Raw genomic sequence first — 72,089 nt, 5'->3', positions numbered from 1 at the left:
ATTTACAGACAATACAATATTACCTTTTAGTTTATTTAAATAAGAACATTTTCCCTCTTAATAGGCATGTCTAATCCCACTACATTCCAAGCTTTACCTTTAACTTGAATCTCCCATATATCTATCATAGATATTCAGTCGCCACCTACCCCCTCACCCATAAAATACTAGGCAAAATCTTTACATGCCGTTTCCCAGATAGCTTTACTGCCATCTCTTATGCGCCCATATGAGCAAAAGAAAAAAAGAAAAGGAAAAAGAAAGTCATCCAACAATCTAACAATTCCTCCTTTATTCCTTATATTCTTATCTCCTACTCCCCCCATCCCTGTTGCGCCTGTTGGTCACAGGTGGCTACGACCTTTGCTGCTCACCTCCTTTCTCTATGCAGCTCCAAGTCTGAGCAGTATGGCGGCCTCCGCTTCCACACGCCGACCCTCTTGGCATGCCCAGGACAGCGTAGGTGCTTCCGGCAGCCATCCTACAACAGGGGTTACCTAAGGCATGCGCGTGCATGCCTGCCCCCTTCTTAAACACGTCATGGTGGGAACCTCGGGGACGTCCCCACTGCATGACGTCATCTGCCTACCATACTTAAACTCAGCTGACCTCTTGGAAGACGAGTTAGCAAGGAATCTCGTCCTGCTAGTTCTGTCTCTCTGGACTTCGCCTCACTGACTTCTGGGTGACCTAGGTACCCGCTCCTCGGGGGCCTTGCCGCACTCAGGGCTATCCGCTCCTTGGAGAACCATTCTCTCTCTCTCTCTCTGTTTCAGTGAGTTCCTGCATCGTTCTAAGACAACTCCAGCTGTTCCTGTTCCAGTCATCCTCGGTGCCAGTACTCCATCTGCCTCTACAGCACCAGTGTGAGTACACTACCTTCATGGCATGGATTCTCGGGTTACCCCGCTTGCGGGCCACTACCGGATCCCTCTTGTCTTGTGCAACTATACCAATGGCTTCCAGCCTACCCCATGCTGCGGACCACTCCCGGGATTGCCAGCACAAGCTAAGCCTAGAGAAGGTATTCACCGGACCACTCCGTGCTGCGGATTACTACTGGACTGACCAGATACAGTACTGACTCTCTTGCTTCACTCTTCTAATCTACTTTGCTGTATAATAAAGATTAATTCCTCTGCTGTCCATCACTGCTGAGACCTTGCCTGTTGTGGTAAGGGCCCACAGGGGCCCTCCCTGTGGGCGGAGTCTTCACTCGCCATGACCCAAGAGCCCACTACTAGTTCAAGACAACAGAACATAACAATCCCTTCCCTCCCTCCCCAATCTCACACCCATTTCCCCCCTTCCTTAGGTTTCCCTTTATTCCAACACATAACAACCATCTGTTGCACCGGGAGGTGGACTCTTGGCCTAGTGCAGGATTGGTAGACTCCCTGGTTGGACCCAGAGAGTGCCTGCCACCAGGAGGCAGAGCACAAGAGGAGACAGAGGCTAGCTGGAGCTTCGCCACTAGCAACCCTAGGTACCCCCGGGTTGAACCCTTGGGTACCCGGGCCACCTGGTCTTAGGTGGACCTCGCAGGATCTCCTTGATAGGAAGTTCAGGGGTGTGCCCACCACAATCAAGGGTGTGCGGTCAACACTTAGGCCGGAAATCCTGGGTGCCTGGGAAGGCCAGAAGAGTGTCTCTGAATGTATAGCGATGATCAAGGCCAGGTTCAAGGAAACATTGTCAGCCAATGCAAGAGTCAGAGTCAATAATCAGTCATGGTCAGGCAAAGCAGAGATCAGTTACCAGTAGTCAGTCCATGGGTAGTCAGCCAAAGCAGGGGTCAAGTTCCAGGAGGCAGTCAGACGTGGTCGAGTTCAGGCAGAGGTCAGTTCCAGGCAGCGTGCAGACGTGGTCATAGAAGCAGGCAGAAGGTCAAAGGCAGGCAGCAGTCAGACATGGTCATAGAAGCAGGCAGAAGGTCAGAGGCAGGCAACAGTCAAACATGGTCAAAGAAAGCCGAATTCAGTACCAAGAAGACAGTCCGAAGGTACTACCTGGGGAAACGAGGAGACAAGGGATGCTGGAACAGGAGGACGCTGGAACAGAAGGATGCTGGAAAAGAAGGACGCTGGAACAGAAGGACACTGGAACAAGACTGGAACGAGACTGGAACACAGACTGGAACGCAGAGGCAAACTAGAAACACTCACGGTATCGATCCGATTGCCAAGGCAGGGATCAAGGGAATGAGCCCTGCCTTATATACTGCAAGGTGATGACATCATCGGGAAGCGTCGGACCCGGGTTTCCCATGCTAGGGTCTTTAAATGAGATGACATTGGCCGCACGCGCACCTAGGGGAGGGGCCGAGGGGCAGGAAGACGCGGAACCCCGTAGGATCTCCGCTGTAAGGCCTGGTCAGGCAAAGGTGAGCGGGGAAGCTGGGGACGCCGTGAACTGGCTGAGGTCGCAGAGGAGGTGAGCCCGCTGCAGGTGGATGGAGTAGCGAGGTGAGTGGGGCCAGCCGCGCTGTAGAAGCGGCCGGGGAGCGCAACAGTACCCCCCCCCCCCCCCTCTTCTAGGCCTCCCCCTTACCAGCTTGGACTTCTCTGGATGGGTCCAATGGAATTTGGCAAAAAGGTTTTTGTCAAAGATGTGGTGGGAGGACTCCCAGGAGATTTCCTCTGGCCCAAAGCTCTCCTATGATAGGAGGTACTCCCAATGACCCTTGTGTCGACTGACGTCGAGGACATCCTTAAACTGGAGGGTGTCTTCAGGTTCGGCCTCCAGCTGGGTAGGTGCAGGTGGCTTCCGGGAAGGCCAGTTCAGGACTAAAGGTTTTAGTAGAGCAACATGGAAGGTATTGTGGATACCCATGGATAGCGGCAATTGTAGCTGGTAGGTGACTGCTCCCACTCTCTGGAGGATGGGAAACGGCCCAATGTATTTGGGTACCAAGCGATGTGAGGGGATTCCCAGCCTAAATTGCTTGGTACTAAGCCATACCTCTTGCCCGGGCCTGAAGAGTGGAGCTGCTCTTCTATGGGCATCAGTAAACTGTTTAGCACGCTCCGCAGCTTGGGTGATACATTCTTTCACTCTGTTCCATGTGTTACTGATACTTTGCACCATGAATTGCGCTGCTGGCGAGGGCACGGAGAGTGGTATCAGCAATGGGAGTCGTGGTTGGCACTCGAATACCACTGTAAATGGGGATATGTCTGTGGCGGCAGCAAGATGCGTATTATGCGATAATTCAGCCCAAGGGAGCAAGTCTGCCCAATTATTTTGCTGATCATTCATGTAGGACCTGAGGAAAGCTTTCAGGGTTTTGTTTATCCTTTCGGCTTGTCTGTTCGCCTGGGGATGGTATGCTGAAGTGAAGCTCAATTGGATATTAAATTTCTGGCATAAGAACCGCCAGTACTTCACGACGAATTGTGGGCCTCTATTGGATACGATTTATTTTGGTAATCCATGAATCTGGAAAATGTGAGTCAGGAACAGTTTAGCGAGTTCAGGGGCCGATGGGAAGCTACAGAGTGGGATGGAATGTGCCATCTTGGAAAAGCGGTCAATTATGACTCAGATGACAGTGTTGTTAGAAGATGGTGGAAGATCGGTGATGAAATCTGTGGATTAGGGTTAGGTAGAAGAAGGGAGTGGAAGGTGGGGGGAGGCGGAAGGAAAGTTCCCTCCGAGGCCGCTCTGAACTCGGAGCGGCCTCGGAGGGAACGGGCAGCACGCGCAGGGCTCAGCGTGCACCCCCTTGCGCGCGCCGACCCTATTTCTAATTCAGAAAGGGGTACATTTCTAATTCATAAAGGGGTACATTTTATAAAAAAGCGCGAGCTCGCACTTTTGTTCGTGCATCAGGCACAAACAAAAGTATGCCAGATTTTATAAGATACGCATGTAGCCGCGCGTATCTTATAAAATCCAGGGTCGGCACGCACAACGGGGTGCACATTTGTGCACCTTGCGCGCCGAGCCCTGCGCGTGTTGCCCATTCGCTCCGAGGCCACTCCGAAATCGGAGCGGCCTCGGAGGGAACTTTCTTCCACCTCCCCCACCTTCCAATCCCTTCCCCTACCTAACCCACCCCCCAGCCCTATCTACACCCCCCTCCACCTTTATTCCCAAAGTAACGCCTGCTCGAGGCAGGCGTAACTCGCGTGCATGGGCCGGCTGCCGGCGCGCCATGTTCCGGTCCGGGGGCTGGTTTGGAGGCTGCAGCCATGCCCCCCGGAATGCCCCCGGGCCGGTACCATGCCCACGGCCACGCCCCCGGAACACCCCTGGATGAAGTGCCACCACGACACGCCCCCCCCCCCCCCCCCCCCCAGGAAAGCCCTGGGACTTACGCACATCCCGGGGCTTCCGCACGCCACCGAGCCTATGCAAAATAGGCTTGGCACGCGCAGGGGAGTTTGGGGTAGGTTTTCAGGGGTTACGCACATAACCTACATGCGTAACCCTTTGAAAATCTACCCCAAAGTGTTATATAACAATAAGACCGACTGGATGACTTCAACTCTTCTTTTTCAAAACTCAAGAAGATCTTTGCGCTCAACGAACACTGGACTGCTCGAAACCCCATCTCCTAAATTATCTTGTCTCATTTCAACAAAACAACGTGCTTTTTCAATAGCTGGCCCAATTTTATTGAACTCTCTTCCAGCTGAATTAAGACTTGAATCTTCTTTACAAACTTTTAAAAAAGAATTAAAAACTTTTCTCTTTTTAAAAGCTTTTGCATCATGTTAACAATAGTTATTTCCTAATTTCAATTTAATTATTTTTCTTTCTCTATTTTTTCTATATCTGTTAATTTTCTCTCTTATCCTGTACAATGTATTTTCTACTATTGTATTATATGTGAACCGATGTGATGACTATTGTTGAATGTCGGTATACAAAAACAAATAAATAATGAATTAATTAATTACAGCCTGAAAAAAATATATTTACAATATAAAGGAAGAGGAGCCAGTTTTATTATTATTATATTTGGCTTGGTTGTTTCCTCCTATTTTGGGTTACTAACTCAATCAAACTGGCCCTATTTTATACATACACAGAGTCAGACATACAATGACAGTCATTGTCCCAAGTGCAACAACTTGTGGCTCCCTTCAATATCCAGTATGCATGCATGCACTCTAATCTAGCCACTTGGCATCACTGTTGAGTGACTGCTGAGACTCCCTCCTCCCAGGGGCTGTGAACGCTGCCTTCACAATATATCCAGTCCCAGCTGATCAAGAAAACAGAAGACCTGATCCAAGAATCAAAGCCAGATCTTTCACAAGGCAGCACTGCCACTGAGCCAAGTTACAGGATAAAGGTCTACCATAAAGGTTCTAGTAAGACCCTCCACACTGCCCACAAATATTACCACAAACACTCATCCACCTAAATACAGGTGCATCATTTTAATCACCCCAGGAAGCCATCAGACATGAATATATTTATTCATGTGCAAGGTAGATGTAAGTCCAGATTGACTACCAGAACAGTCACAAAGTACCCATTATGTTAGGTTGCCAGGCCAGAGATATTAACATGCTCTTTACAAATTCAACACAGAGCTTATTGTTCAAGCCTCAGGGTAAATGATATACTGGGTCACGTCACCTTCAGAATAACATATAATATATAAACTTCCTCTAGGCATGGAACAGAGCTGGTTTACAGTCCTTAGCACTTAGTCAAAACCTTAAGCAGGTAGGTCCAGTCCAGGTTAGAAGCTACTCAGCAAATTCCAACAAACAGAATTGGGCAGGATGATGTTCTAATTTGAGCTTCACCATGAGACACAGCTCTCAAATTGGTAGGAACAGTCTATTGTTTTTCATCAATTCCCTTTTCAATCCAGATCTTCAGTGGTGGGGTTACAGGACTGGTCTTCAAGCAGCATGCTGCACCTTTAGAGTTGCTCAGCTTTCCTTTAAGAGAGCCATCCAGTGGCTCAGAGGCAGAGCTCTAACTTCCTGACCCCCATACTGCACTGGTTCAACACCAGGCAGCACTCTTTTAGCCAAATATTACTTCTATGAGAATATTTGCTACCCACATCACTTCTAGTAACAAAACCCATAATCAAATCTTCTAGTTCATGTAAATCACAGCACATAATGGTTTATACAGGAAGTGAAGTCACACTCTAGTAATGTAACATTAGCATAGCTTTTGTTCATGTAAACATATAGAATTGGTCCAACCCAGTAGTAAGTGCTATGCCAGGCCATGCAGAAGAAATGGATTTGATTCCTAAGTCCAGCTTCAGCTCCCCAGAAATCAAATATAGGTATGTGTCCCAGAAATTAGGTTCCTTTAGTTCCAGGTGAAACTTCTATTTATGTGTTATATCAAGTTGATCAATACAACTAAATTAGAGATGTCAAGAAATTGATTTATGCAGTAAGTTAAAATCAAGAAAGCTTTTGTCAGGAAGAACCAGAGTTTAAGATTTAAAAACAACCTAAAAAAGATAGGAGGGCAATATTCAGCAGCAGGGTGTCCAGATAAGTTAGCCAGATAAACTTATCTGGCTAACTTATGCTGGATATTTAGCAGCATGGACTGATGAAACAGCAAGAGAGGCTATCTAACCAAGGCGTGGAGGCAACAATACAAGCTTGTTTAAAGATATTTGTCTCTGTCCAATAAAGAATCCAGATCGGACATTTGGTTTCTAATTCCGGATTTAGCAGCATGGCCATACAACTAATATACACACACCTATTGGCAAATTAGGCAAATAAGTGTATCAATCTAACTATAGGACTGCTTCCATGCTAATTAACTGCTTATCAGCTAAATTAGCTGGATAACTCAATTCCACCCTGGAATGTCCCCGGACTGCCTCTGGGCTATTTAACTAAGATTTATCAGATAAAAAAGAGGTGTTCAGCAAGCAGGACATTTTAAATCCCAATGTTTGGCCAGCTACATGCTGAGCTTAGCTGAATAAATGAGATGAATATGGACCACTAGGTTTTTTAAGCAGAATGTGAATATGACCAGGAAGGAAGAATGTTAAGAATATTAGGTGGAGCCATCAGATATTAACCAACTGTTATTATGTTTGCCAGCAAACATTTAGCTGGAAGCTGTACAGCCAGAAAAGATAAAAGACAGGAGCAAGAACCAAAAGAGTGTCTAGCACAGAACTTGAATATTCCACACATCTAGAATGCCCCCTGTTGCATATAACCCCCCCCCCCCCCCCCCCGGGATGTAATTAGCCTCATGTGGTGGTGGTGGCTCCGACAAGATGAGCATGTCAAGCACTAAAGAAGAAAATGGTGCTTTTGCGACAACAATGTGCTCAGCATTAGGAATCTCCATAATCGCTTGAGTTACTCCAATGTCTGAGGACAAGTGGCCTCTCTATTGATCAATGCGAAGACTCCACACCTGTCCTTCAGTGGTGTGCACCTTGAATAAAAGAGATCCAGTGACCTTGATGATGGTAGCAGAAAATCATACTTCTCTAGCCTCATACTTTAAAAAAACACAAGGTCTTGAAGATTAAATGAGTACAAGGTAGATGAGCCCATTGCTCTTGTATCTGCTGAGTAGTGATTCCGCAGTGAGGTCAGGACTGAGATGATTTAAGCATGTCTTCGGAAAGCATCCCATAAGCAATTCTGTCAAAGTGGCCCCAATAGTTGGACAAAGCATGACATTTTGCAAGGCAAGAAATCAGGCAAGCCTAATAAGCCAATCTCCTTCAATGATTCTCTTTAATGCATCTTTTATTGACCTCACCATCTGCTCTGCCAGGCCATTTGCCTGGGGTCAACGAGGCGCAATGGTGACAACCCTAATGAGTGTTGCACGTGGCGGTCCGCAGCCTCCCATGAGCCACCACACTCACCTCAGCATTCCCTGATGCTGGAGAAGGTCACCCATGGAGCGGGAGGTCCAGATTCTGGCGTCCTTCGGCTGGCACGGCAGCTGCTGCAATCTCGCCGCTTCTGCCGTGCCACTCCTCTAGGCATGTGCATGGCTGAATCTGCCCTTCTTAAAGGGCCTGTGGTGGGAAACAGGGCCCAGAGCCCAGTGATGACCTCACAGCCCAGGGCCATTTAAGGCCGGCTCCTGCTTCCATACGGCGCTTTGGCAATAGGTCGTCTCCATTTGGAGTTGTGGTTTGCCGTGTTCCTGAGTCTGTTCCTGAGCTCCTCGCCTGTCTTCTTCTTTCCCTTTGGACTGATTTTGACTTGACGCTGGACTGGACACTGACCCTGCACTTCTTGCCACCTGCCTCAACCCTTGCCTGGACTCTGATCTCAAGCTTCGCTACCTGCCCCTGATCTCGGCCTGTGTACCTACTTCACTTTCTTCTCTGAACCCCTGGCTGTTCCTCTACTGACCCTTCGGTGTGCTGCCCACAACATTCCAACTACCTGGACTTCCACCTCTTCAGAGGCCCCACCTAAGCCAGCCAGCTTAGGTGGGGCCTCTGACCCGAGAGCTCAACCTATGGGGAACATGGACTAGTATTGGTGAAGCTCCAGCAGGGCCTCTGCTTCCACCAGCTTTGCGTACTGATGGTAGGGACCTGTGGGGCTCCTCCCTACAGGTAGCGTCAACTCTCCCTCGGTCCAAGGGTCCACTGGCACAACAGTTTGCCAAAGCCTCCACCCTGCAAGCCATTCCAGGCCTGGCTGAGAACATTCAGGAACAGCAGCATTTTCTAAAAGCTCTAGCGGCCTCTAAGGAGCATCTCCATGCCCGCCTAGACTCCTCAATTCCCATGTGAATACCAACCCCATCTACACCAGCTCCTACCACTCCTGCAGCCCCTCCATGCTCTGTAATTTTGCTTCCAGATCCTTCCCACTATTCCAGGGTGCCTCAACTCTGTTGGGGGTTCCTCAACCAGTGCCACATGCATTTTTGCCTCCAGTCTGCGTTGTTTCCAAATGATGCCACGAAGATTACCTATATTCTCTCCCTTTCAGATGGCAAGGCCCTCACTTGGTCCTCTCCTTTGTGGGAGTGTTCCGATCCCATCCTTCTGGACCTCCAGCAGTTTTTGGAATTTTTCAAGACCATGTTCGATGACCTAGGCTGCAAGGCAGCTTCTGGTTCCGATCTCCTCCATATCCATCAGGGCAGTCGCTCCCTCTCTGACCATTGGATTCCGAACCTTGGCTATGGAACTGCATTGGGGAGAGGATTGTCTTCGCTCCATCTTCTTGGACAGATTATCATCATAAATTAAGGCTGAACTGGCAGCTCGTGAACCTCCTGATTCCCTAGACTCTCTCATTGAGTTGGCCGGGAGGATTGACCATTGACTCCAGGAGCTGAGCCGAGAGTTATAACTCTCCAAGAGATGTACGGCTGCCGCCAACTGCCCTCGACATCCCTCTTCTGCTCCAGAAGCCCCCTCTTCCTCTGGAACCTCAACAGAGGAACCTATGCAACTAGGCCATGTCTGGCTGACCCTGGAAGAATGCCTCCAGTACTGCCAGGCCGGACTTTATCTTTAATGTAGCAAGGCAGGTCACTTAGTAGTCCACTGCGCAGTAAGGCTGGTAAACTCTCGGGTCTAGGACTCAGTGGAGGACTGATCCTAGGCCTCAGTTCTCCAGCTCCCCCATTAACATTTCCAGTGATGTTCTCGGATGGCAACCAGGACTTCACTACGCTAACCCTAGTGGATTCTGGGGCTGGAGGGAACTTCCTCATGAAGGCTCTTGTGGAACACCTCCAGATTCCCATGCTTCTCTACCCAGTTACATTGGTCCTCTCTTCTATCCATGGAGATCCCCTGCTGGGGAGAATTACCTGCATCACAGCTCCATTAAAGAACCATACTGGCTTCCTGCATGTGGAATATCTGGTGTTCCTCGTCATTGATAAAGCTATTCATACCGTGGTCCTGGGATTACCCTGACTCCAGCAACATTCCTCGCAGTTCGATTGATCATCACTCCAGTTGTCCTGGTTGGGTACTGACTGCCATGCTTCTTGCCTAGGGAAGGTAGCAATCCAGAATGTGTTACGGCCCCTGTGGTTCCAGCTGGCCTTCCTCCACAGTATGTGCAATTCACTGATGTTTTCTCTAAAAACAGAGATGATACCTTGCCTCCTCATAGGGGGTTTGATTGCACCATAGATCTGCTACCCAGTGCAAAGCCTCCTCAAGGAAGGTTTATCCCTTGTCCCTACCAAAGACAAAGGACATATCAGAATTTATATACAAGAAAATCTGGACAAGGGATTCATTGGTCGCTCCACTTTCTCAGGTGCAGGTATTTTCTTAATGGCAAAGAAGGTCAGGACCCTCCATCCATGTATAGACTATTGAGACCTGAATGCAATTACCCAGAAGGAACGTTACCCCTTGCCTCTGATCTCTGAGTTATTTGATCGTCGGCAAGAACCAAAGATCTTCCCTAAACTGGACCTCCGGCAAGTGTACAACTTAATCTGGATCAGATGTGGTGATGAATGAAAAACGACCTTCAACACCAGAGATGTCATTACAAGTACTTAGTGATGATGCTCAGATTGTGCAATGCCATGGCCATGTTCCAAAACATGATGAACGAGATCTTTTGGGGCCTCCTCTATGAGTGCATAGTGGTATACCTGGATGACATCTTAGTTTTCTCCAAGGATCTGGTTACCCATCACCAAGACATCTCCAGAGTACTCCAACATCTCTGTGACAAACGGCTTTATGCCAAACTTGAGAAGTGTTTGTTCAAAAGAGAGAGCCTCCCATTCCTGGTTTACATTGTCTCCAGCTTGGATTTTCAAATGGACCCCGACAAACTCAAGATTGGCCTCAGCATGTCGGCTTTGTGTCCTACAGAGATATTTGGGCTTTGCTAATTATTATCATAACTTTATTAACAACTTCTCCAACTTAGCAGGTTCGCTACCAGCCCTGACCTATAGGGGGGCCAATGCCAAACTCTGGCCATCTGAGATTGTGACAGCCTTTCAAGAGTTAAAGGCCACCTTCCTCTAGGAACCCTACTTCATCACCCAGACCCACAGCATCCTATTATTGGAGAACTAGATGCCTCTTCCGAAGGTGTAGGGGATGTCTTGATCCAGTACTCTTCCACTGGAACCTTGCACCCTTGCTCCTTTTTCTCAAAGAAATATCCCCAACTGAGCATAATTATAGGTTCAGTGGCAAGGAATTACTGCCATCAAGCTAGCACTGGAGGAATGGCACCATTGGTTGGAGAGGGCACAACATTGTATAACCATCTATACTAGGGATGTGAATTGTTTTTCTGACGGATGAAAATATAAGATATTTTCTCATCCGTCAGTTTTCTTATCATTTTGGAGGGGGGGGGAGAAAGGGCACACAGAAAAACAACCCCCAAACCCACCCCAACCCTTTAAATCAAATTATTTAGAATCCCCCACCCTCCCAATCCCCCCAACACTTTTCTAAAGTACCTAGTGGTCCAGCGGGGGTCCTGGGAGCGATCTCCCACTCTCAGGCCGTCGGCTGCCACTAATCAAAATGGCGCTGATGGCCCTTTGCCCTTACCATGTGACAGGGGCTATCGGTGCCATTGGCCGGCCCCTGTCACATGGTAGGAGCAATGATTGGCCCACACCATTTTTTAAGATATTGCCAGCCGTCCATTGCACCTACCATGTGACAGGGCCGGCCAACACCAATAGCCCCTGTCACATGGTAAGGGCAAAGGGCCATCAGCACCATTTTATTTACTGGCAGCTGATGGCCCGAGAGCAGGAGATCGCTCCCGGGACCCCCACTGGACCACCAGGTACTTTAGAAAAGTCTGGGGAGGTTGGGAGGGGGGGATTCTAAATAATTTGATTTAAAAGGTCAGGATGGGTTTGGGTTTTTTTTGGCTCGGGACAGCTGGAAAAAAAAGTGTTCAGAACCATGGGAAACGAAGATTTCCCGCGGTTCTACGAACCTGATACCAGAAACGAGTCCAGTACCGATTCACATCTCTAATCTATACTGACCATAAGAACTTGGAGCACCTCCACTATGCCCAGCATCTGAATCCTCGGCAGGCTCGCTGGTCACTATTTTTTACCTGTTCAACTTTGAACTCAAATACAGGCCCACAGCCAAAAACATCTGAGCAGATGCTCTCCCTTGCTCATTTCTGACCCTGGACACCTCTAAACCACTCCAACACATTGTAGACCCGGCCCAGGTACTCCTCTCCTCCACCATGACCATTCCTCCAGAAAGACGGTTGTTACTCGCAAGCACCATGAAAAAGTATTAAGATGGTCCCACAATTCCTGTGTTGGAAGCCACCTTGGATGAGCCTGGACACCTGCATTACTCCAACAATTCTACTGGTGGCCTCACATGCAGAAGGACATTTTGGCTTATGTGAACGCTTATCCAAAACTGCACGCTGCAGAAACCGTTGGCGGAATGACCTTGGGGGCTGTTACAGCCATTGCTAGCCCCCAAGGAACCCTGGACCCATCTTTCCACCAACTTTGTTGATGATCTCACCCTCTCTAATGGCATCAGGTCATCTGGGTAGTAGTTGACCATTTGTCTAAAATGGAACACTTCACACCATTGCCTGGTTTCCCCATGGCCTCAGAGCTGACTCAACTCTTCGTCCAGCACATGTTCCGACTCCACGGACTTCCCAAACACATAATCTCAGACCATGATACTCAGTTCACTGCAAGGTATTGGCAATCCTTATGCAAGAAATTCAAAATTACATTGGACTTCACCCCAGCCTATTACCTGCAAGTGAATGGTCAGTCCGAACAAAGCAATAAGACATTAAAAACCTTCTTAAGAGCTTATGTCAACACCCGCCAAGATGACTGAGCAGCTCTGCTTCCTTGGGCAGGGTTCTCTCATAACTCTCATCCTTGCACCACCATGGGCTCCTCACCCTTTCAAATTGTCTATGGTAAGCAACCACTATCTCCTCTACCTCTTCCTCTAACAGTTCCTTCTCCAGTGGCTCAACTGATGGTGCAAAACTCCAAAACCCTGCTGTCATACTCAGCAGATGCTCAAAGCAGGTCTAAAGCTAAAAGGTTCACAGTTCTTCACCGAAGACAGCGCCACAGTTTAAACCAGGGGAAAAGTTATGGCTCAGTACATGTCATATCAGACTTCAAGTTCCATCCATGTGGCTTGCTCCCCAGTACATTGGGCCATTTACAGTACTGTGACAACTTGGGCCTGTAACCTATTAATGTCAGTTACCCACATCCTTGAGGCTTCATAACTCTTTCCATGTCTCACCCCTGATACTCTCTTGGCCTTCTCGAAAGACACCACAGCCGCAGGAGATTGCCTCAGAAAATGACACCACATACCAAGTAAAAGAGATCTTGAATGTAAAGAAGCACAGCAAGAGATGGGAGTACCTCCTTTTCTGGGAAGGGTATGGGCTAGAGGAAAATACCTGGGAATCTGCCTCCAATATATTGGACAAGAACCTGCTCGGACAACCCCATGCCTCTCATCCAAAGAAGCCTAAACCCTCAGGATGGGGGTTTAGAGCAAGGGGTTCTGTTGCATGTGGTGGCCTGTGGCCTCCTGCAAGCCACTGCACTCAACTTGGCGTTCCCCAATGCCTGAGAAAGCCCCCCATGGAGCGGGAGTGCCAGACTCTGGCCTCCTTCTGCTGGTGCGGCTGCCACTGCGATCTCGCTACTTCTGATGTACTGCTCCTCTAGGCACACAGGCATCTGAACCTGCCCTTCCTAAAGGACCAGCAGTGGGAAATGGGGCCTCGCGCCCAGTGATGACCTCACTACCCCAAGGCCATTTAAGGCTAGCTCCTGCACCAGATGGTGCCTTGGCAATAAGTTTTCTCCATTTGAAGTTGTGGTTTGCTGTGTTCCTGAGTTCCTGAGGTCCTCGCCTGTCTCCTTCCTTTCCTTCGGACTGATTTTGGCTTGACACCAGACTAGACACTGATATTGTGCTTCTTGTCACCCACCTCAACCCTTGCCTGGACTCTAACCTCGAGCTTCTCTGCCTGCCCCTGACTTTGGCCTGTATACCTACTTCACTTTCTTCTCTGAACCCCTGGCTGTACCTCTACTGACCCTTCAGTGTGCTGCCCACAACATTATGATTACCAGGACTTTCACCTCTGCAGAGGCCCCACCTAAGACTAGCCGGCCCCAGCACCCAAGGTCTCAACCTAAGGCGAATGTGGGCTGGTATTGGTGAAGCTCCAGCAGGGCCTCTGCTTCCACCATCTTCGCCTACCAATGGTGGGGACCTGTGGGGCTCCTTCCTAAAGGTAGGTCAACTTCCCCTTGGTCCAATGGTCCACCAAAGCAACAATGAAATTTCTTTGTACAAAGTCCTTAAGGTCATCAAAAGTAAAAGCAGACCCATTGTCTGAGGCAATCATGTCCGGTAGCACATGAGTTTATTTATTTATTTGTTTGTTTGTTTGTTTTTTATATACCGGCATTCAACATATGTCATCACATCGGTTTACATATAACAAATTGAAGAAGAAAAGGTTACATTGTAATAAATAGTGGAAGAAGAGATAGTAAAATAAGGGGAGGGAGAATTAATTAATAAGTAAGGGAAACAAAGAAAATATGAGGAGCAAATAGATTAAATTGAGTGGAGATTCTTCTTATTATGTTGCAAATGCTTTCTTAAAGAGCCATGTTTTTAGTTTGGTTTTTTTTAAAGTTTGTGATGACGGCTCAAGTCTTAGATCAGTGGGAGGGTGTTCCATAAAAGTGGTCCGGCTATTGAGAAAGTGTGTTCTCTTGTTGAGTTGAAGCAGATTAGTTTTGGGGAGAGAGTTGCCAACAGTTGTTGAAGTAATGTAATTGTTGCAGTAGATGTTTGTTAGGATACTGTGATCACCTCATGCTACCTCACCTCAGATAAGATTCTACTACAATCAAGATGTTATTATCGTGAAATAGATCTGCACAGCCAATGTAAATCCTTGACCACGGTTTCTTAGTCAATTCCCAAGGGAAAGAAGGACTTTTTCGCAAGTTGTGCCTAGAAATATGGCATGCATCACACTCCTTGACAGCTCTCTCTATGTCAGCATCTATCCCAGGCCATCAGAAAGCTCCTGGCCAGCACCTTCATATTCATAACTCCAGGTTTTGTGGCATGTAACATGGCTAGATTGACCTGATGACCTTTCCTTGGAATAACAACGCAGTTTCCCCAAAGGAAACATCCCTTATGAGCTGATATTCAGGCTGCCTGCTTGAAAATTCACTCAACTCCTCAGTTTTTCACTTAACCACCTACTCCACATCCAGATCAGGACATGGGCCAGAACAGAGTCCTTTACAGTCAGTCTAGCTGGCTAAGCAGCCTGGAAGGGAGCATCAGGAAGAATTTCTGACATTAAAACTTCAGAGGTGGAACAACAAAGTCCGGCATCCATAGCAGCATGCACAATTGCTTTGCCAGGCTTCACAATATGTAGTCATTGGAACTAATAATGATACTCATGGTGACAAGATAAAAGTTGTAGGTTCATCTTTAGAAATTGGTTTAGGGTCATCATGGATTGCCTTTGCCTTGTCTTCCATTGGATGACTTCCTGAAACAGCAATGCAATAGCCCAAAAATGTAACACTTCTAGCCCCAATTTCACATTTATTTTTCATCACTTGAATGCCTGACTTCTTAACTTGATATAAGATCTCCCTACATCACCCAGAGAGTTCATCCTCTGAAGCTTCTATGATAAAGGCATCATTCAAAAAAAAAAAAAAAAGATGCAACACCTGGAATTCCAGTCAATGTTTCTATGAAGCACTGAAAGATGCCTGGTGTAACAGAGATTCCGAATTGAAAACATTTTACTCAGAAAGTTCCTTCATGAATAATGATTGTCCGGGCAAGCGCAGCTTCTTCATTCATGATCGGTTTCTGTAAACACTTGCCTTCCAGCAATTGTGGCAAGTAGTTGGTTAACAGCAGGCACAGGTTGCAAGTGCCTTGTTAACAGTGCACTGTCTCCACAGATCCGCACATCTGTTTTGCTTTTCTTTTTAAAGAAATGATACGCTGCCCTTTTAAATCTGCATACTGATTGTCAATGCTGTCCTCCGCAGCTAAAACACATAGCCCTTGGATTGGCATCACAATAAGAACTTCACTCAGCAGCCAATCCACAATAATGTCCACATCAGTCTCTATGACCTGGATTTCCTTTGTGTGTTGTATATCATTTCAGCTGCCAAAGTCTTTACTTGTTCTGTTCCAAGGGTCAGATTTCACTCAGCAGGGAGATGGCCCTGAAGTGCTTCATTCTAGGCACTGCAGAAGCATGTCGTTTAAAAATTCACCGAATTTGCAGGGCTCCACAATTCATCAACAGCGGCAGGATCCCATCTTGGGTGTACCATGTTAGCTGGAGGCAGCAGATAGTAACTAACTTTTAGTATGTACACCAACACCTACCCAGATGGGAGCTGCACAGCCAGAAAAATAAAAATAAAAGACAGGAAGAAGAGTCTAACACAGGTCCTGAAAAACCTATACAACCAGAGCCCCTCCTATTGCATACATAACACAAAATAATGCATCAATTCAAGGAGGATGCTTCAGGCTGCAAGGTGCAAAGTGGGAAGTTCGGAGTTGGCGATGGAGGAGAAGGTCACAGATGAGAGCAACTTACCCAATGAATGGAAGTGGTGAGGAGTGGGAGTAGAAGAAGATAAGAGTTGAGAGGTAATGAGAAGCTGCTGTAATTAAGGCACCTGTAGATGAGGAGGAGGAAGGCCTTAAACTGTACGCAGAAGCAGATGGGAAGCCAATGCAGTGATTTGAAAACAAAAAGGGGGGGTCACATGATCTTAACAGCAATAAAGGAAGGTAAGTTCTTGTCTGCTGCTGCTGCTAGGAGTAACAGGGATCTTGGAAGCTGCTCTGGCTGCTGATGCTGATCCCATCTCTGAACCACATGTCATTTGAAAAAGAAGACAAACAGCATAAGGTAACAAGCATTCAAATATCATTGACCAATATGGACCTTGTTCTCATGTTCTTATTTTAAACACCATACCTATAGATAGTAAGAGGTGGGCAAGGAGAATGGCTGAGGTAGGAAACAGTATCAGAAAATAGATAAATAAATAACACAAGGGCCACCGGCAATCATAGCATTTGTCAACATGTCAACACTGTAACCAGTGAAATCTGGCCATATAGTGAAAGGAAGGGAAAGTTAATGACAAGTTATATGACCATGTGTATGTATGCATAAAACCAAACAGCAGGATGGATCCCACAATCCCCACCACAGAAAAATACAGCAAACGTACAGTAAAAGACTGAAATCTAGCACTACATTCTTGCAGCAATAGCAGTATAGCAACAGACAAGTGTTGTTAACATGTAACAACTCAGCTGCTCTCATATGAACAAAATGGACACAGCAGCCACGCAGACAAATGAGAATCGGAACATTTCACACTTGTAATCCGATGCACACAAGCAGCCATTCAATCAATACAATGTAATATGAATTCACATCCCTGCTAAGCAAAGCATGATGTTGCCAGTGTGGCCCCCTTCAAGCAAGATGCATCCTCCTGGGCCTTCCTACAGGCACTGGGGCAGCCTGCAATGGGTCTAGTACCTGGTGGGGCAAAAAAGCTTCCGCTGCTCCCCAGGCCAGAAAGACGTCTCTGGCTTATCTGCCTTTTCGTCTGAAGAACCAAACCAAGGAAAATCACGTCAGACAATTCACTAAAACATTGATAACACTGGTTCATTGTATGAAACATTACATGCTAGATTATCTGTAGCCCATGCATCACACATCAACTATACATTTACTCCAATCAAAATGAAAATGCTTAAAAAGTACTCACAAGAGTAGGAAGGACACTCCATGGTACACCCTATTGTTCCAGTAATTGTCTGACAGAGCCAGCTACAAAATGATGAACACCCCTGCATCCCTAATTTATAGTCATGCAAGCCCTGTAGCTTCCTTCTCTAGAACCAGTCAAGCAATGATGAAAACCACATTAGGGGAACGACAAGAGCCTCCCATGCAGGACCACAAACAGAGAAGTCAAACTCACACATCTGATACAGGTACATGATTTCTACAAAGGTTTGCCATTAGAAAAAATAGGCAGGGAGAAATTAGTTGTTTCTACCCATTGATTATATGCAGAATGGTTTTGTGTTTACTTTCTAGTTGATGTGTGAGATGTCAATAGGCTTCTCCAAGCAAGTTCACTTCTTCAGTTGAATGTGATCTTGATGATGACTATAGTGTTGCAACCTGATGGCCACTCTATCCACAAACCCCCCTAAATGGTAGAGTGAAAAATTAAGTTTTATAGCTGTGCAAAGATCCAATGTATTTTTGAAAATGGATTGGTCAGAACTGATGTGCAGTGCTGGTGGTAAGGAAGTGAAGGATTTATTTTCATTATTTTGACATACAAATGAGCACTTTACAACTCCTTAAGAGCAATCTCGGCAATATCATTATAAATATAAAAGTGTTTTCCCATCTATATTGTCAAGATTCCACATTTCAATTTCTTATTACATTTTTCCCAATTAATCATATGAAGTTGAACCATGTAAGTGGATTGGAGCAAATTTAAATGGGGCAGTGTGATGACTGAAGGTTGACCAAACAGGTTTGGCTTCTTGTCCTTATTTTAAGCTAACATTAGAGTCAAAGCATGCTCAAAACATTTCCTCTGCTCAATCCTGGAAGTGGTAATATGAAAACATCTTCATGTACCCAAAAGGGGCTAATAAGGGTCATACATATTCCAATGAATCACACCAAACAGTTATATAATTCAGAGCTGTGGTCATCCAAATGTCCGGAGTAAAGGGTGTCTGTGTGACTTTTCAATGCTTCTGAGCCATGTCATGTTAACATTCTTGTGTTCTGGAAATTATTAAACGTTATATATAATTATATAATTATTTTATTTACCAAACTTGTAGGATCTAATTATTTTTATGTGCCAAACTTGGTGAATGTTGTCCTGCCAGAGATGTTTCTAAGTCATATATTTATCTGGGATGAATTATATTCCATAAGTAAATGGTTAAGGTTATTAGTTGGTAAATAATGGTGACTGAGGCCATAGCTCCCCTTACAAGACCTGGACAAATTGGAATTCTGTTTACAGTGCAGACATCATTCAGTGGTCCTGAAAATAAGTTTGAAATGCATTTGGTTTGCATTCCATGCCTCACTTAATATTCCCCTCCAATTAGTTGGAACTGTTTTTATTTCGGGGCTCCAAAAGCTCCAAGGACAAACTGTATGAAGAGACAGAAGTGCATGTTTACCTCCTTATGTAATGCATGGCAGATGCAAACCAACTGAAAATGCATTTTCATATTTATCTCGGGGAAAGTTGAAAGAAGACTGGGCTATACCTGACCCAGCCTCACTGGAGGCTATATTCAGGACTTTTATTTTTCTAAGAAAGACATTTGGAGGGGAAAAAAAATCTTTTTTAAAAAATGACCATAATTGGATTTATTTTGCTCAAAGGAATGCAGTACATGAGCCTCCTAAGAAAAAGATCCTTCAGTCAACTGGATGCAAACGTTTGGTGGGAAATATCCACTAACAATGATGACTTGCTCTGCACTGTAGAATGTACAGCTTGTCCATAGAGGACTAGTGGCCTGGTAATAAATTATCAGTTAAGTGGAGACGTGGTTAACATAGACAACCTCCTCTGTGGGGTTAGATTTTTCTAACACTAACCTTTGTTTAGTTAATCCAGGTCAGCAAAAGCCATTGCTCACAGAAAGTGTAAGGTCATCTGGCTCTGTCTGAAAAAAAGTCAAGACTATTCCGGCATCTTTTAAAGACTAGTTGGTTTGGATTTTTGGAGCTTTGCACTTCTGAAGTCTGGATAAACAGTCTAACTTTACTTGATACTGATTTTTTTTGTTTGGCTGTTTTGTTACCATTTTTAATATTTTATGCTCATCTCACTGGTGATTTTTCATGGGGATTGAGTGGAAAAAATACTTTATTGAATAGTTTCAGTCATTCTGTTTTGTTGCTTGTTTCTCTCATTGCATTAGCTCAGAAATGGCTTTTTATATCCAATTCATGTCAGAATCAGAACAAATTATTTTAATTAAATGGTAACGTCAGTCTCCAAAGGCATCGTTCTATAATGTAAGACCAGCAAGGATTACAGCTCTTTGTTGAATATTCTGGCTAGCTCTCAATCTATTTAGCTGCCCAAAAGTCTTTCTTAAGTAAAGTATGGAATAAAAGTTTTTAAAAATTCCTAGAACACAAGAAGTCAGACTGAAAGCAATCCAGAAAGAAGGAAAGATGGCGTCAATAAGAGGAATCAAGCTGTTGAAACTAGACACTTATTCTTCACAAGCAATAAGCAAGAGGATAAATTACAGACACAAAGTCAGAACTTTTAATTAAAAAAATAAAAGTTCTTAAAAATTAATACTTAAAAATTAAAAATAAGACAGCATCTTATCATAATGTTAATGAAGGAGCTATACCATCAGAGATGGACTCTGGTCTGTTATTCACCTGGATTTTATTTTAGGACAAATAATGATTCCTATTTCCTACAGACTATTTTGCATATCCTTTGTTAAACAGGCAAGTATTTAAACAATAATATAAACCTGGGTATGCATTAAAAGATTTTGATACATACCTGTGTTGTGAGTAGAGAGCCTAAAAGACAAATGCCTTCACTGAACACCTTCATCCATACGTTAAAGTGTCATAATATCTTGGAATTTAAAAAAGCTCCACATTATGATTGTAAAATAAAAGAGTAAGAACCTGATTCACTCAGGTTTTCCACCCATTCTCTGCCTATGGTAAAAAAAAAAAAAAAAACTTAATGCATGCTTTGGGGCTCTGCATAATCTCTTGATATTTTGGGTGTGCTACTGTACATTGTTATGCTATTGAACATTGTTAAATTGCACTCCTATTGGTTAGAGTTTCATGTTGCACACTGAATTAATCGAAAAATGGTGATGCATACTGAAAAAGTGCTGTCTGACCAATCACGATTGATTTTTCTTATCTATTTTCTAGATTCTCTTTATCGGTCTTTTGAATTGGCGGGTAGGAAAACCAGGGGTGGCAGAATGCCTTTTTAGTTGGGGGTCTAAGCCAATCAAGCTCAGCCCCTCCCCATTCCCTCCCTCTCTAATCCCTGTCCCCCCCCCCCGCCCCCACACACCATTCTGTCTCTCAACCTCACTCCCTCTCTCCCCTGCCTCACCTCCTCTTCCCCCCTCTTTTCCCTGCCCTCGCCCTCTATCTCCCACACCACCTCCAGCTCCCCCACCCACTTTCTCTCTCCTCCTGCCACCCCTCTCTCTCTCTCTCTCTTTCTTCCTCCTTAAGATCCCCCTCCCCCATTCTGATCAGGGGCAGTAGGAGGAAAGCGATAGTGCCCTGGGCTGCTTCCTTCTCTTCCTCTGTCACCTGGCCTGTCTGCCGCTTTGAACCACACAAGCTGTACAAAAGTCCAAAGCAGCAGTCAAACCCAGAGCTGCAGAGGTGGGGGACACAGCCAGTACATCACCTCTTCCTTCCTTCTCATTTCACTGCTGAATGGCTGCTGCCCATCCACCTCGTTCCAGGATCTCCCCTAGCGATTATGTAGGGAGGGTCAGATTGTGGTCAGGCCATGACTCCCGTGGCCTACTTCATTTCAGCACCTATAAGGAAAGCTATTTGGAATCTGCTTGCAACCTATTTTATCCAGACCAGAAATCGTGATTTGCAGTGGGGAAATAGTGTGAGTGGTTCTATGCAAGTGATGATCTACCTTCTCATTTAAAACCTTTCACATCTGTTTGACTTAAAAACAATTGATATATGATCACTTGTGCTAATTCAACCCCTATTTGTATTGTCACCATGTGTTCAATATATGCAAATGTATATTTGATATATATATATATATATTTACGGGGAAATGTTTCTTTACCAAGAGAACAAGGTGCATTCACTGTATAACTCAAATTTGGGGCCCTGTTTACCAAACAATTTAAACATTTTCCCACAGACACAAGAAGGGAAAAAACCTTTAGTATAGTGGTATTCACTCTCAAGGACCACAAACAGGTTGGGTTTTCAGGGGATCCATAATAAGTATGCATGAGATAGATTTGCATACAATGGAGGCAATGTGCATACAAATCTATCTGTTGCATATTCATTAGATATATCCTGAAAAATCCAACCTGTTTGTGGCCCTTGAGGGCTGGGAATGAATACCACTAATTTAGAAAATAGACCCCCTTGGTTTGCCTACAGCAATTACCAGGAGAAAGTGAAGGAAGGGGGAAAAGCAGGAGACATTAAGAAATAATGTTTCTCATCTAGAGAAGCAATTTTAAAAATTCCACTGTGCTATCAGCAAAGAAGACAATGTTCCAGAACCTGTCTTAATGAGACAGATCACCAGACACTTGGCCTGTAAATCGTAAGCATAATGGATTTTAGATCGATGTAACAGAAACTGTCACAATCTAAAGAATCCAGTTTTATTCAGAACTGGTTTGGCCTCTAGGACTCTTCACTACAGTGATGGTAGCAAAACGAATACCTGCCTTAGGAAGAAGGCTCTCTTCTTCTTCACCTTATCCAGCCCATTGTCACAATAAATCTTTGTGGGAGAGCATTCATCTTATATCTTGACAGTCATATTGCTAGCACTGGGTGAACTTTAGAAGTCACCAGATCAAGCTGAGTCAGACACCTGGCATTGTCTCTGCTCATGATCCTCAGAGAGTTCTCATGGATTCAAGGATACTGCATATCTTTGAATATTTCAAAGTGAAGGGGAACACCTGTGAAAATCCACAAGCTCAGAAAAGAATGAACTGGGCAAGTACAGAAATTTGAACTGGGACATGGATTTCTCTAATTTTTTCAAATATATGTGGTCAATTCCAGTGTCACTGTCACAGAATCCCAAAAGGTCATCTAGTTCATCTTCCTCACTCCAGCCTTGATCCCCTGTATACTTTTCTTCTTTTAGACAAACATTTGGTGAATATGGTTTTTAAAGATCCCATGACCAGAACACTCTTGCTAACATCTAAAGTACATTTCCTCTGCTGTAATTGCAGCCTGTTGCTTCCTGCTCTTTCCTTGCTCTAGATGGAGGTTAAAAAAAAAAAAAGCAATTATCCCCCGCACTGTATTTTCCTTTATGTATCTGAAAACAGATATGCTCGCCTTCTCTTCCTTCTACCACGCTACCCTTGACCCCCTCCAAGGCTTTTTCTCTTCCAAGCTAAATAAAAGTAACTCCTGCAGCCTGTCCTCTTAGATTCTGTCATCTAGGTCTTGTTGTCCTCCTCCAGACTTTCTGCAGCTTCTCCATATCCTTCCAGATTCCAGAACCAGGCACGGAGCTCCAACAAAGGCCTTACAAATGGAGAAGAGACCCAGTCTAGTTATCTACACCCTCCTGGTCCAATGGGATTCAGATTCAATCCAAGTGACTTTACCGCCTGGCGAGTGATTATGTTATTTAAATTTGGGAAGCTTCAGGGAATTATTGTTTTTCTCATCTACAAAGCCACTATGGTTTTTCAATTTTTTTCTCAAGGCTATTCATTTACATTTTTCTTAAAAATACATGACTGCACTACTATATTTGTGGAAGAGCTTTCTGGATTCTGATTCATATTATGAATCTCAGCAAAAGGACTGAATTATTTTCAAAAATAGCACTAGATTCCTAATTGGTTGGATTCCAGCTGAAAGACCATCTATGTCAATGGCAAAAAAATGATGATAGAGTTAGATGAGGAGTTAGATGAGGAGTTAGAAATAAGTTTTTGACTCCTTTCCAGCTTCCTAAAGCCTGCAGGGATCCTGCACATACACCTGGGTTTCGTAGCTTCGTGGGAAGCGTGCATTATTAAAAGGAGCATTCACTTACTGATAGAGAATTAAATGAGCAGTCCATGTAACAGTTCTGTTTCCAGCTGGTAAACCAAGCAGTTGATGAGTTAGCAAGTAGTTCAATGAAATTGTGAGAGGAAAATCCGGATTTGGGGGAACTGTCACTTACGCCGCTCTTTGAGATGATGCTTGCCAGTTTTCGTTTGCATTCCAACGCCCTTTTTGGCTGTTTTGTGTTGCTGAACTTGTGATTACTGCAGCCTTTCTCTGTGAATCTCTATCAGTTGAAACATGTTCTTTCGTACAGTAGAACTCGACTCTGAATTAAGTTGTCCTGGGTTTATGAATACGTGCTGGCAAACTGGGGGGAGGGTTGCATCCTTTTCTTCTTTTCAAAAAACAATGGGACATCAAAAGTGTCGGGGATTCTGCTTTCTTTGGAATGTGGCATTTCATACACTGGACTCCTTCTTTGAAGAGGAAGATAGAGAAGGAGAGACAGAGAGAGGGGGGGGGGGGAGTGTGCCAGTTTGCATCTCAGAGCATTTAAAATTGAGGAACATATAAGGGAAGGACCCAGAAAAGAAATGTGGCGGTGTGGGGGAGGAGCAGGACACCAAAATCCCTAAAAAGCTATGGTAAGGAGCGATATTTGGCGAGTCCCCATGGCTTTTCCCTAACCCTTAAAGTGCACGCCAAATGGCGAGTTGAAGGTTTAAAACTCCAATAAGTTATAGGTTTTGCAACATTCCCAGCAGAAAGAAATGTAGAAAGAAAGGCGAGATGGATTGCCTGATCTGTAGATCACCATCTGGAATCCAGCAGGGCATGATTTATGACTTCTTGTGCTACACCTGGAATTGCCTGCCAGGAGAAATTGAGTAGGACCTGCAGTGATACTGAGTGCAGGGACAACTGGGCCGAGCTGGTGGGCCAAGGGGTCCTTATGTGTCAACTGCTACCTTGATCGCTCTGACTTTTAGTGCAATCCTAGCTTCAAATATATTTTACAAACCTAAACAAAGTCCTCTCCCCAAGATGTTTACATCTGAAAAAAAATATATTTATTTTTGTTCACAGGAAAATTCACAATTCCAAATTGGCTGTTTTATGACCAGCCAATCGTCCTGGATCATGACTCAGGCTGTATTATGGGTCCTGATCTGCAAATCGCACTGCCTAATTCTGAAAAAAAAAAAAGGAAATGTGTTGTATTTTTTATATGTTATCATTTTTTCCTTCTTTTTCTTCATGTTTGAGAATGAGTGGGGATAGGAAGGAAAGGACGTTTATTAGTATTTAGAGTTCTTACATTAATAATTACTTTTACTATTACTTGAAACTGAAATTGAAAAAAAATAAGAGGGAGAGAACAATATAATAGGATTAATTGTATATTTTTTTTCTTATGTGTAATGGAGCAAATGATACTGTATATTGTATTTATCACCTGCTCATTGCAATTTGGAACAGCAGATATTGGTTTATTTAAATACAAATAAAAATGATTAAATGTAAAGGTTATGATTGTGTTTGAAGTGATGTGCTTTTGTTTATATATGTGCTGATATGCCAGTGCTTTTGAGTGGCTCGAAACAAAGTTGGCAATTCTCTGCTCTAGAAAAAGAAAAAAAAAAACTCGTGGCAGGTTGGTAGCCGGGAAGAGGAAATGCAAAGATGCTGCCTGCAGTGCGTGTGGATAAACAGAGGGGGTTGGTTGGAGGCACTGCCACGCCTTTCTTCAACGATTAACACCAGTCTGTGTATTGACGAAAAAAAAAAAACACAACAACATAAAAAATAAATATGCAGCAGCCTTTCCTGGAAACATTCAGCAAGTTTTCTGGTGGGCTCGTCACATTTCTTGAAAGTTGTATCCAGAAACTTTTTTTTTTTTTTTTACAGTTTATACAAGAAACCCCCAAATGTAAGCAGTTATTTTAGAAAGGAATACAAACTCCTTAAGACTGAGCACAAACACTGGAAGTGCAGCGAAGTCCAGATGATGGATTCCCCGCCACTCCTCAGCCCTTTCCTCCCGCACGCCCTAACAATGAACTCCAGAGTTAAAAACGAGGACACGGAGAGCATCATCAGAGCGAGAACAAGAGAAGGCAATAGGGGAAAGGATTAAAAAAAAAAAAAAAGTGCAAAGAGAAGGCTGAGAGCCTGGGCGCAGGAGGCAGATGGGGGGAAAGCCGGCAAATCCCCGCAGTACCTGTCGGAAAGGGATGAGCACCAGCCCCCGGTCTGGCAGCTGCAGGACCCACCTGGTCCCGGGACCCCTGCTAGCTGGCTCTGTCTGGTACAGTCACCTAGCAGACTTAGGAGCCTATTTATTAAAGGGGTTTTTTTTTTCTCCCATTCTTTGTCTATGGGGAAAATGCTTAGTAAATGACCTCCTCCTTTCTTGCATTTTTTTTTTCTTTTGATCATGTTCCAATCAAAATGATTCATCAAAAGAGTGGCTTTCAATGAATGTTACAGGATACACATTTCCTCCCCTTACCTAGTAGTATGTGTGCAACTGGGAACGTGTTTTCAGAAGAGCATGTGAGATGTTAAAAAAACAGAGAAAAAAAATATGTCCCCTCAACCCTCGTGGAACAGACGGACAGACACACGCACCTTATTTCTTTCAGCACAGGAAGAGAAAGTCCTGCGGCCTTTAGAAGTGAGGGACTGATGGCTATCGGAAGGGAGGAAGAGGTCTTTGAAATATAAGCTTTTTCCTTCCGTACCTACCATGATTTATCTCACCGATATAAAAATACATAACAAGGGCAGAAGGTTATAAAAGGTTTATGATAGCCACACAAAAGATAAATCCGATCGATATGTAAGCACTTGGGCAGATAAGGCATTTTTAACATGAAGCTGCGTATAAATGTACAAGGTAACTGGAACACGCGAGGGGGTAGGGTGGACGAGAGAAAGGAATTTCTGGAATAAGGGGTTGTTGGTTGTTTTTTGGTGGTTGTTTTTTTTTTTTTGTTAAAAAGTTAAGAATAAGCAAAGTCTCTTGCTGTCCAAAAAAAAAAAAAGCGTCTCCCTCTCCCCTCTTTTTTTTTTTTTTCTTCTTCTTCATGTAAAGCAGTTGATGTGGTAATTAAGAATTTGGTGAGAGAGCCTGGTCAGGTCACCTCCTCCTTCCTGAGATCTGAGCCCGATCAGAAAATCTTTCAAGGGTCCTTCTGCGTCGCCAAAGATGACAACAGCCAATCGATAAGGGCTTGAAATGAAAGGGGGAGACGTTGCCTAGCCCCGGAGGCTACCGATTTTACACCGCTAGCCTTTTTTTTCCCCCCCTGTGTCTGAACTTCTGGCATTCCTTTACACTGCTCCTCTTCAGAAGCGCTGCTCTCTCATTCTCTCTCTCTCTCATTCTCTCTCTCTCTCTCTCATTCTCTCTCTCTCTCTCTCATTCTCTCTCTCTCATTCTCTCTCTCATTCTCTCTCTCTCTCTCTCTCTCTCTCTCTCTCTCTCTCTCTCTCTGGAGCTGTCTGGTAAAAGGTAAGTGCTCTGGGCTGTGGGGACGGCTCTCTCTGACTCAGGGCAGCAGGCGATCAGGCAGCTCCAGGGCGGGGAGAGAGAGAGAGAGAGGGCCGGAGCTCTGCAGCGCGCCATAGGCGAGGAGGGCCTGAGGCAGAGCAGGCGGAAAAGTGCGACCTTAGGGGGACTGGGTTGTCACGCCCGGGTTACCCTCTTCAGATCCGGCTCTGATGGCCACCTATAAGGATGGTTTCCCTGGGAAATGTGCATGACTGTGTACTTGTGACTGTGAAAAGGTGGAACGTGCAAAGCAAGATAATTTTAATTTATATGCAGATACATTGCCATTTTTTTTTTTTTTGCATGCTGGCCGGGGGGGGAGGGGGGAGGCGGTTCGATAATTGTTTTTGTTATTGGGAAGCCGACATGGTTGAATAACCCGCACATGAGCACATTTTGAAAAACAGGAGATGATCATTTAGAATCGTCCAACCAAATCAATACTACTTAAGTCTGTAAGGGGGAGACGGGCGTTTGGTTATTTCCCATACCTGCGCCTGCGAAAATGGCTTGAAAAGGCTGAGATCCTAACCAATCTTTCAAATAAAAAAAAAAAGTAGAAGAAAGTCTTCGTCGCATAGGACTCAGTCGCCAGAACCTTAGGCAGGTCCTGATAATGGGGGGTCCTGGATGCAGGTGCCTCATATCCCAATAGATGCCTGAGTAAAGTGGTGTACAGCCTGAAGGGCGGAGCGGGGATGTTTTTCATCGAAATGCATTCATCATTCTGGTCGTAAAAATATTGATTCTCGTTGAATCGACCAAGGAATTTTTAAAAAATGTGGAAAATAACACGAATTTGAAACATCATAACATCAATATGAACGCAGAAACGCTCCCTTCACTTTGGTAAACAGAGAGAGAGAGAAATAATATATAATATAATATATAACATTCGGCAAACTTAAGTAAGCATTTCTCTGTTTGTATATATCTATATAATGTATACTATATAGATATATACACGCACACAGGCCCACACTATGGTTTATTAGTATAATAACTAAGAAGTTGTATATCATTGTTTTTAGTCAGCAATATTTGGATTTCAGATCTAGAAGGAAATCGTAAACAAACTAATTTCAAAGGTGCTTCTGTAAACTGCAATTGTGGATTAAACTACATTATTTTTCTCCTGAGCATAGCCGCTACAAGCGACCTGCAGATTGGGATCTTATCCGCTGAAATCTTGTTTATATCTTGGAGAAAGAATTAGACTACACATATAAAACCGGCTGGCCTTCCACTGTATATCAGCAGGGTATTGCTATTGCATTCATTGCTTTGGCAGAAAATAAATGTGGAAATCCATGTATTAAGTCAGTTGGCTTGTAAGCACCCTGGAACCCTTTGCTTCAGCAGCATACCTAATGTTGTATTCCCTGGTGACTCTGGGCATTAATTAGTTGCTTAATAGGAGTATGACTAAAAATGTAAAAGAAGGATTAGGAGCGTGGAACGTATGTCCAGCTCCTTCCACACACTCCAGGAAGGAATAAAAATCACTCTGTATCTTATGTTTCCCTGGGAGGCATTTGCATTCCCCACCAGCTGCTCACTTAAGCTGCACCCTCTCCTCCGGGCACGGCAGTACCCACTCTGCCCAGCACCCATGCTGTGGGGGGAGGGGGCGAAAGGAGAGAGAGAGAGAGAGAAAGAGTAAATCTCACTCGTTCGAATGCACGTGAATAACCCAAGCAGATAGCAGAAGGGCAGATGCGTGCCTGTGTATGTCTTTGCTCTCTGTTTTGACCCATTCGACATTCTTCCCATAGTTTTCAATTAAGATCCAGCACAACAACCAGTATCTGTTTTCCTTTGTTAATTACACAAATAAAACCACTGAAATGAATCCATTTGGCTGAAAAGTTAATCACCGATTTGGGTTGGGAGAATAGCTCAACATATTTCCAACGAGAGCACTTGGAGAGCTAAGACTACAGCAAGTTCAATAGCATTTTTACATTTTTTTTAGACGTTTAAGGAAAACTCAAATGCAGCATTATTGAATTTAATTGAGATACATTTGTCTTTTGATAGATGTCTGTTTTAAACCCTTTGCTGGATTGGGACTGCCATCAGTTTGGCTGCTAAAAAGGACTATTTTGGATACATACTTATCCAGCTGTCATTTGCAAAATATTTCAGAACAAAGAAGTTTGGAGTTCTGCTTACCCTGTTTGCGCCAGGCGTTACTGTTAATTAAAAGCTGATGTATACAGAGAGCACACAAAGACACGAATGAGAATAAAAGCAAAACCTCTTCATTTTCGAGCAAGAAAGAAACTGTACAATACCCCAATCATTCATTGGGGTATACAGTTTGCTACATTAAACTACTGGAGTCAACCACCAAACTCTGTCCATTCTGGAAACTGAATATTCGATTTATGAGTCTTATTGGGCCAAGTGTCACATTGCATCAAAATATTCCGGACAGACACCTAAAAGCAAATACTACAGCTGGATCCTATTCAAAATATTAAGAGTTCCTATTGCTTTACAATGATGAAGATGTACACTTTGTTGAAACGCAAAAATGTAAAAAAAAATAAAAATAAAATAAACTTTTTATATGCACATATTAATAGTATAATCTTTGTGATAGAAAGATTCTCTCTGTCTGTGTGTAGTTATAGATTGAATATATAGTTATAAAAACAAATTGAAGCTGGCAAAATGGCAATATTTATTATTTAAAAAAAACAATACTGGGAAAATACTTCATTTCGAATCCAAAATGTAAGATCACCATAAATGCAAAGGGACGTTATACCATTTTTTTTCTCCGCAATTTCATGAAACTGACACATCAAGAAAATATCTCTTTTTTTTTTTTTTTTTTTTTTTAGAAAGGTACAATAAATTGCTACCTTCCTACCAAAAAAAAAACAAAAAAACCCCCGTTAACCTTGTTGCTTTAAAAAATGAGTTATCAGTGACCTCAAATGAACCTGCTTGACATACATACAGCAAATGAAATTCTAGACGTAAATGAGCTTCTGTGTCTTGTATATCACAATCCCTTCATTAAAACTGGGCAGCTCCTCTCTGAATAAAACAGTTAATGTGAAATGCATTGCTATTCTAATCCGAGATGGCTGGGAGCTAGTGGAGCTGCAGCAGAGTGACCTGGGCCTTTCAATGTATACGCCAGTCTCTAGTCTCTCTCTTTCCCGTTCACTTTCTCATTCCGATATTTCAATATTTTAAAAAAAAAAAAAATCATTCTTCCTCGGTCTCTTTTTTTTTTTTTTTTTTTTGCCTTCTTCTTTAATTTGCAGTCTCTGCCTTCTTGACCCAGTCTTTGTTGCTCATATTCCACCTTTCACATGGACTCTCTGTCTTTCCCTGTTTTGTTTTGGGGTTTTTTCACACACATTTCAGACGTAGCCCCCTTCTTTGCAAGTTTTGATCTGTTGCCTTTTAATTTGTGCTCTGGTTTTCCCCTATCACCTTGTGGCCGCTCTGACCCCCCCCCCCCCCCTCCCCTCCCTCCCCCGTCCCCTCCCCCATGGCGTTTGCAGTACAGTGTCTGACTTCTTTTTTTTTTCTCCTCACCTAGACTGCATCTCACCCGAGTTCTTATCGATAAAAATCGGGTTCTGCTTTTCTGATGTGCTTTGATTTCCCTTTCCCCTTGTCCCTAAGTCGCTTATTAATGTTTCCCTCTTTCTCCCCCCCTCCCTCTCTCTCTCTCTCGCCTGTCCTCACTCCGCTCCAGCTCTCCCGTGCTGAGTTACTTTGGTGGAATCTCTGCTGACGTCACGCCGCTCCCAGTGTAGAAAGAGGGGGCGAGAAAGAGACGGAGAGACCGTCCTAGGGAGGGAAAGAGAGACGGACAGACAGACAGAAAGAGCGCGAGAAAGGGCCACCGAAAGACTTTTTTTCAAGCAGGAGCCCCCTCCTATCCTGGATCGGGAGACTGAACGGAAACTTTTGCAGAATCAGTGGATCCTTTTCATGCCGATTCTCTGCCCTTGATTTCTTGCTGCTGCTGCTGCTGCTGCTGCCGCTGCCTTTGGCTGAGCCTGCCTTGAGGATTGCTAAAGATCCGCGAGAACCAAGGTGGTCGAGAAGTCTACTGATAACCGGTAAGTGGAGGCCATCCCGCCGGGAGGAGAGATTAGGCCAGGCAGAGGACTGGTTCCACGCGGGGATCCCCCTGCTGCAACTTCATTTGTGCTTCCGATCTCTGGCTCGCTCTCCGGGCTCGCTCACGCTCCCCTCCTATTGCGGTTTACAAAGCGATTCAGCCAAACCATCCTGGGGATTTCCTGGTCTTTGTAGTCAAAAGAGTAAAATGATCAAATTGCTATATAAGTAGCATGTGATATATCTAAAAAACCTTCTGCTTCCTGGGACATTTCTCAAACCAATAAACCAGGAAGGAGTCTCCTTCTGCAGCAAAAAAAGCGGAGATGCACTTTTAAAACAGCAAAGAGTAAAACAAATGTTAATTTTTCTGCCGAAGGGAATACAGTTTCTTTATGCACGAGTAATTAGTAATTTGCCAACAGGCCTAAAATATCCTAATACCTGCGTGCTGGAAGCCCTTTATAGTCTGCAATTATTTAGGATTACAAATTAGTTTAATTATGTAAACGAATGATTCAATGAAAGTTTTCTTTTAATAAACAGGGTTCAGACTAGTAAAGCTCGTTTTTTGTCAGATTTTTAATACTGTGAATTTTCTTGGCGGGAGCCAAACTTTTGCCCAAAATTTGCGGTCCATTTGTTAACTCTTACAAAGATGCAAGCTTTAATAGATAAATGTGTGGCATGAACATACTTGTGCAGGATTCAAAGATGACTTGCCTAACTCTGCACACTGAAATCAAAATCTACAGAAAACTCACCAGGTCTAAGATACTGAACCAAGTTTTAAAAGAGAAGAAAGATCCTTTTAGTCAATTATATCCAGATCTTTATTTGTATTTCAAATCCTATATATCAAAATTTGAAGGTATACTCCTATGTAAAAAAAAAAAAAAAAGGATAATTAAAACATATCGCTATAAATCAAACGGCGATTTTAAAGAACATTTGGGATTCAGCTGTTTCCAGCCTCTTTTTCTTGTGGGAGGGGGTTTACAGGGGGGAAAAACCCTCTACACTGAGTAATGGAATCCCTGTTTTATCCGATTTTTCGCCATATCTTGAAAACGAATAAAAACAAAAAACAAAAAAAAAACGTATTTTTCCTCCAAAGCAAAGAACATAATTCAAATGTTGTTATATTCAAAAGGGCTAATTAATCTCACACTGAAACGCTTAAATAATCTAAACAAAGCAAATGTGATAGTTTCTGTTTATTAGTTTGATTACAGCTGGGATGTTGCTTTCTTAAAAGTTGAAAAGGGACCTAACTAGCTTTCTACGTGCCATAGGGTCTCTAACGTGGGATCTAAATACCATCTAAAATCACCTCGATCCAATTTTCCTCAAATTTTCTATAATTGTATCTTCCATAGCCAAAGAATGGGATACATTTTGAAGACAATAGATTTAATCCTTAGTGATTTGAAAGAGATTGCACCCGAGGAGAGGCCACGACATTTCACACCTAAAACTATTTGTTCTTGTACTAGTTAATGACTGGAAAAGTGGAGGCAATAACTTTATTCGTTTGTACCTTTTAGGACAGGCTATCGAAGTCAAAGATAGCATCTGGGATAGGGAATCCGCATCAGTGGAAATCAGCGTGATTATTCAAAGGGGAAAAATCAGATGGCTGCAAATTGGTTTAACTTTTTTTTTTTTTTTTTTTTACTGAGCCATCACTCTGCTAATTAAACCAGCAGTCTTCTTGTTTATTTTGTTATACCAATGCCACATCAGCCAAAATACCAATATCCCTGAAGAGAAGGCAATATATAGTTAGGAGTAGACAGGAAGGGAAATAAACGCTGGGCTACTGGAAGGCATTGATTCTGTCTAACAAGGCACATATAGAAAGAGCGCTGGGGGAAAAGGAAATACTTCCCAGCCGAAAAGTTGCTTATCTCAGTTTGTGAAATAAATTAGCAATAAATATAGGCCACGGGGCGAAGCGACCGAATTAGTCATTCAAGAAATGACTTGTCAGAAAGGAAAAACCTTAAAGAGCCGTTCACACAGGACCATGTGTATCGCCGGAGCTATAGCATTAACAATATTTTGCAAATCTGCAAAAGATGAATTCGATACACATGCATACATACATAGACTGGCTGCTCAAGAAAGCCTATCTAGAAGACTAGATATAGAGGTATAGATATTGCCTGCACACATACATACGTTTTCTTGAACAGCTAGTCAATGTATGCAGATGAATCAGATCGAGGTAAGAATATATTTGCTATACATGCATTTGTATATCTTAATATATACAAGAGGGAAATGAGAACAACTTTAAGATCTTGCCGCTTCAACTGAGGCCTCCCCTCCCTTCCAAAAGGCGAAATCTAATAAGTTGGGTAAGAAATGAGCTGAACAAGTTTTGTATCCCTCAATTATTTATAAAAGAAACTACACGCTGTTAAGGTGACAACAGCACACGATTTAAAAAATGTGCATTATTTACTACTTGCATTTTTTTTTAAATCCGATTAAATTATCTTTTGTGATGTGATCAAAACGTTTTGAGCTGCGGGCTGCCGCATCTTAGGCACCAGCTAATAATGCAGCCAGTTCAGACATTAGGAGAAAAAAGAAGATTACCGAGATGATGACATGCAAATTTCCAGTGAAATTATCATAAGTAAACATTTGAAGCCTGAACTAATAAAATCCCATCTGTGTTACTTCATATCGAGTTAGTAGAGAGCTGTGATAATGAATTTTGTAATATCTCACGAACAGACATCTCAATCAGGCACTAATCCTGTGATTTTACTGCAGAATCACTCAGATCGAGGGGGGCAGCCAGACTGCTGCTTCTCTGGCGCAGGGCTGGGTGGGACAGAAGAGCGGCAGCAGAGCAGGAGAAGGAACAGCGAAAGCAAACAATCAGAGAGCAGCCTGCTCCAGGGCGGGAAGATCTGCTCCGGGAGGCAGAGGTCGGACACAGCTCCCCAGCCCAGATCCATCCTGCTTCCCAGGAACAGTCTTCCTAACCTCTGCTGATGGAGAAGGATCCCAGGGATTTTTTTTTTTTTTTAAATGTAGGAACAGATGGAAACAACCCCTCGGTTAACCAGGCCCTTCTCCAATAAGGCATTTGTATGAGCTTTCGGAGCATATATCTTAGCGAAAAAGAAAGATACTAGCCCTGTAAATGCTGAGAAATAAGAACTGCAGAAAAAGGCGATGTCTATTTGCAACCTTAACAAAATTGGGAGCAAAATAAAACATTAAAAAAAAAAAAAATTAGATCTCTGAGAATGTAGGTTGACCACACCGAACAATGGAGTTTATAACACGGCCTTTATTTCGAAATATTTTTCTCAGATCCGACCCGTCTACCTGTCTGCTGCCTTGCTTATAGCTTCCCTTTCTGATAGAGCTACCATTTGCTCTGTTTAAAACTTACCTTTTCAAAGACAGTGCTAAACTTCTTTACTTGGTATAATTTAAAAAGTAATTAATTGAGCTTAGTTAGGGAGTGACTTGTCGCCCGCTGGTAATTAGCTGCAGTTTTTCTAAACGGTAAGTAGATTAGGAGAAGGTGGGGTATCAATTATGCCAATCTGCAAGTGTTGGAACTGACTAATTAGTTAGATAAATCGGTCTGAATTAAGCCATTGTAGCATAACATTTAAAAAATGTCAAGTTTACAAATTCATGAAATGACATATTTAATAGAATGTAATACAAAAAAAAGCAGTTTTTTAGGGCATTTGTTGAAAACACTAATTAAAGGTAATTTAATTCAAACTGTTTAAAAAATACTCCCTCTGCCTCTTATAACAATTATAATAGCAAATGCAGATAAAACCGTAAACGAAATGACTGTACTAGGCCTTACGGCTTTGTTACCGCTGTTATTTTCGATTGGTTGTCATATACAGCGCGTAAAATCGTTCAATTCAGGCAGGACTAGTAGTACCGCTGCTGCTTATTTTAGAAACAAACACGAAATTTCTGATTTGCATCCCAGGGATGAGCCAACGATCCATAAAAGGTCTTTTGCATTTCGTTTTTTTTGTTTTTTTTTTTTTTTCTGAAAGAATGTGACTCTTACAGGTCTTAACGTTGCTGTCTTACAGATAACGGGCGATTTCAGACATGGAGCCCAACTGTCGTAAACTGGCGTCGGCTTGTGTGCAGTTAGGTAAGAAAGAAACAGACGAGAAAGAATGCACAAAATGACAGGTGTATGTCTCACACACACACACACACACACACGCAAGTGGAAAACTCTGTACAATTCTGACAGCCGGTTGCAAGAAACAATCCCATAGATTGCTACTAGGTGCAATTCTAGGTGGACAAAAAGAGAGGTAGCTGGCTAGCTAGATCTGATCTTAAATAAATTCTCAAAACCAAAGGAGTAAGGCCATTCCTTCCCCCCCGATCCGTAGCTCCAATGCCCCCGTGAGCACTGAACAAATCCCCCAGACCAGGCGAGCGGGCAACTGCAACTACAGTAATAACGACTCGGACGATATTACTAGCAGCAGCAGCAGCAGCAGCAGCAGCAGCATCTCCCTGAATCTTTTCCTTTCCTTGTTTGCCCCAGGGGGGGTGCAGTCCTCCACAGTCCAATGTCTTTTCTCTAAAGACTTGGAGGCTTAAAAAAAAAAACAAAAAAAACCAAACACGAGTTCAGCGGGAACGAAACATCTGAGAGCAGGAAAGAGGCGGGAAAATTGTTCGGGAGGCATCCAAGGGCGAACGGTGAGCGGGGCAGGGGGTGGCCCCCTCCCCTGGCTCGGTAGCTCCGGCGAGGCTCCCTTTCTTCCTTACTGGGCGGAGGATGCTTTACGGGGGGCTGCAGGGGGCACCGTCTGGGCTTGGCCTGCGGCTCGCGGCTGGAAAGTTTGCAGCTCCGGGGCCGGGAGGACCTGGGCCCAGGAGTGATCGAGCAGCGCCCCCTGCTGCCCGCTCTCGCTTTCAGCCCAGGCACTCCCGCAGATCGGCGCTGTGTGTGCGTGCGCCTAGGTGGATGGATGAACGGAGAAGGCCGGACATAGCAGAAGGGGGGGGGGGGGGGGGGGGGGAAGGATGATGTAGTTCAGTAAAAAAAAAAAAACAACCGCGTGCAGCTAGACAGGCCTAAAAAAAATGTGAAACGCACCCTACAGCCGCCAACATAGCCGTATCAGTAAGCGGCAAACGGCTGCTTCCATCCCGGGTTACCTTTCGACAGGATCAACCTGCAACGTGGTTGCACGGCTTGTTTTAAAATGTTATTGATTTGCATTTTAGCGCATTAATCAAACTTTAAGATAAATGTTATTTACCCGCTAAATAACGTTATTCAAATCCCCATCTTGAGAACAAGTGTTTTACTGAAGGTATCCTCACTAACTACCCCACTGTTTTTAACTTCTGGACTCTTTCACCAAGACAAAGCGCGCGCGCGTGGGGGGAGGGGGAGGCTGTATTAGAAATATAACCAGGCGAAGCTTTCATCCTTTAATTGGACGTGCAAACTCACGAGTGGGAACACGTTAAAGCACGACTAGCAATAACAATCACCCAAACGTAATCTTCATTTTGTCTAGAATAAGAAAAATGACAGGAGATCCCTCGTTTTAGTGATTTAGAGAAAAAAAAAGAAGGGTTTTCGGAGGGGAGAGGGGGGAGTTTCCTGTGCATACAACCACAGGAAAACGGGACCTTATTCGCCATAGCAAATTTTCATTTTAGTTATGAAAATAAAAAAGTAGCTCTTTATTTTTATTTTTTTTTCTGTGATGTAGGAGTAAAAGAAATGTAGGATCTGTCCACTTGGGGCGTCATCTGTCAGAGATTCCTGCCACCTTTTGTTCTTACATGATGAGCCCAAGGATCTTAGGAAAGTAGATCCCTTCCTTATACCTTAGGAAAGAGTCTGATTCGTCCGGCATTGTTCCTGCAGTTGTAGGAAAAATCCAGCATGAGGTTTTAACGATTAGGTTAATTTTGAGTATTTATTTCTATCATCAATTTAATTATACTAAAACGTTCTGGAAATGATTAAGTAAAAAAAAAAAAGCGGAAACATTTTAAATGACTATATATACGTTATTAAGTGAAAGAGAGAGAGAGGGAGTGCGTGTGTTTGACATAGTCCACTTTTGCAATCCCTAATGTATGGGGGAACAGCTACAGAATTGCAGGTGTATCTGGTTAGGAGGTGTCAGGTTTTCATCCACAAATAAAAACAGTTTGAATAATGTAGGACTGGAGGAAGGCCTTGTGCACGGGCTGAGAATAACAAAAGCTTTCTGGTTTGTTTTTGTTTTTTTTTTTTACCTTTCAAAGAAGTTTCAGGGAACAGGTGGTCTTAATCTAAGGATATTGTACTATCTAATGGGAAAAGGGGACCTTTCTGATGCAAATGCTATAATAAATTTATGAGCCCTTACAGGAAAGTTTTATTGTACTAAGTATTGTACAAGTAATATCCCCATATGCTACATGGCAGGTTGACTATTACTTTCCATGTTATGAAACACATGGTCTTTCTCTCAACCATTAATTATGAGGTAGGATTATGGCATTCTCTGCAAAGTGTCCCCTATATTATGTGTAAGGGATTGGCCTTCCCGTGGAAGTGAAATCCCTCTACAAGAATACTATTCATTAAAATATTGAATATATGCTGAAAAACTTCATATTATTGCAATCCTTTTTCCTAAGCCTCTATCTTTAAAAGCGATAACTGTGTACATTCTTACGTTGTACCATTCTAGTGTACAAAATTATTTATTTAAAAAAAAATATCATACTTGTTGTATAGGTCACTGGATTTCTTGAAAGCCAAATAAGTGTTTATTTAAAAAAAAAAAAAAAAAGAGAGAGAGCTGTGAGTGGTTAGAGGAATAGGTCAATGCGGTGGTATTGGGGTTTTTTTTTCCGGAAATGTTTTCGGATTGAATTCCACATTTACTTGCGTATTTTCTCATAGCATTCTGTATCAGATGATAGGAGGAAAAGCCAAGTACTTTATTGTACCCAGTCAAAGCTTTGGAAAATTATTTGGTTCCGGGAAGGAGGTGAATGAAACGCACCGTGCAAGCATTCAGAATTGGATGATACTTCAAATATAGCCCAGCAGTGTGCGTGCGTGTGAGTGTGTGTGTGTGTGTGTGTGCGTGGTGCGGTATTTGTTATAGACAGCTGTGTGTGTGTGTGTGTGTGTGTGTGCGGTGCGGTATTCGTTACAGACAGCTCTGTGTGTGTGTGTGTGTGTGTGTGTGTGTGTGCGTGCGTGCGTGCGTGGTGCGGTATTTGTTATAGACAGCTGTGTGTGTGGTGCGGTATTCGTTACAGACAGTAGTACAAACAGTTAAGACAAAGCATAATTCAGCAGGGGTTTGCTACCGTCCTCTTTCTTTGGGGGCCGTATTTTCCTTAACAAACACACACACGCACACAAAACTGTAGAAAATGTTTGGCATATATACACACCACACATACATAGCTGGGCTATACACATACACGCACACAAAACTGTAGAAAATGTTTGGCATGCAGAGCCTTTAGTGAATCGGGCCTACAGAAAATATTACCATTGTTACTAAATCTGATCGCATCTTCCTTGTCCTCCGGCCGAGTCCGACTGCTCAACCATTGTCTTGAGAAAAGGATTCGAGTTATAATAACCTGACAGTGTCCCACCCTTCATTTGTTGTTTAAATGCAAGCCGTTTTCTAACCAATCTGCCCCGAAAATTAACCTTCGCCCACACATCTGCCTGGCAGTCCGCGGGCGCGTTCTTTGCGCTCGCTTCGCACCTCTCTTCACCAGTAAAGCGATGCTGAGACGCGCAGTCAAGCCGGCGGTTGTAGCAGGTTTTTCTTAGACTAGAAATGAAAAGTTGCCATTTGCTCCTTGCCTATTTTTCCTTCCGTCTGCGGGGGGGATAATATATGCAGCAGTTGTTCGACTGACTCGAGGGAAAACTAAATGTATAACGAAAGCTTATTCGTGAGGAGGAATATACTAATGGAACAATCTGATGTCTGCTTAATCCTATGTAAAAAGCTTTGTCGTCTTCCTAATATTGACTGAATGGGTAATTAATGGCTCTTCATCTAGGAGAATACCCGGTAATCCAAGATAGGAAAAAAGACAACAAGCCAGAGGTAAAGGGGGGTGGGGAGAGCACAGGACCAGAAGCAAACGACATAAGCACCAATTTGTCCATTTAGAAGAGCATTAGGCCTCCCCCGAAACAGTGAATTCGTGCAACAAGAGCCAAAAGAGGGCGGCGAACTCTCCGGGCTTTAACGTCTCCCCGGATCGCTTCCAGCAGGAAGGGCTCTCAATATCCGCGCACAGCCTGTGGCTGGCTCCCCTCCCCCCCCCCCCCCCCCCCCCAACATGGATGCTCACTTGTGGGAACCAAACGTAAATGAAATCGCAGGGGGAAAAAGAGGATCCCCCGTGAGAATGATTCCAACAGGCAGTGAAAGTGCCATCGCCCAGGATGGCGAAAAGCCGAAAGAATAGATTCGCATTATTATGTATTTATCTATTTATTTATTTATTTATTTTGGTCCGTTGTTTTGTTTTGCTTTTTTTATTTATTTGTTTGTTTGGTTTGTTTGTTTGCTTTTTTTTATTTATTTGTTTGTTTGGTTTTTCCTTGCTCGTTGATAAGTTTCAATTATTCTTCAGTATGGATCAGGGAGACGTTTCTGATTCCGTCAGCTCCCCCTAGAACTAATAGATGACTTGATTTACTATAATGAGGTGGTTGGAAGGTGGGTCCTCAGCTGACAGCTTTTAAAATATTATTTCGCTAGGGAAATAAAAAGCTTCATCTCAGATTATAGGGGGGGATTTGGGGGGGATTTACGGTCGCCATGACAACTAAGGCGGATTGTTCGCTACCCCGACAATTGAGGGGTGGGGGGAGACAATGGTGGCCTTTAAATCGAGGAACGCCGGTAAATGGGGGCTTTTCTCCTCTTGCACTGTGGGCACCGCACTCCCCAGGACGGTTCTGCGCTGGCTCGAGAAACCTCTCAGGTGGATTCCACCTCTAAGAATTGTTTCGCATGGTTTCCGATTCTTAACTGGACCAGGCTGGGGTGAGGGGGGGGGGGGGGGAGATCCAGTGCATCCCCCGTAGGCTGCACGCGTTTCCATCCGAAATAATTGGCCCTTTATCCCCCCAAAGAGCCAAGGACTCTGCCAGGGAACCGTTCCCAGCCCGCTCTATTCGGGAGGCCCGGAGAGAACATTTGGGGAAATAATAATAAAACCCGAGATTGCGACATTTCAGCTGGACCTGTCCTTGGTCACCGCCACTAGGACCTGGGCTGTGGGGACAGAAGGTCTCCTACATCAAACGTGGGTTGTGGTTATAAACGTGGACGGTGGAGGTCAGAGTATAATAGTACATACAGTACATACAGCCCGGTGAGCAGGAGGCCCGCGTTTGAAGGCAATGGGGCAGGTGCCAAGGGGCTCGGCCTGCGCTGAAAGTCCCGGGCCAGACGGGACAAACCGCCCGGGCCGGCGCTTACCTGGCGGCCCAGTTGTGCAGAAGAAACTCGCACGGGGGGGTCCAGACGTTTTAAGAGCTCATTATTTTCTCACAGGCTGCGCCCAGGAACTGGTGCTAACCCTGCTAAATTGTTTATCGGAGGGCGGGGGAGGTGCTCATTTGCAACATCTCTGCGCCTGTCTTGCAAATAATAGCGCAGGCCCCCCCCCCCCCAAAAAAATGTGTAAAATGTATCTAGAAATCCGTGGCAAAGCAGTCAACGCCCGGTTTAAGTTCTTATCGCTTACTTGCCACGTAATTGGGAGCCTTTGGGCCTTTCCCAGTAAGCTTCATCCACCCCCTCCCCCACCCCACCCTCACCTTCCCACCCGACCCAAGAAACCTTCCTGAATCAGGACCTTCGCGCGCGCTACTCTGATTTGAGTATTCAAAGAAGTGAAGCAAAGCAGCTGAATACATGAATGCTAACGCAGCAGTGGCCCGGGCAGGCTGCATAATGAAGGTTGGGAAGGATAGAGTATTGCAGGTCATGATTTACCACCTTGAAAAACAAGGGACAGATTTGGCGGCTGTGGGGGGTGGGGGAGAAGGGTCTCCTGTACAGAGGGAGCTGCGCTGGCGGAAAGGTCTTAGCGCAGACTTTAATACTGTGGTCGGAATTAATTACAGAGCACGGCCACTGCCTTTACTACTGAAAGGAGGGGTGGTAGAATTACGTCCAGCAGCGGGTGAAATGTTTCGTATCGTTTGAGGCATAGAATTCAAACGACGTGAAAAAAAAAATTCATTTGCAAGGGGACGAGCAGCTGCTCTCAGGCAATTCTATGAGATTTGTTCCTTTTCTGTTTTTTGTTGGTTTTTTTTAAGGATCTTGTCCAGGCCGTTTTATTCTCGGGAATTACTCTTGCAAAAAAGCGGAACTAAACTGGGTGACTTTATTTTCCTTCAGTCATTTTTATTAGTATTTAAATATAAAAGCAACTGTTACGAATTGCAATGAGCAAGTGATAAATATAACGTACAATATCAATATTTGCTCCAATAGCAATTAGAAAAAAATTGAATAACAGTTAAACAATTTACCCTACCTATATTATTCCCTGCTTTCTTTTTTAAGTTCTTTTTCAAATATAGTGAAAGAACTATATAAAAAAAAACCCCTAATAAATTCCCTTCCCCTCTTGTGCCTGACACCATCATTCTCCAAAAAGAAATTTGTCAGTTCTTAATAATGTAAATGCTAATCATTACCAGAAATAAGAACTTCGAACTTACCTTCTATTTATTTAAATATAAACTACCACTATTAATGATTTAAATCCAAAACTTTAGCTAATTTTATTTTTCACTGGATAAGTATTAAAGATCATAGTGCAAGTTTTATTTGGCAGATTATTATAATATTGGATTGCCATATTAATAAGAAATTTCTCCCAACTTTGCCACCTTGTCCAGACAAACATCTGATATAGTTGTATTCTCCACATTGTTTAATTAGGTGCTGCATCATCTAGCCATTTGCACGATATGCATTTTCTAGCTATTGGAAGGCATTTCTGAAGGAAAAGGTTAACACATTTTTCCTTAGGAATTTTTTTTTTTAAGTGTTCAACTCTGAAACAAGGTTTTTCATTTCTCAGAGTTTGAGATTGCCACCCAACTGTCCACATTGAGCCATTTTTGGAGTTGTAGGCTCTTCTCCTGGAGAAAGGCCACTTTCCCATCAATCTGTAACTTGCAGGGCTGTGCTCAGGCCGATTCCTGCGCTGTTTATGGAGCCAAGTATCAGACCCATCTCTTTGTCAGCATCATTTCCACTGCGCGGCATAGCATTATATATTACATAAGAAGTGCCATGCTGGGTCAGACAGAGGTCCATCGAGCATGAGCACCTGGCTTTTGAATTTTGCACCAGGCTCACCCAGCACTATAAAAGCACGATGCAATGTATTTCTTGTAGCTGTCTTTCTAAATAAATCTTTTTGGGGATTATTTACAAACTCCAAGGATAACAGTGCAGGGCTCAGTGCAGAATAGCATAGCAATGCCCAAAAATGTGACAGCCCTCAGCATAGATAGATAAATAAATAGACAGATAGATATCTGCAAATTTACTAGATGCAGTTAGCTCAATTTATGTACTTTGTAGAGAGAGTTGGGTCTGAGGCCAGTGCTATAAGTAGAGCCCATAGGTTAGAGATTGCTGGGAAAATATGGTTTTTTGGAGAAGGAGTTGGGGGGCTAGGGCTTAAATCACTGATCTTTAAGCAAATAGAGAACCTATGAAGCAGGCCCCACCTGTACTTTTTATAAAGACGTCCTCAAACTTTGATAATTATACCACATTTTTTACAAAATTGAGGTGGTATTTTAAAAGAATGGGGCTCGTGTATCTCGTGCTGGCACACTGTACTATGCTGACCTCAGTATTTTAGTGCCGGATGGGTGACAATTATCAACCAGTGTTAAAACAATGAGATATGAGGCAAGTTGGATTCAGGTGCAGAAATTTTCATGGGTTAGCACAGGCTATGAGCAATGACAAATGCATTGCTTATGTGATTTGATAACTTTTCTTCACACTTTCCATGTGATTTTTTTTTTTTTTTACATAGTTTTACGCTGCAATTAAGGCCTGTATAAGGATTTTACATTGTTTCATTTCCTGGACAGCATTGTCTGTAGAGTGTGGCAGAAGTATCAATTTGCTCCCCACTCCTGATAAGTATTTTAAATAAAAGGCATTTGTGCCCAGAGAAGAATAAAATCGGCTTCCTTTATCCAAAACACAGGTAACCTACCCGTCTTATCTAGGAGGAAGCAAGTTTCACATACTCATTGATGCCTAACCATTCATCAGGTGGATAGATTTACAGATACAGGGCACCCAAGACAGACAGGGCCACATGTGCACACAGCTACTCTGAATTATGATTCCAGGATATAGAGGGCCTATACTTTATAGCTGAAACAAAAATGAATAATTAATTGATATTAGACCTTGTACTAAAACAAGGGAAGCTTTCACCAGTTATACATATTTGCACAGTGAAAAACCAAAGTGAAAATATCTATGCCCAGACATTTTCCTCAAGTAAAATGAAGTAATTCTTGAAATTACTTTTGAATTTGTTTCATGTTTGTCAGTCTGATACCCATCAGCATATTTGCCACATCATCAGATCATGGGCTCCTCATTGTATCATTGATTATTTAGTTTTGCACAAAAGACTGATGAAGCAATCAGTGTCAAACAATTCTTTTTGCAAAAGAGTTTCTTTCATTCTATACTTATGAGAAATATATTTTTAAAAATATAAGCCTTACCATTTAAACTATACTATATGGGCAAAATAAATGTTCACAATAGTTTGACTCTCCATATGGATCCTGGCATATTATTGCATGCTATTTCCACCAGACCATGAAGAGCTCTGGTGCTTCATTATCTGGATCAGGATAGGTTATTTTGTTATTTTTACACACTGCCTTGTTATGTATCTTCATTTGCTTTTTTTTTTTCTTTTTTTTTACAAAAATATGTTTTCTGTTCTAAGGTCATTTACCAGCTTTCTCTATAACTACAAATAAATGTTCTATTTATGTATTTATTATTTCCATGTCTAGACCACTCCTCCCAAGAAGACTGCAGAGTGCTGTAAAATAAAATACAAACAAAACCATATTTATATAATAAAAACAAAAAATAAAGATTTGAATTAAATCAGCAATAAACAAAAACAAATCACAGAAGTTGAATAAGCAAAAATATTTAAAAAAAATATAAAATAACTTACACATTTCTAACGACATACAATGCAATGATATGATATAATAAAAACACATCACAGGCAGCTTAACCAGCAAAACAAAACGTATGAAAATAGTTTACAAATCTCTGGAAAAAAACAAAAAAAGGGACAACTTGAGACTTCCCTAAAGCAATTGTAAAAAGCCAAGCCTTACACAGGTTCCTAAAGGAAGGAGGGTCTGATTAATTTAGGGGGTCACTTACTAAGCATTTTTCCCAAAGACAGAGAATGGGAGAAAAGCCTTAGTCAGACCCTCCTTCCTTGTAGAGTTCCAACAAACTGGTCCTACACAAGAGAACAATTTCTAATTTACTGATTGTTTTGAAGCAGTTTTAAACTTTACCTAATGAGATGCATCGTGCAGAATGGTAGCAGGCTGTTACGGAGTGTGTTGCCAATTTGGTCCCGGGATTTAATCACATAATCTGCACGGTAAATCCCATCTATTCTTTTAAATTTAATACCCCGCATATTGAAAAACCTCTAGCCGATTAAAAAAATATATATTGTATATTTTTTTAAGGTTATGTATTTTTGGTGAGCTTTCAATTCACTGCTAATAGTGGTTGCCTTGCGTTGTTTCTAGTATTTTAATCATGTCATTGGCATTCCCATTGCAACTGAACTCAGATGTGACTTCAAGAGAGTTTGCGAACAGGGCTAAGGGATTTAGCGCCTGCTCATAAATCACTCCAGAAGCCGAGTGCCAGCTAAGCCCTTACTAAGCTTTCATAAAGGAACTTGTTAGTTGAACTTTGTTTCTACATATTCAAGTGAACGAACACAGCAATCGCGCCTCTTTGCTCGTTGATGAACCAATAGTGTTACCAACTTTACTCCTGTTTTACAACAACTGTACTTTCGGAGACCAAATCAGCCTATAGAGGGTATTTTTTCTGGAGGGGGGAGGGGAATGTTGGGGTTATTGGTTGGCTTGTTTTGTTTTGTTTTGTTTTTTTAGCACTCATTCAATTGTGTGGGGATATTTTTTACTCCTCTTGCGATCCATTTTTACAATATGAATCGTATGTATCGTCCTCATTTCTATGCGTTGACGAAGGCTCCTTGCATTCAGGCAGCACAGCAGGCGCCCTTAGCCACCGCATGAAAACATTGCATTATTTCCGAAGTTCAAGCGGTAGCGCTGCTTTGTAAATATGGTGACTGGGTTAACGCTGTCTTAGTTCTAGGCACCGGGATTTACACTGTGTAAATAAGTCTCGAAACTGCATCAGATTCCTCCACAAAAACATCTAATTAGTATTTTCAATGGTGAAAATGCAGAAAGGAAAATTGACACCAAAATCTTAATAAGTGAACTTCTCCAGGCTATGTCAAATGAAGAGAATACTTTAGAGCTTTAAACTGTCAATATTTTCAGGCAGCTTAGATATTGATTGCAATTGTCATTTTTACCGTAACAGGATCATAGTTTATATTTTAAAAATAATGCACTACGGCATAATTAAAACTAAAATCTATTCCAATTTAACTTTTGCTGTTCCTAAATCAGCAACAGCCCATTAATGGTCCTGGGACGGTGAATCTGAGCTGCAACTCTGTTTGAACGGTGCAGAAACTAACTGGGAATGAAAAATCAGAATTTCACCCTGCTGTGCTGGCAGTAAAGGGTAGGCTGTATGCCTGAACCAGAGAAGTATGTCATGGACCTTCTCCCCTTGTCAAAAAATATCCACATCTCAATTTTAGAAAGCTAAAGGCCCCTCGAACATACTACCCCCCCCCCCCCCCCCCCCCAATGCCTCTTACCTCATCATTGGTATTTGAAAATGGTGCCGGCCTACCCTGGGGTACAATCTCACATCCTTACAGCAAACTGTTGCTGGTTTTAGTGCTATAGCCATTGCCATTTTGAAATGCTGACCCAGCCAGGCAGGAGTGACCCGGGATTGCTCCTGCCTCGCCTAAAGACCACCGATGAGGTAAGAGACATCCAGGTGGGTGGAGGCTGGCCTGAAGAACCTTGAATTTAAAAAAAAAAAACTTCTGCAGCAGGAGCAAGAAGCAGTGTAAGGCCTAGGCCCGGGGCTGGTGACTGCTCAGTGAGGAAAATTAAATGAAATGAAAAACCAACGAAATTTAATTGGTTTTTCTTTTCATTTTTTTACATTAAATAAAAGAAAAAATACAATTTCCTGTTTCATTTCAAGTCAAAGCATATCCCCAGTCTAGTGTCTGGGATTTGGAGTCCATGACTCAGGGCTCCAGAAGGAACTCTGGTGAATGGCTTCCTGCCTCAGGACTATAGCTGCAGTGACTAGACTAGGACCAGCGAGAGGGAGAGTCTATAAAAATAAATAGGAGGAAAACACCCAGGCAGTTGTCAATGAAAGTTCATGGGCACCAGAACCTCAATACTAGCTATAGAAGAACAAGAAGAAAGTTGGAACAACTGGGCCAAAAACAGAAAAAACATAAATGTACAAATGAAAAAAAAAAGTACAAATAGCAAATAAAAGAGCACTGAAATTTTAACACCATTTGGAACAAGAAGCAGACTATTTCTTCCTGCCTTTACAAGGATTCTCCTTCTGACCGGTTCACTTTGGGAATGTATTTCTATAGTGCATGTCTCTTTTGTTCTAGCACTAGATGAAGCACTCACCCAGTTGTAAAATAGTGTGTTTAGCTCAGAGTAGCACTATATAGAGTTAGTACCAGACATGTGCTGAAAAGAGTTATTAATGTGAGGCCTCAGGGCTCTCATACCCTTGCACCAGTCCAGATTCAGGGTTGGTGCAAAGGTATTAGGCCACCTAAGTGAACCTTCAGCCTTGCAACATCCTCATCCCAAATAATTATCAAGCCCATAGGCCACACCCTGCCCCCCCCCCCCCCAAGATTTTGAATTAAACTCATTCTGATGATGATCCCACCACTTCCCCTCCCAGAACAATACTATAAAAACACATAATTTTGGACATCAGCTGTTTAAATATGTTTCAGAAATTAGGTCATGGTGTCTAATATATGTGTCAACTATGATTTTTGGGACTAGACTGCAAAATAAATCATGAAATACATAGATATATAAATTCAAAGGAATCCATACTGCATTGGCTGAATTGTTTGGCTGGTTGGCTGAACTAGGATGTTTCCCCTTACTACTTACCATACAAAAAAAGTTCAGATTCTATTGTCATCTCAGTAACAGTGACACAAACACCTTTCACTGCCATACACTTTGTGAAGTAACACAAATCCCTGCAAGAAAAGTCACTGAGAACCTATATAGCAAATCTGCCACACCAAAACAGCAATAGCCCTACCTATCGAAAGGCAGCACTGCATGTATTACAGTGGGCCCTGGTGCACCAATATACCTCCTGTTTGGTAAACAGATTACTACACATCCAACAGGTTAGTAGAACACCTCATCTCAGTCACTCACAGAGAACAAAGACCCTCACCAAATGCAAAGTAAGTGATCACAAAATTTAAACAATGCTATGCCAACAGAAACTGAACTCTTCTTTGGTTTGCTGTCTAATCTAGCCTTACCCCCTCCCCTCCTGTTCCCTGAAGAAGGGGATGGGAGGGAGTAGATCAGAGAGCAAAGAGGCTTTACTTTGCTCTGTACTGCTCACTTCCCTGCAGAACAGGTGAGGTGGAGAGCAAAGAAGGGAAAAACAGGAAAGGAAAGACTTAGGGTGCAGAGTAGCTTTTCTAATGCATTGCAGTAAAGAATTTCTGCTACAGGCATTTCCAAACAGGGCTGAAAGTTTACTTTGTTGGGAATCAGAAAAATGTCCCTAGATTTACAATTCCAATTTTTTTTTATGAGGGGCTTACATTTTTATCATATTAAATATCTCAAACTTTTTGAAATGAAACATTTACTTGTAGTTCTTGTTTTAAATGTGTCTCACAAAAGCTCATTTCATTTCATTTATTATATTTGTTACTCACCAATTCCCTTGGATGCAGGAGGTGAGCCTCAATAATACAGTAAAATACAATTAAATAGATAAAACCTTCAGGATTGCTGTAAAAAATACCAACGCATTCACATACTCCGTTAAGCAATCAAAAATGCAGCCCATAGCACATGAGCCTATATCCAAAATGAAAAACACAAGTGCACGCATAAAATTAAATAATCCATAAACACAGACTATCAGCTCGGCTACCTCCACCAACTCCGAAAGTGCTCATAGCTTAAAAGCCCCTTCTGTCTCTTTTTGGGAAATGCATGGCCTTTGAATGCCCTTAGCATCATCGTTATTATAGTGATGGGCATTAAATTCATCCAGCACTAATATTTTGAGCAAAGGATTGTGGTTGCTGTGTCGGTCCATTTGGATATTAGAAACAAGGGCCAGTGAACAAGTTTTTTATCCGCTGACTCAATACATCTGTGACGGGCTTTCAAGAGCTATTCTTATAACAGATGTACCATATTGTGTTAGTCCAGGGTGGCCAACTTCATTCCTCAAGAGCCACAAACAGGCCTGGTTTTCAGGATATCCACAGTGAACATGCATGAGATAGTTTTGCATCTACTGGCTCCATTCTTTGCAAATCTATCTCGTGCATATTCCTTGTGGATATCCTGAAAACTAGATCGCTTGTGCCTTTTGAGCATCCCTGTGTCAGTCCAATAAAATGGCTCAGCTACAGCTTTTGGGTTTTTTTTGCTGACCCTTATTCCTACCTATGTAGCACTAACATTTTGAGCCCACCATGGCAGAACCAGACAGTGCTGCAGCTGCCTCATGATGTTGTTGTGGCAACTCTGCTTCTCTGGCCATTATTTCAGCACCCAAGGATGCATTTGTTTGGTACGGCACAAAATGGGATTGAATTCAGCCCTATTAGATCATTTCGCTGGCAGGTCCTGATATCATGCCAGCATTCAAAGAGCAAGCGCAAGGCAAACAAATAGACTGCACTGGCATGAATAATGTAATAGTGGAGGTAAGTTTCTTGTAGGTGAAACACAGGTGAAGCCTCAAGGACATGTGCTAGATGTGATTTACATGGATTTCAGGAGAGTGTGTTACACTGTCCCGCATAGGAGGCTCATGAATAAAATGAGTAGTCTGGGAGTGGGCCCTAAGGTGATGGACTGGATTACAAATTGGTTGACAGAGGGTAGTGGTAAATGGAATTCACTTGCAGGAGAGGAAAGTGATCAGTGGAGAGCCTCAGGGCTTGATCCTGGGGGCTGACTCGGATCAATATCTTTGTGAGTGATATTGTGGATGGGATCGAAGGAAAAGTTTGCCTTTTTGTGGATGACTCTATGAAGTGCAGCAGAGTGGACATCCTGAAGAAAAAGATGACAACAGAATGAGAAGTGATATAATAAAGCTAGAGGAGTGGTTGAAAGTTTTGTAGGCTTGCCAAAAAAGTGCAGTGTGATGTATTCTGTGTAAGAAATCCAAAGGAGCAGTAAGCGATGGGGGGTGGGGTAAGGGACCACGCACGGGCCAGGAGAGAGACCTTAGGATGATGGTGTCAGGTGATCTGAAAGCAGCACAGCAGTGGTTACTAAGGCCAGAAGGATGATAGGCTGCATACAGAGAGAGACATAACCAGCAGGAAATAGAAGGTAATGCAGCCCCTGTGCAGATCACTGGTGAGGACTCACCTGGAGTATGGTGTTCAAATCTGGAGGCCGTATCTCAAAGAGGACAGAGAGAGGATGGAGGTGGTCCAAAGAAAGGTGACCAAAATGGTGTGGGATTTGCAACAAAAGACATATTAGATGAGACTGGACAATGTACTGTATATATCTATACCCTAGAGGAGAGAATATACAGGCAGGTATGAGGCTGACTTTTGAACACTTGAAAGCTATTGCAAAAAATGCACAAGAAACAAACCATTTCCAATGAAAAGGAAGCTGTAGAATTAGGGACATGATATGTAGTTCCAGAAGGGTAGACTGAAGAACAAGGTTGCCAGCTGGCTCCAGATTTTCAGGACAGACCCATCCAGTCCTGGTTTTATCCCATTCCATGAGAGGAACTTGTTGTTCCCTATTGCAGTCCTTTAGAAAAGCAGGACTACAAGTTCCAGCATGCAGTGAGGTAAAACCAGGACCAAGTCAGTTTGTCCTGAAAATCTGTAGCTAGTTGGCAAGCTTACTCAAGAACATCATCAGGAAATATGTTTCACAGAAAGGGTGGTGGATACCTGGAATGTCCTCCTAGAGGAGGTGATGAAGATGAAAATGGTGACAGAATTAAAAAGGACATGGGACAAACACAGGATCCTTCATAGCAAGAGGCTGGAAATCAAGCACTGAGGTAACCTGTGGTAACTTTACTGTCTCCAGCATGGTGAGGCAGTTATATAACCCTCATTGGGCAGACTGGATAAGACCATTTTGATCTCTATCTTCCAGCATTTACTATATCACTATATCTTCTAGTGTTAAATTAATGAAGAGCTGGCACACTTTTTAAATAAAGTCTGTAAAGAAGCTGCCAGTAGAAGAGGGGCTTCCCAAAGCTGTCCTAGGGATCCCACAGCCAGGGGATGCAGGGGATCAGTCGGTATACACTGGGCCTGCAATGTGTGGGGAAATGATCTCCTAAAACATCCTGACTGGCCGGGAAAGAGTCCCCAGGGCAGGTTTGGGAAGGCCCTGCCTTAGAAATTGTGCCAGTTAAGGCTCTGAGCTCTCAGGGAAGCAGTTAGGAGGTAAAAAAAAAAAAAAAAAAAAAAAAAAAAAAGCTTTTCCCCATCGTAGAGGGCAAGGCGGTATAATGCGCACGAACTGACCATGCCGATAAGCCAGGCACTGGCCTCAGGAAGAATTGAAAGGCATGGGGGAGGGAGAATAGCTGACTGTATCCCACTCAGAGAACAGACAGATAGGAAGCTTAAAACCTGTCCCAAAAGGAGGGATAGTTTCCTGTGGTAAACCCTCAGGGCTTTGGAAAGCAGGGCTGAAATGACTGGTTGGAAAGAATGCAACCAACAGTTTTGCCCCTGCTTTTCAACAGCAGTAAACTGGGGAAGCCCAAAAGGCTTTAGGCGAGGCAAGTGGGCAACTTGGTTGTAAATCTTCAGCTGGCACGAGAAAATGGCATTTTCCTTTTTATTTTTTTTAAATTTTTGCCAGCCCCTTGCAATTCCTTTCTGTGCCATTAGAACTGTGTGCGCCTTTATTGCCAGATGCCACATAGATTTCAGGTGGCAATGCCATGCTGCTGCTTTGCCCTCACTCAGAAACACAGCACAGTGTCCAGCGCCGCAGGCTTTAGCGCTGCTTTTTAAGGAAGCTGCCAAGTGCTGACATGGTGCTAAGACCTTGGCATTACCACTAACATGCTGTAAATGAGCCTCCTCTATTTTCCAAAGACACCAGTGATCCAAGCAAGACCTCACTCGGCGGTACTGGGTACCAATATATATATATATATATATATATTATTTTTTTAATTTCTTTTATAGCATTAATTATTTAATAATACGCAGTACACAAATGTTTATGCTGTCTTCCAATTGAGAGTACGGACAAATAACAGAAAAAGTAAATTTCTTACGCTCTTATTCATAGCTTAAAAAAAAAAAGTCCAATTGTCAGTACACAGAGATGAGATAAGTCAATGGATGAAGAACAAAATGAAACACAGACAATAATAATAGATAAGGACCGTGGGGGCTCATTTAGTCTGCCTGCTTTTGTGGAGTCCAGCTTTCCGTTTGCTTCTTAGCAGCTTAGGGATCCTCTGTGCTTATCCCAGGCTTTCTAGAATTCTAAAGCAGTTCTTGTCTCCACCCCCTTCCCTGTCTGGGCCGTTCCATGCAGACACCACCCTTTCCATAAAGAAATATTTTCTAATGTTATTTCTGAGCAGAGGTGGAGAAAACTAGGTGTCAGATCACCTGGGTGCTTATAAAATGGCTTCTGAGCCAGGAAGAAGCCACAGTTACCATGTCCAGTCTGAGCCTGAAAAGAGCATCTGGTCGGCTCAGGAGATGCTTCCATTGCTGCTGCTCAGAGCCGACTCTTCCATTGAGCAGACTAGGCAAACGCCTAGATTGCAATTGTTTTGGGACTGGCACCGGGGGCTCCAGCATGAATGCACAAGGCTCTGCATCGATGATTCTATTCACCAATGTCCTAAATCTCAGGCAGCAGAGAACAGCCTTCGGCTTCCTGCTATAGCCTCTCTCTTCTCAGGCAGCGTGCAGGGAAGTGGGGGTGAGTGGAAATAGCAGAATAAGGAAGAGCCACTCTACTCCTTAAATCAACTCCTCCCCATCTGTACTTTCTTTCCTCTCTCTTTTTTTTTTTTTTTTTTTTTTAAGGGAACAAGAGGAAGATGAGGCTAGAGCGGGCAGAGCAGAGCTCTCAAGAGTAACTCTGCTCTCTCCCCTCTTGTCCTGTAGGAAACAGGAGGAGAAGGGAGGGGGAGTTGGAGTAGACTAGAGTTCATTTCTTGTCTGTATATTTATGTTTATAATTTGTAGTCACTTATTCTGTATTTGATTAGAGTTTTCCTGACTTCTGTTTATGCGACAAACATAACATATTTCACTATCATGTAGTTTCTGTGTAGCCCATCTTATTCTGTACAATAAATTCCTGTCCAAAAGAATTTATAATCTAAGCATTTTTCCCAAAGACACAGAATGGGAGAAAAGCCTTACTAAATCAGGCCCTTAGATTGTAACTGAGACAATGGGAGATACTGGTGACTTGCCCAAGATGAATCACAGGAGGGCAGTGGGATTTAAACTCTGGTTTCTCTGATTCTCAGCCCATTGGTCTAACCACTAGGCTACATCTTTTACCTACTGAGAATAATAGCAATGCTGTTCCAGGGCCTGGTGTAATATTTGCTTTGTTGCCTTCTCATAAATAGGGCTGTGGCTTTTTTTTAGTTCTGGCAGGTAGTGCTGTTTAGGCTCTGAGTGATTGTTTTACAGGTCTGGTAATGGAGGGAGTTTATGTCACTGTTATTGAGATTACAAAAGAATTTGAAATTGTGTTTGTATTAGATAGGAAGAGAAGCATTCAAATTCAGACCAACCAGCCCTTTCAGGGATTACTTCAGACAACATTTTTACATTTTATGAACCTTTTTTTTTTTTTTTTTTTGCAGTCTACCCCCAAACTTTCATCACACCGTGACATGATTTCTGAAACATCTTTGTATTGTGGGTCATTTTGAAAAGGATTTACCTAAATCTGCTTTTGGAAATCAGTCAGGTGTGTGCATATAGAAGCCCACACGTGACCTCAGTTTCACGGGTGCTTTTGCACGCACTGCGCAGAGCATTCCAGGAGGCGGCACTTACGGACATAAGGTTTCTGATCGTACAGCGTATGCACGTAATTTTTCCATGCGCAAGTTCTGCTCTGCTTGAAGCAACTGTTATGCTGTGCAAGGCAGCTCCTGGGCATACTCGACCAATTACCTGAAGATTTTCAAAATACATTTATGCCTGTACGTTTGCTTTGAAAATCCTTGGTTAAGCCTGCCTGTACAATGTCCACACACATTTACTGCCATGTGGTCTGTTTGAAAATTACCCTCCACCTGTCTTCATTTACAAATCAAAGTTTAAATATATGGGGGCACTTTTCAAAACTGTACATTTAGCTGCAAATGCCACCGGTAAAATTACCTTCAAGCTTTGCACCAGTTCTCAAAGGGGAAGTAAGAGAGCACTTTCCCCTCTGAACCACTTTAAGGGAAGACAATTTTCAAAAAAGACCTTTTACCTTAGTAAATTAGTATTGAACTCCTAAATGGCTTTTCAAAATTGTTCTTCCTATGTCCAATTATGAATTTTTACAGGATTGTTCTGGGAGGGGTGGTGCGATCATCGTGATTGTTGAATTTAATTGCCAAACTCTTAGGGGAATGAGGTAACCTTTGGGTCTCAAAGTTAATTGGGAAAGGGAGCGAGCTGGGGGTGCAAGGCTGAAGGTTGATATTGGATGCCTCATATTCTTGCACTGACCCTGCTACTGCAGGAGGCCCTGGAGGAGTGCCACTGCTGCTACTCAAGGAAGAGTTGCCACTGCTGCCTCTGCTAAGGGAGACATTAAAGGAGCTGCTACTGCTGTTGCTGTAGAGACCAAGGCCCAGAAAGCATCTTTATGGCCTGAACTTCCACTACCTGCCCAGAACAAGTTAGAAGGGAGGGGAGCAGGAAAGAAGGGAAGAAAAGGACCCAAGACTTTAGTAGGCATGAGAAATGTTGATGAGGGGGGGAAAGGGAAAAAAAGGACAAAAGCAAAAAAACAAAAACAAAAATTACCCCATGCAAAAAAATTTTAAAAAGGCAAAAAAATAAAAATAAAAATAAAAAAGCAAAAAATAAATCTCAAGCATAAACAAAAAAATCTAACAAAACTGGCAAAATAACAACTACTAAAGTAAACAAACATAAACAAATAAATAAATGTTACAAGGGAAAACATTTTTTGGTTTTTTGCCCCGGCTACTAAAATTTTGGGCTGGTGACCAAGCTTTCAAAATATTTTTCTAGCCCTGCTCTTGAGTCTATTGTTTTGAGTCTGACATCATGATCTCCAATTCTAGAACTTCCTTTCCACTGAAAAATGTTTGCTTCTTGTGTCTTATTCATACTTTTCAAGTATCAAGTTTCCCTCTTTCTGCTCAGATTAGGTACTATTTTATAACTTCTTAGCACCAGCAGTAATGCAGAAAGAAATAATTTACACTGTTAGTGCTTAGAAGAAGGGGATATTTAAAAGAGATGGACTTGAGGATTACAGTTTATTTAGACAATCTATTTAGCAAATCACCTAAATCGTTGCTGAAACTGATGTCTCATTCTAAGTTCCTAGAGAAGAAGGATAAGGGCGCTGTTATTCATCATTTTCAAGCCCTAGGGTCAAGTGTGTCCCTTACAGGACTTAAGTAAAACTTTTCTAAAAGTAAGGTGAGTATATTGAGAAAACTGTTAGAAGAAATAACCTAACCTTTTTTTAATTTTCCCCACAGATCTAGTGTTGCCTTCTAGATATGTGTAAAATATATGTACATGAGAAGCTTAAGGATCCTCGAGATGCCCTGCCCTGGTTACTAACGCTAATCATTTCCCTCTGGTAAAGGTGTAGAGGGACAAGAGGGGTTAGAGGAAAAGGTCATTTGGCTTGATAGGAATCAGCCCCTGGAATCCTCACCAGAAGAGGAGTTAGACTGGGCTATCTAATAGTTTTGAAATCTGAAAAAGAAGGGTGTTTGGGGCTCTTTGCTTGGATTTAAACTATATATATATCCATATTTATCGGGTCAACAAAGCTGAAGTAAAACATTTCTATCTTTGCATCAAGAGTTTTTTTTGGGTGCGTTTGTTTTGTTTTGTTTTGTTTTGTGTTAGGGGCAGTTGATCTTTCAAAATGTCACTGGTAAAAAATATCCTGGTAATAAGTATGATTTTTTTTTTTGATCTGCAATATCTTGAGACCTTTTTAAAGGGTAGGACTGTTTCAGATACTCACTCTGCTTCTTTATTATGATCTTATGGTCGGGGTTCATATTAGGAGTGCTTCTTGTATTCTATTGTTATATTTCAGATTTGTGGGTGTGTGAATGAATCTATCTATATAATTTGTTCAGATTTGATTCTATTACTTTTTGGGATGATTTCTGCTTCTTAACTTGTGTATTGTATACATTAATTGAGATGTGTTTAAATTGTTATATGCTTCATTTTTTTTCGTTGTCTGTGTAGCTTCCTATTTTCCTTGTATGAATGTCTTTAGTATATTGTGAAGAAATTGAGTGAACTAAAAAATAAAGCCTGCCCTTCAAACTTGTTATTTATTTACGATCGATTTGTCATTTTGGACCTGGGCAGGAAAACCCTTATTTTCCCACCAATCACCAGCTTCCAGGTCTGGGGGTTGTTATTTATAACCAGGGACCTCCGTTTTCAGTTTTTATTTTATTTAACCCAGTAATTTATGAGAGTTTCTTACAACAACAAGAAGAAAAGCAGGAGAAATCAGTGGGGGGAAATGACTTCATTTTTCCAGGTAAATCCCATTTTATTTCTTGTTGTAATACATACTGAGAAATCCCTGGGAGAAATACAATAAAAACTGGAAATGATGGTCCCTGTTTATAACATGTGCATCAGAGCCCAATTTATGCTGTCATTGCCCCACACACGATTACTTTCTCCCACCTTGGAAAGTGCTGAGATGCTAAATTTAGTGCCTCAGCTCCCAGCAGTGCTCTGTGCTTAGCGCTTTAGCTCCAAACTTATCCCTTCCATCCATAAGTCTCAACTGCCAGAGCTTTTGATGCAGAATCTGTACCGTTTTGGTAACCCTTCTCTGGAAGAATCAACCCTCTGCTTCTATATTGGGGTGTTTTATTATTATTATTATTGAAAAGTCACACTGCTTTCTAAAGGGTTTCTTAAGTTCTGTTTTCTTGGTTCAATTATTTTGAAAAGAAAAATAAAGAATAAAAAGAGTTTAAACGTGGTTAGTCCCCACTCTCTTGCATCCATTCTCAACGCTTTTGTGAATTCATCGATAGACTGAATGAGAGAAAACCATGGGAAAGATAGGACCTGTAGTCGATCATGTCCAAAGCATGCACTCCATTGTTATGGTGAAGGTTGCACAGGTTATTGCTAAATAAATACAAATTGAATTTCAGTACCCTGTGTGGTGTTGAGTATTTCACCCCTAAGCCCGTGTTTGCAGATTTTTATCAGAGGATTGTGGAGTGTGAATTTGCTCTGTTTCCACAGTGCCATAAAGGGATCAAAATGAACCTTGAATAACTTTATTCAAAAGAAAAAGTATAATCTGGATGCACCACCAGCTCTGATTTGTTATGTTTTAAGTCTATTTACCAGCTCTAAATTAAATAAACTTTCATGACAATTAGAAATAGGATCCAATATTCTGAAAAGAGCACATTTTAATATTAAGAAATTCTATAAACCGTCAAATATCCCTTAACATAGAGAAGAAGTGTTAAAAATTCAGAGAAGGGGAACAAAAAAAGATGAAAGGAGATGAAAACCTCCCTCATGGAGAAAAGCTAAATAAATTCGGGCTCCTTAGCTCCGAAGAGAGATGACTGAGAGAGGATATGATTGAAATTTATAAAATCACCAGTGAGATGGAACAGGTAGATAGGGAAAGGTTATTTATATTTACCCTTTCAAATAACACAAGGACTAGGGGGACACCCATGAAACTCACAACCAGCAGATTTAAAACAAATCTTAGGGAGTACTTTTTAACTCAGAGCACAATCAAACTCTGGATTCAATCTGGAATCTGTTCCAGGAGGATTAATCAAAACAACTAACCTAGGGTTCAATGGGGCAAATTTCGGAAAGAAAAGCCCATAAACAGTTATTAGCCAGGTAGATTTGGGAAAGCCAGTGTTGGTCTCTGGGAGTAAGATACAAGGAATTGATCAACTATTGGGGGTCGATGAGTACTTGTGACCGGGACTGGTCACGGTGGGAGACAAGATGCCAGGCTCCATAGACCTTGCTCTGAGCCAGCATGGCACTTCTTATGTTCTTATCATTATGCATAGACCAGAGTTCTTTATTTGCATAATTTCATTTGTTCCCTGCCTACTGGATGGATTTTGTCCCTAGACGGGAGAGAGAGGCTTCAGAAAACTGAACCCAGTCTAAAGGTCTCCAGGACTGGCACATTCATGTTGATGTCTATTAAAGTACCACCTGTAGGCTCTCCCCCACAAGACATCTGCAGAGACAGAACCAGAATACTAAACACAAACTGCATTCACGGAGTTAAACTTACTGATCCAAGTATGGACTCTCTGATTCTATGCAGTTTTCTGTAATTAGCAAAACAAAAAAAAAAAAAGGACTTCTTCACAGAAGTGAAAATGAAAAAAAAAAAAACAAAAGCAGTAACTTTTGGAGATTCGGCCAGTATAATGGATGGATGGACTGGTAAATGAACAGATAGCTATGGCCGAACTTAACAAGGGTTTCATTTCAACCCATTCTGTGATGTTGAGAGGGGATGGAAATTTTTCCTAAATCTGGCTCAGATTTAGTTTATGACTTTTCAGAAAGAGATTTCTCTGTCTTGGCATCAACAGATCAAATTCTTTCGTGCCCCAGTGTACTGTATCATTTATATGCTCATTATATTTTTAATTATCGAATGTATTCGAACATTTCTAAATAACTAAGTTGGCAGTTATTGATTTTCTGCCTCCTACTGAACCTTAAAAAAATAAATATTTTTACCTTAATTTCCTATGATCTTTGTTTATGAAAGCGATGGAACAAAATGTAGAGGAAAACACTCCACGGATAAATAACTCTAGACATTCTTTTTATGTTTTCTTTGAACATAATTCACAACCTTATAAAAGACTAGATTGACTCTAAATAAAATATAAAACCCAGAAAATGCGAAATATTTTACGACATATCTTGTAAAATAAAACGTGAATGCTCTCATGGTCAACCACAGTATAATTTTGTTCCTCATAGCTTTGCAACCTCTAAATGTTCATTTTATCAAGTAAATGGGTCGTGCATGCACACGTTAACATAAATGTAGGGCAATTCAAAGTTCAATCTGATTTTTAAATTAATATTTTTTTGATCAAAGACTTCAGAACAATTATCGAACTGCATATCCCACAAAACATATAATCAATATTTTCAGCCCCTTTCAAATCCAAGCACACGTCTGTTCATGCAAAAACGAGGAACACCTGAATAAGTTTTAATATTCCTCTTTTCACATTTCCTTTATGAAGGTAACTGCCATCAGCAGGAAAATCTGGTGTTTTGTCTTGTTTTTTTTTATCTCCCTGGTTCACGAACATTACCTCTTACAAAAGATCAGCTGTGATACTTCACCATTTATTATAATTGCATAAAGTCTGTTGGTGATGGAATATTATTTGACCTCTCCGTCTTTTTCATCTCCGTCTCAGCTCCTTGGGTCTTGGCATTTGTGGTGTGAGGAAAAAAAAAATGGAGATAAGGTTGAACATCAGAAAAATTCCGGAATGTTTCTCTCTCCGCTGCCTTTTCTGCTTATAATAATAGTGACAGAAGATTCCGAGTGGATGGTTTCATCCATTCCTGGAGACAGATTCAGGGAATGCCCTGTTCTGAGACCCCAGACATTCACTAAGGCTAAAAGAAACTGGAATACGATTAGTAAACAAATTGTTCAGAATGGAGCTGGATTCATATTGACTTAGTTATAGGTCATCTGCTGCGGGTGCAGAGGGAGGAAATATTTACTTTACACATAAACTTTATGATCTCGGGGAATTAGAGGAAATTCAATAAGAAAGCGGCTAGAACTATTCTAAACCCCCTATTTAAAAGACTTAAGCAAATTAGTCTTATCAGATTAAAATCCTCTACAAATGTGAGCGCATTGTCTCTATCGAAACGCTGTGGGGTCTGAGACAGAGAATCTTTGCCAAATCTCAGGGATAAAACACGTCATTTAAACACCAGACAATGAGCAGAATGTAAATTAATTTTACGTTCTTTACTAACAGCCTGCTAAAGTGATATGTATGATTTAGTGACAAGTGAGACCGCTAGAGAGGGGATAGAGACGGCAGATAAAGACGAGGGGAATGAAAGAGACGGAGAGGGGTACGGTTTAATAATTGCCGGTGTCCTTTCTAGGAAAAGATTTACCTAGTCATCATTGCCGGGATGCCAAACTTCATTATATAAAATCTGAGAATTAACGGAAGGATGCGATTGCTATTGTGCTCTTTGCTCCTAGAATATCAATATAAAAGTATAAATAAATACATCCTGTAATAAGACAAACTTCACATACGTTAGCACATGTTGTTGTGAAAAACAACAGGATTTTTATGGCTGCAATCGGAAAACTTTGTAAGAATCACACGTATGCCCTGTGTAGAGCAAAGTCCCACGCCAAGGGGAAAAAAACAAGTTGAACGGAGAAACCAAAATAAAATAATTACCTCGGGTTAAAAAAATATATATATTTTAGATAATATAGCGCAATGAAAAGAAATACCCTAACAAAAGGATAGATAGAGATAGATAGATATTCTCCTTTATAGAAACTGATTTGCTTTTTTTTTTTTTTTAATTCTTTTTGCATGTTGCTTTGCTTCAGACCCTCACTTTGTGGTGACATGCTTCAAGAGTTTATTTAGATAAGGGATTTGATGAAAATTCTCTTGTGGGATAGAAAGGCGATATGGTCGCAAATCCCTGGAAAGGAAAAAGGATTTGGGATTTCTTTTCTTGGAAGCCGCGCTTTGCATCTGCCATAGAATATCATGGATAAGTCATTTCGGCACAGTAGCAGACTCCTATGTGAAGCTCGGGGTTTTACCTGGCGTGCAATGAAAGAACATCATTGTACAGCATCAAGCAAGACATGCAGACATTTTTTTTTCCTAGAGTATTGTTGTCTAAGATTAATTATAACCTAATATTATTCTACCCCCAAATCAGAGGGTGATTTCAACAACCCGAACAATCTGTGAGATATCTCAGAAAGCAGTGAAAGTAAACGATGCAATATCATCTGCCATTTACAGTTTTCTTTCAGCTCTTCCTCTGAAAAGAGTTCTCTTTGTCCGCCGACCAACAGCAATATTATATTGGTCAAGCCGTTCCTAAACGTGTGCTTTTGTAAAGTGTTTTGTTTTATTTGTCCCAGATTTTACAAATCTATAAATCGATCCAGCCCACGTTGATCCCGGACCAACGCACACAGAAAAAGAGAAAAGAACCTAGAACATTTTTTTCAGTTTTCTCAACCGGGTCTTTGGTTTCCATTTTAATGACTATTTCCTTGCGATAATACACTTGAAAGCCTAGATTGTCACCTGACAGACCTTTGGATAATTTAAGGAATTATTTTCGTTTTCAATGTACTAGGATACAATGCAGAAAAGTGCTTAAATATATGCAGGCAAGTAACTTGCTCTAACCAGATTTCAAAATACAGATGAGCAAATTCTTCCGAATAAACGGGGAAGGTCTGATTTTACAGCTTCCTGAACCAACCAAAAAGCATAAGTATGAGTACGAGTGTAGAAATAACCAGCTAACAGAAAGCCAACGCAGTTATTGTTGGAGATGATACCCCGTGTAGCCAAACTGACCTAGGAGATAACTGGATTCCGTGCAGTGCCTTGAGTTTTAGAGATCTGAAGAGCGGTGAGGGAGGGCATATGGTTTCCAAATTTGGATAATCTTTATGATGAGCTAATAAAATATCTTAGCCTGAAAGGATTCTAGTTATCTTTTTAAGACTAATGAATGCTAACGGCCCAAGTTTCTGAAATGCAGCAAGTCCTTCCTGCACCAATCTCCTTCAATCCAACTGAAATCTTGATTCCGGTCCAGGAATATTTAACTCAGATATATAGAGTAGGCTAATCCGAATCAACGAGTGCCCGGTTAAAATCTGACAGTGTTAGTACTAAAAACTAGAATTCTGGTGAATTCAGAGATGAAAGCTGGGCCGTAGATGACTTGCATTTACCCGCTTTTGATTTTTTCCGAGTCTGTCAGGCCTGGTTAAAGCTTTATTTGAGGAGTTAATATGAATTACATTTTTTTAAATTCTACATTAAAACTAAAGGATTGTCATCATTAAACACAGAGCTCTCTCTCTCTCTCTCTCTCTCTCAGATCTAGAATAGATATATTTAAATAGGGGGGGAAGAAAGAGATAGATGTTTCTGAACTTAAAAATAAAACAATCCTTTATTTTCAAGAAACGAGTTGGACAGTAGCTCTCCGCCTGTAATCCCGCTTTAGCTGTTTCGGGGGAGGCAGAACAGGTTTTTCTCACTCTCGGTCAGGGCAGCAGCCTGAGCAGTGACTCAGGGCCCGCCCCCTCTCGCGAGCAGCCGAGGACGCCAAAGGCTTCTCATGCTGGGCCTCCTCCTCCGATTGGCGCAGGAAGAGACGTCACGTGCGCCTCCACGCGCAGCCACCAAACGAAGCGGCTGGGGCGGTGCCAGAGAAAAGAAGACGACGCTGGGGGGGGGGGGGACGCGGTGACGTCCCCAGCGGCGGCAGCGGCGGGAGGGAGTGGGGGCGCCGGGCGCTGTTTGCGCTGGGAGGGAAGCAGCTGCGCTCTGCTCCATTTCCCCCACCCCCCCTCCCCACCCTTGCGACCGGGACCCGGGGAGGAGGGGAAGGAGGAGAGCTCGCCGTATATACCCACCAGCTCCTCGCGCCTGTCACTGTGCCCTCCCTGCGCGCTCTGACAGCGCCAGCGCCGCTAGTGCTCCGCTCCTGCAGCGCTAGAAATCGCACCCGGGGACCCTGCTGCTGGGTGGCGGCACCCAAAAGCCGGGGAGGGGGGGCGTTGGTGGGGTGGGGGGGAGAGGAATAATAAATAAATCTACTTCGCTGCCTCTGTGATCTCTCTCTCTCCGGCTGGATCTGCAGGCGAGACTTGCTCTTAAGCCTCCAAATGCAAACTGTAACTAGTTACTTACTGGAAGATTTCCACCGACGTCGCTACAGTTTTCATTTGCTCTCTGATTTTTCTTTTTTTTTTTTTCGTTTCACCCCCCTGGACACGGTCTGTGACGAGCACACAGAGGAACTTCATCCTGTTGCCAAACTGGTGCCTTTTCTTTTCTTTTTTTTTTTATTATCTATTTATTTTTGCTTATTTATTTTCTATTTTGTTCGTTTCCTTAATATTTTGGCCTTTTGGTGAGTGTGCCCGAGGGGGCGGGGGAGCTGCCTGTAGTTTTTCCTCGGGCCACCTCCTGTTCTTATTCATCTTCTCCTCCTTTCGATGAACTCCATGAAAGATCCTTTGAGTTTGGAGCACCTGGTGGGAAATAAAGCAGCGGCAGCCGCTCAACCCCAGCCGCACCTCCCCCCTGCCCGCTTCTCTATGGCTTCCTCGCTGGCTGCCGGGCAGCGCTCGCTGGACTCCAAGCAGCGGCTGGAGGTGCACACCATCTCGGACACCTCCAGCCCCGAGGCTGCAGGTAAGAAGGGCAAAACCATGCCGCCGCCACACGGCCCCTACTCAGAATATTGAATTTATGCAATAATTCCAGCTCTATAGATTTCTTAGAACCTATGAACATTTAAGCAAGCAAGTTCACTGTTTATATATATATATATATCGATATACTATGTATGTATGGCCTATATACGATCTACAGCTATAACTGCTTCGAAATTTATGATGTATGAGGTATGCAAATTTTAATAAACTAAACTAAATCGAAATAAAATAAATGTATGTGGTGTTTCTACTGTATACATGTCCAGAAAATGTCATAAAATAGTGAAGGGTGACGCCGCTGAATGCTAGTTTCTCATCTACTATCTATTGTCAATATTAATTCCTCTGATTTCAGGGTTTCCATATTTTTTTTCTGACTTTGTCAAAGGCCCTCTATTAAGCATTCATTGGAGGTTACTCATTAAGATCCTTGTTTTCCAAAGTGCTATGCCCTCATTTGCACTGACCTGATAAAGGGAGTATCTTGAAAAAGGCATTGCCTTAATCCGGTAAAGTGGCATCACCGACAACTTCTTGATTGATCTTTATCCCAAATCCCATGAAAGGCAAACTTAAAAAACAACAACAACAACAACACCCCAGTATCCGCAGGATTTGTTTTTCTTCTGGCAGCAAATCAACAGTAATGTTTTTAAGCGTTTTCTACAATTGTGGAGTAAATGTGCAAGTCTAAAGCAATTAGGCTGGGCTTACGCTGTAAGTGGAAAACTAAAAATACCTTAATAATTGATTTCTTCTGCCGGAAGAGCAGTAAGTGTTTGGGCAATATGTAGGTCAGACTGCAGCACACGAAAACTGAGATTCATTCATAGTGGGGTTGATTCCGCATTCCTTCTGGGAGCTTTCGCCTCCATACATTCCGGCGTGGCAGCAGCTCCAACATCTCAAACGTTTATGGGTTTTCGCTTGGATCAGGGAAGTCACGGTTCTCACTCAGCTGCATTTATCCTCCAATGCGGTTCGCTACATTTTCCCCTCTGTCTGCCAAGTTTTAGTAAGAAACAGGAAATTCCTTCGGGAGCCATCATTTATTATACCGATGATAAGTTATTACCATTCTGATTATTTGTTATACATTAATTGGTGTGTGTGTGTGTGTGTGTGTGTGTGTGTGTGTGTGTCTGCGGAGAGTTCAATCCACAAGTCTCTTGAGCTAGGGTCTCCCCCCCTACCCCAATGTTGGCCTTCAGCTTTGCAAAACATGATTTATGGTTATTTGCTGCAACTAATTCCCCCTTCTTTTGGTGTTAAATATTTATATTAATAGAAAGGCATGACCTTATATCAAGCAGTACCATGATTTACAATGCAATCGCTGGAAAAAAATGGACGCATAACTTGCCTTTTTTTTTTTTGTATCGAAAGGGGAGGGGAGCAAACCTAGCCGGGAAGGTTAATAACGCTTCCTTCTTAATTTACGCTTGGCAGACAAAGAAAAAAGCCAGCAGAGTAAAAACGAAGACATCGGGGGAGAAGATCCGTCGAAGAAGAAAAGGCAGCGCCGGCAAAGGACGCACTTCACCAGCCAGCAGCTGCAGGAGCTGGAGGCCACGTTTCAGAGGAACCGCTACCCGGACATGTCCACCCGGGAGGAGATCGCCGTCTGGACCAACCTCACCGAGGCCAGGGTCAGGGTAGGTAACAAAAAAAAAAAACCGGCTCTCGCCAGAGGGGTGGGAAGGGGGATGGGGAGGGCTGAGCGATTCAGAAGAAGAGCACCAGCCCAAAGAGTATCCTCGGCTTGCAAAGAACATGGACTGCACCACGCTCGAACCTGTTTCCCCCTTATTTGCTCTTTCTAGCCTTTGCCTGGCTGCATCAGTCTCTTCAGAGAGATCTTTCCTTCCCACGAAAGGGGTGGGGAGGCCGTGAAATTGCAACAGGCTCCAACCTGCGCCGGCTCTCAAGAGGGCGAAGAGCTGCAGAACACACACACACACAAAGGGGCTGATGCGGAGGCGATGCTGGACTTTCCCTCCATGCTCCCTCTTGGTTTTTTTTGGTTTTTTTTTCCTTTACAAATCAACAACGGCAATTTCAGAGCTGAAAGACGTAGATTGTTGCAGCCGTAAATATATTTAGCCAGAGGGAAATAGAGAAAAACGATAGAGACGTGAGAATTAAAAAAAAAAAAAAAAAGAATAATAATAATAATAATCCCGTTCAGGTAAAGAACAGTTGGATTATACCGCGGTGCTTTCAGGACTGTGGTTTAGAAAAAGCAATAAATGCAGGCATGGCCTTTACTTCATGAAAGGTAAGGTTTATGGTTTGTAAATATTAGCTACAATTAAAGTCGGCACAGGGTAATTTTCCTGTTTCTCTTCATTCTGGCGAGAGCTAGTTTGCTCAGTGAGAGCTGGGAAATACGGAAAAGGTAATTAAAAATTATAAAAGGTTTCAAAATGTAGGAAGAAGCTGTGTACCTTTGGTAGATTTATGCTGTTGCTTAATGAATAAGAACTTAATTAAATACATGCCGAAAAATTGGACTGTTTTGTAAACTAAGTCGGCCTTAAATCAAACCAGAGGGTTATTGGAATAGTGTTTCAGTTTAAAGCTACCTGAATTTATCCGTTTATAGCTTAATTTTCTTGTTATTTGAAAGGGCAGTCGTTTTTTTAAATTATTTTATACTTCCTCGTTTTCTTGCTTCAGTCTGTTATTTTTCAGCACCCATCGAGAAGCAAAATCAAATGCTCCTTGAGTAGATTTTATTTGTAGCAAAACAAAAAATCCTGACCAGGTGAAGATACTGTAAAATGAATTGTTAGTTAAACTAGTGGTTTGTAATTCGCATAGACAGTATCTGATAAGTTAAATCGACTGCATATTTTGTGCGTGTACACACACACACAACAAATGCAACCAATTTATATAACAGACTGATATAGAAGGATTAATTTACACAGTTAACAGATTTGAAATGTAAAGCATCAATTATGTAAACACCAGGGCCTCAGGAACTGCTCCAATACACAAAAGTTGCTCTTGTAGGCGGGTGGCTGACCTGCTCAGACACTAAGATGTGGATTGGGAACGTCTGCAGAAAGGCGCACGATTTCTCGCTTTGTCTGGGGGGGAGGGTCCCCCGATCCCATTTAGCACGTAGTTAAGCAGAGTGGCATGTAGTCATAAAGCAAACTTTGCCAAAACGCGAGAGGACAAGTTGGTTCAGAAGCCCGCTTTGGTTATTGAAGATTTGCACCGAAGGATCTTTACAAGCTGTCGAGGCAACTACTTACAGGTTACTACTGATACTATGATGCATTCGTTTTCTTAAACTCCGGCACTGACTGCTTTATTGGATCCTGCATTTTTATTTGCACTTCTTTCGCTTTAATGGGGTTTTTACTTTACAAGGCAAATAGTCACAAAAAGCCGCACAATTTTTATTGAATGTTTATACACATGAGTGGAACAATGAACGGGGGGAAAAAAAAAACCCACTTGTAAAACTTCAGTTTAAAAAAAATTCTTGCAGAATTTGATTTATAACAAAGTCGGTCTTTGAACAAGTGACTACATTTGAATTCCTTGCTCACCAAATATATTCTTTGCCTAACTCTCAAGTCAGGGGAGGAAATTATCTGTATGCCTTTGAAGTTTAGAAGGCAAGCTATCCCAAGCATGGTGTGCCTAGATCTTTATTTCAGCCGAACATGTCCTTTTCATAAATCTGGCGGTCGTTAAAATGCAGCAATTGAATCATCACTGCTGATATGAATTTCCTTGTCTGTTAGAAAGTTATAATTTTTTTTTAAATTAGATTAAGCGACTGCGTCTTCATTTTTTTTACAAGGCTTGGCTGATCTGAATGTTGTCTTTGCCATTTTTTTTTTCTCTCTCCCCCTCTCTCTCTCTCAAAGGTTTGGTTCAAGAACCGCAGAGCCAAGTGGCGAAAGCGAGAAAGGAACCAGCAGGCTGAGCTGTGCAAGAACGGCTTCGGCCCGCAGTTCAATGGCCTCATGCAGCCCTACGACGACGTCTACCCGGGCTACTCCTACAACAACTGGGCGGCCAAGGGCCTCACGTCGGCCTCCCTCTCCACCAAGAGCTTCCCCTTCTTCAACTCCATGAACGTCAACCCCTTGTCCTCGCAGAGCATGTTCTCGCCGCCCAACTCCATCTCCTCCATGAGCATGCCCTCCGGCATGGTGCCCTCGGCGGTGGCGGGCGTGCCCGGCTCCGGCCTCAACTCCCTGAACAACCCTCTGAGCAGCCCGGCGCTGAACTCGGCCGTGCCCACGCCCGCCTGCCCCTACGCCCCCCCGACGCCCCCGTACGTGTACCGGGACACGTGCAACTCCAGCCTGGCCAGCCTGAGACTGAAAGCCAAGCAGCACTCCAGCTTCGGCTACGCCAGCGTGCAGAACCCGGGCGCCCAGCTGAGCGCCTGCCAGTACGCCGTGGACCGACCCGTGTGAAGGCCGAGCCGCCCTGCTTACCCGCTGAATTGGGGGGGGGGGGGGGAGAGAGAGAGGGGAGGGGAGCGCAAGGCCTTTCCCCTTATCTAAAAAAAACTGAGACGCGGGCTAGGAAGGAAAGGAGAGGAAAAAAAAACCCACCACTGAAATTGGAGGATTCGTTTGTCTTCAAAAGGAGCTTCTCTGGTTTCTGGCATCTTTCAATAAAAAAAAAAAAAAGTATTCCCAACAGGTTATAAAGGACGTCAATATATATATATATGTATATATATATATGGACGAATGTTTGACTGGATAATATGACATTTTAATGTTGCTATAAGCTTGTTATTTTTATTAAGTTTAGCATTATTAACATGAAAAAAAAACAAACAAAACAAAATGACTGAAAGGATGTGTATATATATTGAAATGTCAAAATAATTTTATAAGAGCAGTCGTTAGTAATATTCAAGACCGTGTTTTTAAAAGGTTAGGCTTTAAAATAAAGCACGCCAACACAAGAGTAGGACTTTTTTTTTTTTTTTTTTTTCGCTTGCGAGCAAGGGAATGTACATACTAAATGCGACACTGTATGATTCTAACATATTATAAGGAAAACAAACGTGTGAATATCAGTTTTAGAATAGTACCTCTGGTGGATGCAATGATGTTTCTGGGGGGGGGGGGGGGGAGAAATCAATGTAAAACATGCCCTGTGTATAACATTTCGTACAATATTATTGTTTTACTTTTCAGCAGACATGAAAAAAAAATGTGTTTTATTTCATGGGAGTAAAATATACTACATACGCTTTTGTCTCAGTCTTTTTATGAACAAAGTTGTACAGTGGCAAGGACCTTCAGGTTGATTATAAGATACAACACGGTGACTGACTGGAAATATTGGCAGATTTTATTTTTTTTTAAAGATAATGCAGGTATGAATTATAGTGATTTGTAAAAATCTGACACTCCCAACTATCTTTTGTATGGAGACAATAGTAAATACCGGCAATGGCGATTTTACGCGCATCGCTCTCAATTCTGAAAGGCATATAAATCATCTTTGCTTATTTTTGTAATTCACCTTTTAATCAGAAATGTAATTTAGCAATTCAGTTGTACAGTTGACCCATTTCACATCTTTTTGATCCGCAGTGCTTTGGCAAAAAAAAAAGATTTTGGAAAACGTACACAAAAGAGGTTGAATTAGCTCAAGACTGAAGTTTGTATGCAAAAGTACAAAATCAGCCTTTCCAACCAGAGCCGGATTTAAACATAGGCAGCATCTAATGCATTAGAGACACACGCCTAGGGCACCAAATTCTGAAGGCACCCGAAAACTGGGAACCCCCTGCTGATCTCTGATTTCTGGGAGCAAAGCCCCGCATGTCCAACACAGCCTAATCTTAAATAGGGCCCTGATTTCAACCACAAACCTGTTTCTTGTACCGTGCAGCCTCCCCTTAAGACTGAGCCCTGCTGTTTAATTCTGAATTTCTGTTTTCAAATTACTCTGCGCGTTTTGACAAAGAAAAAAAACAAAACAAAACAAAACAAAAAAACCCTTGAACGTGCAGCCTCTTTAAATGGATGCTCATGGCTGAAAAAGTTCAGTCGTGCGATGAGTTTTCTGCAGCCTGTGCCTGCAGCCTGCAGTTGAGGGAAAGGTCATGCTCCTCGTGTTTTCTTTGCCGTAATGTTGACCCTTTCAATCCAAACCTAGCTTGTTCCTGAAATTATACCGGATTATTCTCTGCAAACTGCAGAACAATGAGGCAAATCAAGGCTCCAGCCCGGGCCCACCCATCAAATGATAGCCCAGGCTGCCGAGGCAGACGGGAAGGGAGGGAGGGAGGGTCGCGTTGCAACAGGATCGTTTGCAAGCGCCAGTTAGGATGAAACCCTCCCTTGTTTTGTTGAATCTTAAATGCAACACCGGGGCGGGGGGCGCGGAGAAATGAAATCAAAAGCGGGTAATTTAGAAAAACAGTGGACGAGATAGATGGGTAAAAAAAAAAAAAAAACCAGAAAATGCGATTCAAGGACCCGGTGGATGGCGCTTGAGAAAGGAGACGTGACCCCCCCGAGCTCTGTGGGTGACGTTTATCTCCCGCAGCTTTAGCAAAAGATTGGGACCTGCGAGAGTAAAATCATTGTCCTGCAGCCAGGGCTGCGCAGCTATTTTGGGAGGGGGGGGGGGGGGGGGGGACAGAGGTAGAAGATAACTTTTTATTGATTTATGATCGATTGTTCATTAACTTGGTGAGTCCGGTAACCCGAGGGTGCCATGCGGGGCAGCGAAAACAAAAGCGCCTGGGAAAGGAAGGACGCCTTTACCTTTCTTTCGCCTGCGAGTCTCAGCGAGGAGAGAGGGAAGAGGGCAGGACAGAGAGAGAGAGAGAGAGAGAGAGAGAGAGGGAGAGAGACAGATCTGGGGATCGGGAGCTCCTTGGCTGGAACGAGAAACTTGAAAAGAGTTTTGGCAGGAGAAGACCGTTCAGAGGGGAGGGAAAGTGATACCTAAAAAAAAAAAAATCTGTTCTGAAAATAGAAAGCACAGTTTGGATCCCCCATCCGCGTGCCTGGAAGAGGAGAAGGAGTGGGTGGGCGCGGAGGAAGCGAAGGCGCCCGGTGGGGGTGAGCGGGGCACGAGGAGCACGGATTCTACCGGAGGGGCAGGAGGAGGAGGAAACATTTCCAGCCGAAAGAAATCTACAGTGGAAACAAAAAAACAAAAACAAGAAAGCCAGCCAGCGCCGAGTCACCGGGCAGCCTGCAGGTAGCACTGGGGAGGGAGGAGAGCCATCCTCTTCTTGCCTCTCCGTACTTTTCGCTCTCCCCCACCGCAAAGAAGGCCTTTCGGTCTCTCTACGGATGGCAGGTATGTAAGAGAGGGGGAGGATCGCCGGGAAAGCCCCCCCGATGAAAATCGCCCTAGTAACGGGTACTAAGACTAAACGTGCAACTTGTCATAGGACGACGATTGCACTTCCCGGGCTTGTCGAGATCCGCGAAAGAGAAAAGGAAAGGTTTTGCTTCCAAAAAAAAAAGATGAAAACTTTAATTAACTGCCAGAACTATCAGGTGGAAGTATTACAGCTCTCTGCAGGCAGAGATGCGATTATACAAGTGCAATCTGATTTTCTTATTTGATGTATGAAGGCCTACAAGGGACTGCTTATTTCTAGGCCTCAGCTGATTAAAAAAAAAAAAAATACAAAACGTAAAAAAAAACTGGCCTGCCCTTTATTTTATTTTTAATTATTATTATTTTTTTTAGCTTTTCGTTCTTACTCTTGAGTAACGATAAAGATGAAGGGCGGGGGGGGGGGGGGGGGGGCGGTTACAAGCTACAACTGTGCCCGTAAATATTTAATGGACAAATAAACACGCTCCTTGAAAGTTTGCAGCTCTTAAGAAACCCATAAATTAGGCAACCGACGTGTGCCTGCGCTTTTCCGAGGAGTCCATTAACAGAGCCAGATGAGAATAATGGCTGATCCCCCCCACACTCTGGGAGCGGGAAGAGACAATGGTGTCTGGCGTGCAATCCACATCCCGGGCCTTGAAGGAGGGGGGAGGGGGAGAGCACACGCGTGCCTGGGTCCTGGACTCCTCCACTTGTGGCCCTTACTCTGTTTCCGACCCCCCCCCCCCCCCCCGCCCCCATCTGTAATCGGAGAGCATTTCTGGGGGCAGGCTCCGGATCGATTGCCCCGGAACAGGGCAAGGCAGGCTTCCTGCTACTCGGAGCCCAGGCTCCAGGGCCCAGTACAATATACTTGGTCTTTGTGCTCGTCTGGGTGGGATATAGGGTAAAAATCTTAGACGAGAAACGAGGTATATTAACAAATTTATATTAAATT

At 42.9% G+C, this 72,089-nt stretch overlaps 1 protein-coding gene across 2 annotated transcripts; it reads left to right on the top strand.

The window, feature by feature from the left end:
• Positions 1–31,148: 31,148 nt before the first annotated feature.
• On the top strand, positions 31,149–68,507 carry PITX2 (paired like homeodomain 2). Of its 2 annotated transcripts, XM_029596173.1 has the most exons (4): positions 31,149–31,496; positions 35,592–35,656; positions 65,240–65,445; positions 67,681–68,507. In XM_029596173.1, exons 2-4 carry the CDS (start codon positions 35,611–35,613, stop codon positions 68,236–68,238), a joined length of 810 nt encoding a protein of 269 aa, XP_029452033.1. In that variant the 5' UTR covers positions 31,149–31,496; positions 35,592–35,610; the 3' UTR covers positions 68,239–68,507. The 2 variants fall into 2 exon arrangements, with proteins under 2 accessions (XP_029452033.1, XP_029452024.1); XM_029596164.1 differs by lacking the exons at positions 31,149–31,496; positions 35,592–35,656 and adding an exon at positions 63,165–63,767.
• The last annotated feature ends 3,582 nt before the right edge of the window (positions 68,508–72,089 follow it).

This window comes from Rhinatrema bivittatum, chromosome 1 (genome assembly GCF_901001135.1).
Source record: "Rhinatrema bivittatum chromosome 1, aRhiBiv1.1, whole genome shotgun sequence".
Classification (NCBI taxonomy): Eukaryota; Metazoa; Chordata; class Amphibia; order Gymnophiona; family Rhinatrematidae; genus Rhinatrema; species Rhinatrema bivittatum.
Note: the sequence above shows the minus strand (reverse complement) of the source record. Positions and strands in the feature narration are given on the sequence as shown.

Coding starts and splice junctions, on each gene's coding strand:
- PITX2 (XM_029596164.1), top strand. CDS start 63,569: ATGAACTCCATGAAAGATCCTTTGAGTTTGGAGCACCTGGTGGGAAAT. Junction 63,768..65,239: donor CTCCAGCCCCGAGGCTGCAG/GTAAGAAGGGCA, acceptor TACGCTTGGCAG/ACAAAGAAAAAAGCCAGCAG. Junction 65,446..67,680: donor TCACCGAGGCCAGGGTCAGG/GTAGGTAACAAA, acceptor TCTCTCTCAAAG/GTTTGGTTCAAGAACCGCAG.